We start from the raw sequence: 70,433 nt of genomic DNA on the forward strand, positions 1-70,433 counted from the left end.
AAAGAGAAAACACCCCACAATGTCCTTGAAAAAGGTTGCAAGTATCAGGGGGTAGCCGTGTTAGTCTGTATCGACAAAAACAACAAGGAGTCTGGTGGCACCTTAAAAACTAACAGATTTGAGCATAAGCTTTCACGGGCAAAAACCCCACTTCTTCAGCTGCGTGGGGAAAAAGTGGTGTCTTGGACCATTACTTGGGCTCCAAGTACAATAATGGAGGAACTGGACTTATGCTTCTGGCACTGACAGAAAACTCAGATCTAAATTATCTTCCTGATTCTGCCACCGCACCCTGGGGTGCCCCAGGAGTGAAGTCACACTCTGGGCCTCAGTTCCCCATCTGTAACAAGGGGAAACAACCCTTCCCTACCACATTGGGTTTGTTGTGAAGGCAAATGCTTTAATGTCTGTGAGGCACTGTGATGGGGGAAGGGAGTTCCAGCCATAAAGGGCAGCAAAGAAAACAGTGAATGAGACAAGTAGGGAAGTTTTTCAAATGAGACTTGCAGCCTGCGCATTGCCAGCAGTCCAAGGCTTTTCTTCTGCTTTGCTAGGATACTTCGCTCTTGTAAAGAGCATTAAAAAACACTTGAGATGCACATAATTAACCCCATTTTACAGCTCAGGAGACTCCAACTTCTGTTGTGGCCCATAACTTTTCTGTGGCAGAGACGGTAACAGGGACCGAGCCTAGCACTTCCTTGCTCCCTCACCTGTGGTGTATCACACCCCTCTGCTGGAGTTTGTTTAGTGGCAGTGGGCTGTGCATTGCAGATGCCAATAGATGCTCTGAAAAAGGTCACTGCAGGACACTGCTGCGAGGCCTTTATAGATTCCAAGGCCAAAAGGGACTATTGATAACCCAGGCCAGAGACCTGCCCCACAATGATCCCTAGAGCAGATCTTTAAAAATAAAATAAAATCCAGTCTTGATTTTAAAGTTGCCAGTGATGAAAAATCCACCACAACCCTTGGTCAATTGTTCCATTAGTTAATTACCCTCCCTGCTAAAACTTCACACCTTATTCCCAGTCTGAATTTGTCTAGCTTCAGCTTGCAGCCCTGAGATCCCATTGTACTTTTCGCTGCGAGAGCGGAGAACCCTTCGTCAAATTTTTGTTCCCTAAGCAGCCACTCCCGTAATCAAGTCACCCCAGACCCTTCGGCCAGCCACAGGGCCAGAGAACAGCTCAGGAGACCCTGCCACAGCAGGAGAGGCCCAGGGCTCTGGTAACTCCATCCCCACACAGGTCCAAGCGGCTCCAGCATGCAGCACTACACCCCCTCCCCATCACCCCAGGAAGGGCTTATCTGAAGCCCCAGCTCCTGGAGTCCCAGGATGAGGGAAGAACCTGGGCATCCATTTCCCCACAGATTTCTAGCCCCACGGGATGCAGACAGCAGCTTGGAAACAGGCCCCTCAAGGCAGCAGCTGCCTGCCCAACACTGATAGGCTTCCCCCTCCGCACCCAGCCCCTAGGCGGCTGGGCGCCTCCCTGGCTTTTTAAATAGAAGCTCCCGCCCTTCACGATCGAACGGCCTTCTCATTGGCTGCTAGCGCTCAGACTGGCGTGAGCACCCCGCCTATCGCTGCTCTCCACGAGCCTCTCCGGCGCCGGAGACGTGGAGCTGAAGGGGAACCACGGCCGGAAGAGGGGGCGGGGCGAGGGGAGACGGATAGGCCGGAAGGCCAATGAGAAGGAGAGGCCCGGGGAGGCGCAGCCAATGGTGGTGACCGGGGGCGGGGCAGGGCGGAGCGCGGAGACCTGTCCGGCCCGGGTGGGGACAGTAGCCGGCAGCCGGCGTCTGTGGGGCGGCCGCCAGGTGAGGCCTCGGGAAGCCCCGGGGGGCGCGGGCTGAGCTCTGGGAACAGCGGGCGGGCGGGCCATGAGGCCAGAGGAGCGGGGGGGTCCAGGAGGGGGCGCCCCGGGGGGGACGGGCCCCAGCAGAGGGGCGGCCCGGCCCGGCCCGGGGGCTCCCCGAGGGGGGGGACACGGGCACCAACCGGGGGGCGGCCCGAGGCCCGGGGACGGGGCCCCAGCAGGGGGGCGCCCCGAGGTCCGAGGGGGGGCCCCAGCAGGAGGGGTGCTCCGGGGGGGGGCCCCAGCCGGGGGGCGCCCCGAGGCCAGGCACCACCCAGCTGCCTGCAGGGAGCCCTGGGGGGAGCCGGCTGCTGGGGCCAGGTGCACCGCAGAGTCGCTGGGTGCTTTGCTGCCCCGGGTCCCCCGTCAGGCCACCCCCTGGGATCTTGCAGCCCGGGGGTGGGTGGCGCGCCGTAGGTGGCCCATCCCCACCCTGGAGCCCTTCTCTTGAAATTTGCGTTGGGGGTCTGGTTGGGGGGCCCTGCCCCCAGGAGCTCACAGTCAGAGCAGATAAGCCAGACCCAGGTGGGGTGGGAAACAGCAGCACCCCAGAGGGCTAGTGACTTGCCCAGATCGCCCAGCAGGCTGGTGTTAGAGCCAGGAACAGAGCCCCGTTCTCATGAGTCCCAGACCGCGGCCTTCGCTGCGGCATCGTACCGGCATGGCTACAACCCCTGTGCTAACGCAATTCCTGTTCCCAGGTCTGGCCCGGCCCATGAGAGATGCTCCTTGTGCCCACCCCTGGGGCCAGATGAATCTCTTGTCGATGGCTGTGGTGGTGGATCCTGAGCTGAAATGGATGAGTCTGTGGCTCCGTGTCAGATGGGCAGCAGTGCTAATGCTCCTGGTGGGCTCTCTGTTGGTGCTGTTGCTCCCGCTGGCTGCGGTGGAAGAGCAGTGTCAGGCAGTGCTCAAAGGACTCTCCTTCCTGAAAACTAAATTGGGAGTAGGCTATGTAGGGATTACCAGGCACACAGGGCAGACAACTGGACTCAGTGTGACTTCAAGTGGATTAGAGCTGCTGGTGCTGAAATCCAAACCCTCCCCAGGTAAGAAATGGGCTTTCTGCACTTGAGAGACTAGGGAAATGTTGTGGGAGCATGTGCTGCAGACACAGGTTACTGCGTGACTGACTGTATAACTCTCTGCATTTGTAGAGAGTCCTTATCCAAGGATCTCCAAGCACTCTATAAATGTTAATAAACCCCCACGACACCCTTGCAAGTGAGAGAAGTTGTCCCCATTTTACAGAAGAATTAAACCTAGGTCACACAGGTCAGTAGCAAAGCTGAAAATAAAAGCTAAGACTCCTGATGTGTAGTCCATAACTGGGCTACCACGCATTGATTTGAACCACGAAAGGAGTGTGTGCTGGTATTTTACTAGCCCTGTTGGTCCTTTCAGAGGTTCTTCCCACTTTTTCTCTGTTCCAGTGAAGCTTCATTAAAATTTCAGGATCTTGAACACAGTATTCTGGACTGCCATTGTAGTGCACTAGAAAGGTATTAAATATTTCAATAAAGAAACTGCAGAAATGCTTCTTCATACTGATCCCATTACCTACCTTGCATAACTGACTCCGTGCATCGTATGAACCATCTGCCATTTCTGAAAACTGGATACTAGGCAAGACCAGTCATCTAATTGTAATAGCAACACCTGTGCGAGTTGTAGTTGGCAAGCTGTGCAGGCAGGGCTGGTCCTGATCTACATCCCTTTCTCTTTAGGCTAAGGTCAGGTGTACCCTTGGAAGGCTTTGCTGGTACAGCTGGAGCAGTATACTATAGTGGCAAAGCCCTCCAAGTGTGAATGGAGTTTGTCAGCAAAACTCTGTTTCTTCCAGTATTCCAGCCCACTCACCTTCCCGAGTGAAAGAAGCTATTCCTGCTACAGTGCAGTTTTGCTAGTGTAAGTGCATCTACACTGTAGGGTGGGCCTGGCCTGAGTTTCTGGTATTTGCAACCCACAGTAAAGTCTGGAACATGAATTCTTTATATCACTCTTGGCTTGATTAATTTCATTTTAATATGTATTAAAGGAACACTCTTAGTACCCATCGCTGTGGTGTCTAAGTACTGTTGTTGTGCATTTCAGAAATCAAATTAGAAGCCAAAGCAGCTTTGAATCAAGCCCTTGAAATGAAACGGCAGGGGAAGCGTGAGAAAGCCCATAAACTCTTCATGTATGCCCTCAAAATGAATCCAGATTACGTGGATGCTCTGAATGAGTTTGGCATCTTTTCTGAAGAGGAGAAAGACATCATTCAAGCAGACTACTTGTACTCCAAAGCACTGACCATTTCTCCTTGTCATGAAAAAGCTCTGATCAATCGGGACCGAACTCTGCCCCTGGTTGAAGAGATAGACCAGAGATACTTTAGCATTATTGACAGCAAAGTTAAAAAAGTGATGTCAATCCCCAAAGGCAATTCAGCCCTGCGTCGCGTGATGGAAGAGTCTTATTACCACCATATTTATCACACTGTTGCCATTGAAGGGAATACATTAACACTCTCTGAAATACGGCACATCATTGAGACCAGATATGCTGTTCCTGGGAAAAGTCTCGTGGAGCAGAATGAAGTCATCGGTATGCATGCTGCTATGAAATACGTAAATACCACACTGGTATCCCGAATAGGCACTGTAACCATCAGCGACATTTTGGAGATACACAGGAGAGTGCTGGGCTATGTAGACCCCGTGGAAGCTGGGAGGTTTCGGACTACCCAGGTGTTTGTAGGACATCATATCCCACCCCATCCTCAAGACGTTGAGAAACAGATGCAGGAGTTTGTACAGTGGATCAACTCCGAAGATGCCATGAGCTTACACCCTGTGGAATTTGCTGCCTTAGCCCATTACAAACTGGTATATATACACCCATTTGTAGATGGCAATGGAAGGACCTCCCGCCTGTTAATGAATCTCATACTAATGCAGGCAGGCTATCCCCCCATCACAATCCGTAAGGAGCAAAGGGCGGAGTATTATCATGTCTTAGAAGCAGCCAATGAAGGAGATGTGAGACCTTTCATACGTTTCATTGCAAAATGTACTGAGACCACGTTAGATATGCTGCTTATTGCCACAACAGAATATTCAGTTGGTTTACCTGAGGCTGATGGCAGCACTGCTAGATACAAGCAAACTATTCCAGTCAAAACTTGAATGTTATGACGATCCAATGACAAAACGAATGTGTGGAGTAACAAAGCTACTCAACATTCCTGTTGAGAAACAACTCCACAAGAGGAGAAAATCACTCTTAGCATTTCATTTATTTAATGTTTAGTAAATTAATATACTTTTTTGTATCCATTATCCTTATGCCAAGCTAAACTGTGAAGCATTAGTGTTGAATGTGCACTAGGTCCAGCTTGTGTTACTGGAGGGGAAAGGAGAGAGAAATCCAAAGTGAGGCCAATTTGCAAGTGGGATCCAAGCTGTAGTAAAACTTATTGAATTACTTCCTACAATCCTATATGGGATGGCTTCCTAAAGCCAACACCTTGTAATTGCCTTGATGCCATGTGTATCTTAATTTGTATCGTACAGGGAAGGCACAAGCACCCTTTCTCAAAGTCACAAGGTGGGGGCTCATATTTTATTGTATTGCTACCATTGCCTTATTTTGCTTTCCAACAAAAAACCCCTTCAGCCAGTGTTGTAGCACTTTATTTAAAAGCTCGTTAGTGGGATTATTTTACAATTGTCCAAAGGCTAGAGATCTCCTTTCCGCCCTCGCTCATGTGCCATACTGCTCTTTTGGTAGCTAATCTACTTTTGTTAAAGGTAACATCTAAAATTAGGGCTTGTTTTGTTTTTTCAAACTTTGTACGTGCAGCCATACTTTGTATGGTGTCAGTTCCCTCTATTTGGGTGAGTTTTATGCAGCAACGGGGGGAGGGGAGAGGAGATGGGATTTAAAGTTGGTTTGAGACCACTGTCCAGGGGATTCAGGAGCAATTGAACAACCCATCTGTCCAAATTTAATTCAACTGGATTGCAAGTTGATTTCTTACATTGTGTATAAGGACCCTGTACTGCCTCCTGCAGCTTAGTAAGGATAACAGTTTACCTAATTCTGTCAGCAGAAGTTGTCATGCCATAGAAAGTGCCTCTTGCAATGAACACTCCAGTTACATGTTTGAAAACAGTTAGCTTCTGCAAAACCATGGGAAGTACGTGTTCCTATACATGATAGGATTCAAGATCCAACCCCACCATTTCCGTAGAGATAGCAAATTTGAATACTAGATAGTCTACGTCCCAGTTAATGCATTTTCAGCCTCCACTGATACAAGAGGCTACTAGCCCTGACTGATGGCTTTAACAATTTCTAGATTTCCTGACTGCTAATGTGGTTGAGCTATATATGTCATCTCAACAGCATGGAGAGGGCCTTTCTGATGCTTTAATTTTGCAAGTACTCAGAAGCACATCAGTTTCTTGCATTCTAATACTAGAGTCCAGTTACTGTTTGTGTAAATGCTTAAGTTGGCAATATCTAATGAAACAATGTCAGTATGCTGCCATGTGCTCTTGCTTTGATAAAAATGCATTTGAGGCTCATGACAGTAGCTCCTCAGACCCCTTCCCTGCTAGTTAGGTGATAGTATGACAAAAAACTGTAGCAAACTGAAAATATAACAGCCCACTGCATCCTAGTTGGATTACCTACAGCAGCATCCTGAATCTGAGAATGCAATAAGATCTTTCCATAGCTCATTAAACTGACCGGTATCAGCCACTCCATTTCTGAAGTCACAAGTAGCAGCTTGTAATTGTTATGCTGCCTTGTTTACTATACACAATTTCCCCCACCCTCTGACAAGTATTTCTCACTAGAGGCCTGGCATGAATCCCATTTAATAGCAAGTTTCATAATAAAATCAGGAGACCAATAAAGTCAAGATATGGTGTTGCCTGTTCGTATGTGCTGGCTCATGTTCATGTCATGTATCATGACTCAATGCACTAGACATCACTACCTGGGACAGTAAACAATGGGAATTGTTTTTAAAAGCATGCTTATTTTAGTACAAGATGTGTATATGGATTCTGCACTTTAGCTATTTGTGGAAAATGTTATTTTAGTAACAGATTAATAAAGTATTTTACTATGTAAATCTTTGTTTTGGGATAATATCACTTAGCACAAGTTTAATACACTAAATTTTAATTTTACATAGTAGAGCCTGGTTCCCCGAAATTTGTGTGCTAGATGTCATTACCAGTTGTTACATTTTTTTTTCCACTCAGGCAGATGTGGATTATTGTGCTTAGTTACAGCAAGAATTCCTGACCCCACTCATTATGCCCTTGCAGCATGACTGAGCCACTGATAACTACTCTCTGGGAATAGTTTTCCAACCAGTTTTGCACCCACCTTATAGTAGCTCCATCTAGGTTGCATATCCCTAGTTTATTTATGAGAAGGTCATGTGGGACAGTATCAAAAGCTTTACTAAAATGTACAGTAAATGAAGATCTTCTGAGAAAAACTAGGTATCAATATCATACTGCTTCCGTATGCAATTCAGACACCATATCTAAACAAAAGTGACAGTATTTTAAAAAACCTTTGAGAACTTTAGTTTAATAAAGCAATAACTCGCACTTCACATTGTGTACAAAACAAAATTCAAGCAGCAAACCATACAGAAAGCAACTGTCAAGCCATGGAATAGTCGTTTAGCAAACAAAAGGTAAAATGGTCCGCAGTAGCATATACAGCTTTTACATGAAACAAAGGTACCAGCTCTAATATTGTTTATGAAGCTTAAAAATAACAGTTTGAATGTCATTTACAAATACACAATATAAAACCAGAGCAACTCGAGCGGAACATCAATTGAATACATTTTTATAGAATTCCCTCCCCTCTCAATATTAAAATAGGCCATTGTGGTGAAGTTACTAGCATCTGTCATATGAACTTTTTAAATGGAAGGAGGTGTACGGGCCCAGGACTTCTGAAATAAGTCTGTGTGTGTGTAAGATGGGTTGTATGTTGCCACAGAGGCTGTTTACCATCACCAACCAAACCCTTGTGACCAGTGGGGCTCTAAATCACAGCATTAAGCTTTTACTCAACCATCTCATTCTTTAAAAAAGTAAAAAAGAATACTCCATAAAACTTCATCTTGTACCCAATCTGTAAAGTGAAGATTTCCCCCCCATTACCCTCAATATGAGGAATCATTTAAAGCCATTTTACCGGAACAAGAAACATACCTTTTTGCTCTCAGAGAAAAATAAACAACTGGATTTGTACAGCCCCGTTCTGGATCTCGGTGAATGCAACAGTCCAGAGAAGTATTTACACATGAGTGTGATTGGCTGTTTCTCTTGCTAGCATAAATAAGGACACAACATGGCTTCCAAAAAGGCATTTCTCATTTTACTCTTGCTCACTTTTCCAGTAGCATCCTGGCAAAATCAGCATTGGACATCTTTTTAGGCTCCTCAGTGGATGCAGATGAAGTTGCTGGTGAATTCTGGACCATCCCATTCTCGGCCTTTGTCACAAGATTGCTCTGGCGCTGTAATGCACGAGGCACCATTGAGAGCTGAGTTCTGCCCTTCCCCCGTCTAAAAAAAAACAAAAGGCAGGTTTGAGAATATTAAGCAGTTTTGAGGGGGTGGTTTTGGTACATTAATTTGAATCAAGAGGAAAGAAACAAAGGTTTGTTTGCCACAAGGAACACCCATTTAACTACTGTTCCTTTCTCGTTTATTAACAGGCAACGCAGTGTTTATGTTGCCTTCATTTTGTTGCCCTTTGAAAGAGTGTATTTTAGTGCTGGCAAAAGGCACCAACCCTGACAGCCCTGGAAACCGAAGTCTCCTGTTTATCCATTGAACAGATACACAGCAGCAGCACAACCCTGGTCTACTAGCGTGCCTTAAACCCGTATCTGTGGGAGTACCTTTCCAAGATGAAAGGAGAGCTCTGCCTTCCTACCCATTTCAAACCCTAGCCAATTTGCCAAGACTGCCAATAGCAGATAATTCAGGCCAGTTTTATGCTCAAATGTTCACATCAGAAATCATCATCAAAACAGCCATCAACACCATGGTACCTTTCAGTCACTGCTGCACTGGGCTGGGCTGGATTTGAACTAGCAATCTAGAAGTGGGAAGTGTCTACATCCCATTACCAACCCTGTGAATTCGCCACTCCCTAAACCATAACAATAAGGCACTTCTATAGCACCTTTCAAACATTATCCTCACCTGTCCTTGGTGCGGTTCCTAAGTATCCCTGTGTTGCAGACCTGATGTTTTCTAAGCATCCCCAAGCAATACATGCCATGAATACTTACGCTCCATAAATCTGTCGTGGTACCATAGACTGCGAGGCTCTCCCTGCCTCAGGTTTGTCTGGGAATTTTCGGAGAGGTGGATTACTGATTGCCACCTTGATGACATTTTCCTTAATTGTCAGGCCATCCATTTTCAATACAGCCTGCGAGGCCTGCGCTTCATTTTCGTACTCTACATAGGCCAGGCCCTGAAGACAAATTAGGTAAATGTCAGTGTATATTTTCTGCATGACAGCTTCTGCACAGAACTTACTCAACTGAGATGACTGAAGTGACAATGGTAGGTTATAGACATGACATATGGCTGAGATGAAGTCCCACACTTCACGGTGAAACTGCAAGTGTGCTGAAAAATTCAAAGCTATATGGCTGTTTAGAGACCAGAGTTTGCTACCTGCTCCTCATGAGACCCCTTTTAATTGAAAATGTATTTTGTACATTAGCAAGTAGGTAAACACAGTCACTCAAGTGCTACACCACAGAATGCGGTCTTCATGGTGAGACCTCACTGCAGCTCTCGAGTATCTGCAACCAGGCTGAGACCATAGGGCTGGAAAGAATCATCAGATTTACAGGTTAGCCCAGTGAAAGTTAGTGAGAGTCTATGCAGCATCATCTAGCAGCTACAAGGGCAAGATCCACCTGGAATCTGCTGCAATTCTTTACTAGGTTAAAACGTCCATTACCCTATGGCATAAACAGTTACTTTAGTTTCAAGAGCAGCCAATATATTTTAGGCAACATCATCAACACTGAATCGTAGAAGTGATCTCTGAAGGATTGGAGAAATTTGTCCCACAAACCACATGGGAATACTTTTAAGTCATCAGCAACAAAGCATTCCCCAAAGGCAATGGTTCTCTGTTCAGGTTTCACTGTACAGCAGCTGCTAACCACACTGCTGATGGTCCACGTGGGTGAGAGTTTCCCCACTCATTTCAAATTAAACATGGATAAGGAGAGGCTGCATGGAGGCACTTCCTCCCACACAACACAGCAGATTTCTAGCAGCTGTCACTGCACAGTAGGCCAGTGATAGTGGCAGCGACTTCACGAAGTGCAAAACTATGCCCTTTTAATTGTGTCACCGTTGCTCTTCGGGCCCCATAGTTTGTATGCACTTTTAAGGCTGGATAATCTCTGAAGACACATCATTCTGGACCATAACAATATATCCAGTTTTAAATGTAACCTTGTTTAATCTATGAATGATTAAATAAATTCTATGGCTTTTAAGTAGGAATCCCAGCTCAAGCCAAGCTCTGAACATACTATTTCAGGCTAAGTGAAGCATGTGGAGAGCATCGATTACAAGACCTACAGTGGGAACCATTTCTGAAAGGTTATATTGCTTTAAAATGGATCTGCAAGCTCTTAGTACATGCAACTTACACATGATTAGCAGGACGACAGCTGTTAGAGTGACTACCACTTAATCATGTCTATTTGAGTAAAATGTGGAAGGGCAACATTTTCAGGGAACAGTAGCTGACTTAAAATCTCTCATTTAATGAATGTCCTTAATTTTATACAGGTGTAAATGTAACAAAATCTGTCATGAGATGAGGTGGCTAATTCCTTACTGCCACATCCATTGCTGGAAGACATATTGAGATCACTAGAGTCAAAGAATTAAAAACAACTGAAGTAGTTTTAAAACTAGTTATGATCACAGCTGTATTTCCATATACTTACATCAGAAGGATACTGTCAGGTGAGATCAGTTTAAAAAATACATATTCTTCACAGACTACCAGTGCCTATTACTAAAATTGAAAGTTCTATAGAACATCTTTTTCTCCTATTTATACCCATACTTTTTGCATTTCACTTAATTTGGACAAGACTGACAGACTCAGTTTCACTTTCTGGTGCTCATGCACTAACACAATGCTGAAAAGTTTGGGTTACAGATTCCGCAAAAGAAGATATAAATCTGGTTTTGGATTAAGAATAGCTTGTGAAAACATTCCAACTCCCTTGTTTGATTTTAAACACAAAATCTATCTTTTGGACCCAAAATATCCAAGAGATTCCTTTTGAAGTTTATTTTAAAATTTAGATTAACGTTAACATTAGATTAACATGGGTGCTGGACACTTACCTTAGGTTTCCCAGCTCGATTAGTGACTAGCCTAATATCTTTCACATTTCCATGTGCTTTACACATTTCCTCCAGCTCTTCTTTAGTGCAGGAAAATGGCAAACCAGAAATAAATAGTTTATGCTTCTCTAGTGCAGTGCTGTACCTGAACACCTGGGGTAAAAAAGGGACATTAATTCCTGTCCAGTTGCAGACATTCAGAGAACCTATGTCCAATTTACGCCATAATTTCAGACTATTAAATATTAGTATGAGGCTGGGGTTGTGTCTTATGTGATTATAACAGCACTTAACACAATAGGGCCTCTGTCCTGCTTGGAGCTCTTAGGCACTACAACAATACCACTAACAGGTACGCACTTCTAAGAATTCAGTCTGAGCTCTAAGCAAGCAAAGGTTTCACCCCCATGAGTCTCTACAATAGTATAGGTCTGCTCCAAGTTCAGGAATAGCTTCCCTGTGTCTTCATGCTATATTTTGAGTGTTAAAATAATATATGATATCTAGCTAGCGTAGCAAGTTGCATGCGTGCACACACCCCCTCTGCATCTAACACAGAAACATTAGCAAGACTTTAAGGATAGTGACTATACTTCCACGGCTGTCAACTGAAGTGCTGATGTGCTTCACAAACACTGCACTTTGGGATTATGAGTGGATAAAAGTTCACTATATACAATACCTGCAAATGGTTACTTCTGCCGTATTTGGCGCAAACCTTTCCCTGTATTACTAGTTATGTACCTAGCACTAGTTGCAGCCTCTTGAAAAGCATATTACAGATTACTTGAAAAATATACAGCTGGGAGCTTTTTGAGAAGTACAGTTACTACACTGAGTACACAAATGATGGAGGGTTTATTCAAATGTAGACAGTCAGAGATACACTGATCACTGCAGAAGTCAGCTCTAGCGTGTGGCTCAGCTACCTGAAAAGATGCAAGAATTCTGAAGGGCTTCAAACGCTTTGGAGGCTCAACCAGTCAAGTGCCTTTCACTTTATCTACCACCATCCAAAGAGATCACAGTGTGGGTTTCTCAATCAACAAGGCAGCACAATTACCCTCCCTTATTTATGGCTAAATTGCAAAGGGCGGGCGGGGGAGAGGGAAGAGGAGTGATTTTTTTCCTGTAGTAACAGGAGAGTACAGAAAAGGTTGAGAACCACTGCACTAAGGTACCAATCAAGCTATTTATTGATAATCTATTGTGTCAAAAAATGTCACCGACATGCACCAAGCGTATCTAGTGCAGATATTTCTCAACGTAAATTCTGGACTGCTAGTATGAAGAGGTTAGCGCAGGGTTGATCACTTGGAAGATTACTGGAGACTAGACATGCTGCTAGTTTTCCTATACAATCTCATCAATAAGGTTATTTATTGAATGATTAAGAAGTATTGTACCTTAAAATCTGGATTCTTGTTCTTGTCAACACAGGGAGAAACAAACATTGGCCTCCCCTCCACAATCCTGCGATCCAATCCCAGGGCCTGTAGAGCTGATTTTTCATCTATAAATTCTACATAGCAGTAGCCCCGGAAAGTCCCCCTGTTAGAAAATATGGGACGGATTTCCACCACTTCCCCACAGCTCTCAAAGAGCTCTTTCAGTTTCACTTCAGGGTCTGCCATGCTATAAGAAAGATTGCTGACAAAAACGGTGACATTATCTTTAGCACTGTCATGGAGAACTCTGGGAGCTTCTTTTCGGCTTGCAGGTGCCTTTTCCTTTTGTTTAGAGGAAACAGCTGGTCTCGCAGGTGTACTTCTCCCAAACAGGCCAGTTTCTATCTCCATATCTTCCACCTCTTCTTCAGCATGCGTACTGTCACCATCACCCTTGTGTCTCTTGCTGGGCTGCTCTGCTGTTTAGTGAAACAAAAGCTTTAAATGACCTAGATGTTCTAGCAAACAGCAGGGTTTTATTTACATATATATTAAGGGAAAGGCTGCCTTCCTCTAACAGCCTGATCTAGGGAAGTGCTCAGCACCTGGAACTGCAGGTGCAAAATAAGATCATAACACAAAGAAGAGCAATCCTTTTTGAGTTGGAGAGAGAAGGACTGCATGCCTAGGACAGTGAAGGCTTTAAAGGGAAACAAGGTTAGCAGGCAAATTTTTCCCCTTCCTATCTCATCGCACACATTGTAACTATATGCATGATCATGTGTTTTTCCCTCCCCACAAACAAGTGGGTAATAGCATTCTTTCCAAAAATGAGCAGTCTTCTCAAACCAGCCTGAGTAAGGCTGCGTGCATGTTCCTCCCTCTGGGAGACATTCCACGAGAAACCTTTGTTTCAACCTTCTGAGATGCTGTTATAAATACAGGAAAATGCAAATTGTTTGAATAGCTTGGAAGACATACATAGAGTCAGGGGGAAAATAGGGAGATTTCAGCTAATTGGGGTTTAGCTAATACATAAGAATGGGTCAGACCAAAGGTCCATCCAGCCCAGTATCCTGTCTACCGACAGTGGCCAATGCCAAGTTTCCCAGAGGGAGTGAACCTAACAGGTAATGATCAAGTGATCTCTCTCCTGCCATCCATCTCCACCCCCTGACAAACAGAGGCTAGGGACACCATTCCTTTCCCATCCTGGCTAACAGCCATAATAGACTTAACCTCCAGGAATTTATCCAGTTCTCTTTTAAACCCTGTTATCGTCCTAGCCTTCACAACCTCCTCAGGCAAGGAGTTCCACAGGTTGACTGTGCGCTGTGTGAAGAATTTCCTTTTATTTGTTTTAAACCTGTTACCCATTAATTTCATTTGGTGGCCCCAGTTCTTATATTATGGGAACAAGTAAATAACTTTTCCTTATTCACTTTCTCCACACCACTCATGATTTTATAGACCTCTATCATATCCCCCCTTAGTCTCCTCTTTTCCAAGCTGAAAAGTCCTACCCTCTTTAATCTCTCCTCATATGGAGAGATTCCAAACCCCTAATCATTTTAGTTACCCTTTTCTGAACCGTTCCAAACCCCTAATCATTTTAGTTACCCTTTTCTGAACCTTTTCTAATGCCAGTATATCTTTTTTGAGATGAGGGGACCACATCCATACACAGTATTCAAGATGTGGGCGTACCATGGATTTATATAAGGGCAATAAGATATTCTCCATCTTATTCTCTATCCCTTTTTTAATGATTCCTAACATCCCGTTTGCTTTTTTGACTGTCACTTCACACTGCATGGATGTCTTCAGAGAACTATCCACAATGACTCCAAGATCTTTCTCCTGATTAACTGTAGCTAAATTTGCCCCCATCACACGGTATGTATAGTTGGGGTTATTTTTTCCAATGTGCATTACTTTACATTTATCCACATTAAATTTCATTTGCCATTTTGTTGCCCAATCACTTAATTTTGTGAGACTTTTTTGAAGTTCTTCACAGTCTGCTTTGGTCTTAATTATCTTTAGCAGTTTAATATCATCTGGAAACTTTGCCACCTCATTCAATTTGTGTTTACATGCAATGAAATAATTGTGTAAGCCAGGAGACGTATCTAATGAGCATTCTTTTAAACTTATTTCGATTATTAAGGTAATTTAAGTGTTCACTCATTATTTCATTTTATGATCACTGATGACCAAAAAATGCAACAGAGGCAGTTTTGTGATTGACAGGTGGAGATAAATTAAGATCCCTTTGGAACACACAGCTACAAGGAGACCCCACAAGACTTCCTTGACCTGTGCTGACTGCAGAAAAGCAACTAAAAGTCCTGCTGTCTGTCTTAAGTGGTGAAAAATGTTAAGCTACAGTTTATACCTTCCTCCTCTTGCCCCCACTCTCCATCGTCATCATCTTCTACTTTGCGTTTGTCTCCAGGTTTCATTTTTTTAGCCTTTTTGGAAGCTTTTTTCTCAGCCCGAGCCTGCTTTCGTTGTTCAGCTTTTTCTTCTTCCTGCTTCACAAGAGCAGCTTCCTTCTCAGCAGCCTGGAAACATTGAGGAGTTTTGTCAGTCACTGCAAACTGAAGCAGATTTTTTCTGAGGCACTTCTTTTTAGAAGTATGTTGCTTGTATCCATAGCAATGAGATATAGATTCGTCCCCTAAGCTTTATACACACAGCCCAAGCGGGAGGATCGCTTAACACATAGATTTTAGTTGGTCATTTCTATAGTTTTAATTGTCATGTTAATTCTACCTCTTCATAAGGATCAACTAGACGTCCGCTACAGAAGAAACTAGTTATATCAATACACTAGGATGTTAGCAATTTTTAGGATAGGTCTACACTAGCAAGTTTCTGCACAACAAGTTATACCACTTTTATTAAAGCACTAGAATTAAACCGCTGCTGCGTGTCCACACTGTGCTCGTGACAGTGGAGTGCATCCACATTAGCAGCTCTTGCAACGGCAGAGAGCAGTGCACTGTGGTAGGTATCCCACTGTGCAACTGGCCGCAGGGTGCTTTGGGAAGGGTTTGCAATGCCTTATAGGGCAGGCACAGCATCACATGATGATCACAGGTTTCCCAATCCCATTGCTCCATGGGCATTCGACTACATTGACAACTGCTTTTCAACTGAAGGGGGAGGGCAGAGTGTGTGTGTGGCGGGGGGGGGAGAGACAGTGTGTTTTGGGGGACAGAGACTGTGTCAGTATGCTGTCTTGTAAGTTCAGTCAGCGGCGGGAAGCAACCAGTCCTGAAGGAGCGGGAAACCCCGACATCAACGCCCGCCCCGTCTCTCTCTCCAGCTCTCTGCACAGCAATCTGTGTCTCGCTCTCAAAACCACATCTGCCTCTGTGTTCAACAGCAGCAGCATTCCACATTACAGGTTTGCTTTGTGTCCCAGCGCAGATCAGCACAGCATGCAAGGGCCGTCAGAAACCGTGCTTTGAAAGGGGAGAGGAGCATGTCTCCAGGGCAGCCGAATTCAAAACAATGAGCACAGCGGACATGTGAGGGATTATGGGACACTTCCGGAGGCCAGTTGATTGCTTTCTGTGTTGTAATGTGTTTACACTGCCAATACAGCGCTGGAGCCTCTGCGCTTTAAAGCTTACGACTCTCATCGAAGTGGTTTTTTGTAACACTGCAGCTGAGGAGTTTCTGCGCACTAGTGGCCTGGCTGTGTACACCTCAGGAGTAACACCGCAGAAAGCTGCTTTTCTGAGCAGTAACTTGCCAGTGTAGACAAGGCCTTAGTCTTGAAGATATTTCAAGATCATCTGTGGGGCTTGACAGAAGAAGCTTAAGTCAAAACACTCCTGTAAAGATGACCTTGGAATAACAGTTTCCTACTGACTTCAGATAGTTCATATAAAGAAATTCTGACCTTTACTCTTTGTTCATTAACTCGAGCTAGTCTATTTTCCGTTTTTTGAACAGCTGCATCCCAGTCTTCTAAAGTGCCTATAGGATACAAAAAATGATTTTTACTCTTCCCATAATTTGGGGGAAAAAACACATTTACTAAAGAAAAAGAAACTTTTAGAAATATCCCTCAATATTACCTATCATTAGACACAATGCAAAAACAAAGTCCTAATCTACCTAGTGGTCTTTAAAAGGATTAGAATAAAATCAAATTCAATGGAAGCCTTTTATAGGGTGTGATGTAAAGTGCACTGAAGTCAACGGAAAGAATCCCATCGACTTCAACGGGCTCTGGATCAGAACCCAGTAAAGAATTTTTCCTGCCCAGAACTTCCCTGAAAGTAGAGGTTTCTTGAGAAAATGCACTGTGTACCGGAACAATTCAGGACTACCATTCTACTTCACCAGAAGCACAGCCTCACTAGCTAAGAGTTCACGACACAGGAGTTCCGCTGGGCAATGACTTTGGACTTAATAAACCAAGAAAGTGACACGATAGTGGGCTACAGAAGTTACCTTCTATCCTCTCAAGAGATAGCAGCACCTCACAGACATGCTCTGGGTAGTCACTTGTACACTGCACAGCTCGATGCAAGGCCTTCCTACAGTGCTGGGTATCTCCATGGGCCCTGAATTGGGGAAATGTGACAATAAGGAGCAATTATATTTGCTGCTTTCACTCCCAGATAACATGCATAACCCATTATTATTAAAACTTAGCGATTCTACAGCAGCTTTCCCTAGAAGATCTCAAAAGCACTTAAACATTAAACAAACATGACCCAGTGAACCACACTGGACCCATCTTGCAAATGGAGAAACTGAGGCAGAAATTAAATCATTGCTTCATTAAGTCAAATTCTTACCGTTCCAAGTTATAGTATTCTAACCACATATTGGCATATTTGGCATTCCCTTTAGTCATAATGCTGTCCCAGAGCTCTCTGGCCTTCTGCATATTGTTACACAGGCGAGCCTAAAAAGGCAACATTAAAAAAAATTCAATATAGGTAAGAATCATCCACACACAGAAGAAACCAGAAAGGCACATTCATCACACTTTGCAAACCTTTTAAGTGACATGCAAGAAATGTCAGAATAAACTATTGCTATTGAAAGCTAACTTCTCCACAGTTAGAGCTCTTCTCATCCCAATGTTGACCTCTGGTTGCCAGATATATTTCAGTTTATACATTACATAAGATCTTATTTAAATATTTCTGAATGTCTTTAATTTCAGATATTATTTGTGACTGAACACCTTTAAAAATAATGAGACATTAAAACATCTTTCTTCATATTTATAGATACAACAGATGCCCTATTTAAATAGGAAAGTTTTACAGCCAGTACTACTGAAATGATCTTCATTAGCACCTTTAATTTGAGGAAACCAAAGCATGTTGTGATTATAATATCTGTGCAAGTTAGGCATATATCCCCTCTTATACGTGTAAAAAAATGAAAGAGAGGTGACTTATCCAATATTGACCAAGGTTGTGGCAAAGCAAGGAACAGATACCATGAGTCTTGTTTCTAATCTGAATCAGACTGCTGCCTACTCAAGGGTCTTTGAACTCATGCCTTCAGGTACACCATGAGTGGCTGATCAGTTTGGAGTGGTTGTGGTGGAACAGGGAGAAAGCCTCAGCTATACAGAACACTGACACAAGGGCCCAAGTGGTTCAGAGGAAGGAGTATATAAACCTCTATAAACACAATTTAAATACAACTGGCTGATGAAAATATTACCTCAATCCTTGCCCAGTTCTGCATTATAGTGCAGGATGGATCCCCACTTTCACTAAAACCTTCAGATTAAAAAAAAAAAAAAAGGCAGAGTTGTTTGACACATGTTTAAAAGCAGTGATTCACAAGCCAAGTATTTGTAACACTACAGTAAAAGACTTGCATTACAGATTTACTACATTTGTGGTCCAAGCTTAGAACATTATCAGAAAATGAATATACCTCAGCCTCAACGTAACACACACAGAATAGAAAAGAAGCCATTTTGGAGTGAAAAGAATGAGAATATTTCAAAGCTCTGACTTACGTTCTTCCACTTCTTGTTTTAAATATTCCACTGCACGTGCAAATGCAGACCTCAGCTCTTCTAGTTCTTTACTTGAGTCTTTAGAAAAAGAGAGAAATATATCTGCACCTTAAAATAATGATTTCCGTTTCCTTTAGCCTACTATGGTTTCTTCACGAATGTCCAGCGTAAAGAAGAAATCCACTTTCACCAATCAAAATTTTGGGTTTTTTTTTTTCCAAAAAGCATTTTTCACTTCAGGAGAAGTCATTGCATATCCAGTTTAAAAGGACAAATAGAGCCCATGAGATCAAAAATAGAGAAAGAATTTTGGGACAATCTATTCGCCATCTGAGAACTGATTTAGTGAACTGTACAAGTTGTGTTTTAACAAATACCAAATGACTATTTCCTCCACAATTAACAACGTCTTAAACACAATTATTAGAGGCTCTTTAAGAAGAGTATATTGCCATTTCTAAAGGCAAGACAGAGCAGAGAATTTAAACTAAGGAGAGGTTTTAGAGTAGCAGCCATGTTAGTCTGTATTCACAAAAAGGAGGACTTGTGGCACCTTAGAGACTAACAAATTTATTTGAGCATAAGCTTTCGTGAGCTACAGCTCACTTCATCGGATGCATTCAGTGGAAAATACAGTGGGGAGATTTATATACATAGAGAACATGAAACAATGGGTGTTACCATACACGCTGTAAGGAGAGTGATCACTTAAGGTGAGCTATTACCAGCAGGAGAGCAGGGGGAATTTGCAAACTGGATACAATTAACTTAGGCTTGAATAAAGACTGAGTGGATGGGTCATTACACAAAGTAAAACTATTTCCCATGTTTATTCCCCCCCCCCCCCCCCCCCCTTCCTCAGACGTTCTTGTCAACTGCTGGAAATGGCCCACCTTGATTATCACTACAAAAGGTTTCTCTTCCCGCCCCCCCCCCGCCTTGCTGGTAATAGCTCACCTTACCTGATCACTCTCCTTACAGGGTGTATGGTAACACCCATGTTTCATGTTCTCTATGTATATAAATCTCCCCACTGTATTTTCCACTGAATGCATCCGATGAAGTGAACTGTAGCTCATGAAAGCTTATGCTCAAATAAATTTGTTAGTCTCTAAATTAAGGAGAGTTATTCTCATAAGTTTATATATAGTTACCTTGTGTAAAATCCACCCTTCTTCTTAGATAATCAAGATATGCCTGCCAGATCTCTACATAATCCGTAGCCTGAATAAAACCAGCATTCAAAGCCTTTTCAAAGTTTTCTAGGGAGAAAAATAAAACCAAACATGTATTTGCTTTTGTTCCCTTTGCCAATAACTGGAGTTAGTAGATTGGGGGATGGGAGGGAGCTATTTCTGTGGTTTTATGAATCAAAAGTTACACTTCAAAAAACTGAATGATGCAGTGGAACCTGTATATAATATATTCTGATTTGGCAAATTAGTATGAAAATTGCAAATTTGTTTAAACTCAGTAATGTGCAATTATGGTTATAATGAAACCTCTGCTTAAACGTGAAATTGTTGCAGGAAAAAGACTTTACTGTAAAATGGTTCCACTGTGTTTCCATTAATCCAACCTAGTTTTAGTGATATTTCAGAATGGATTCCGATTCCTTGTTCAATACTATGCACATCATCATTTGTCTACAAGAAAACATCCTGGTCCAAACACTTTGGAAGCTAGCTCTGTACAGGGTAAATAACTAATGACAGCAGTATTTCGTTACCAGAAACAATCTGATGATCAACTCTGTGCCTCTCCATTGCTAAAAGATACCGATTCCACAGCCCGACAGTCCAGGGACAATTCCTAACAGCTCGATCATGTGCTGAGAGCACCAATTCTTTCACTTTCAACTGCCGGTCCTAAAATAACCACACGATTAATTAAAGGATGCAAAACAGCCCACTGCTCCTCTCATTAGACAGGCCCCCAACACAGACATATACATTACAAAAAAAAAAAAAAAAAAAGCTGCCTTCAAAAAAAAAAACGTTTTGATTTCAGATAAATTTTGAGAATTGTAGTTTCAAGTTGACCACCTCAAAAGGGAGAGGAGATGTTACACCCTGTTACAGTGTAGCATATTAGTCCCACTTTCAATGGGCACAAACCACAAGCAATTAACCCATTCTGCTATGCTACCAGATGTACTGAGACAGATGTAATAAAAGCACTGAATGAATCCCCAATAACCTCTTAGTCACTTAGAGCGCAAGAAAGAAAAGATAATTTAGCATCACAGCATAAGACATCCCCTTTAAGGGACCTAGGTATAGCACCTGCGCCTAACTTAATACTATCCAGGAGGTAAGATAGGAGACTAAGAAGCAGCTCAGTATGGGTATGTCCTCACTGCAGAGTTAACCTGGGCTCTTACTGGGTGTTGGCTCTAACCGCCTTCCCATCCACACACAAAACACATTGGGATCGACCAGAGGGCAGGACCCAATTTACCTGTTCTGATCAATGTCAAAGTGTGTCTGTGTTTGAACAATAAATGCATCCCTGAGAAAAAGGAGAGAGATACTGGTGAAAACTTAATTGACACAGTTTAGGATGACTAAATAGCAAGTGTGAAAAATCAGGACCGGGGCGGGGGGAGAATAGGCACCTATGTAAGACAAAGTCCCAAATATCAGGACTGTCCCTATAAAATCAGGACATCTAGTCACCTGTCGCAGCTGTCTGATTAGTTGGCCTAACGGCTTACATGAAAGTGGGGAAACTGAGGCAGAATCCAACACTGAATCCGAGGAGACACTTATGGCTACAAAATAGGGTAAAGATAATATTCTTTTGCTTTCCTTACCAGATACTGATTGTAACGTGCCCACAAATCAGGCACAAGGCAGTTCTCAGCCAGAGCACGCTCATAGATTAACTGAATGCGAGCTGGATCCCCTGCTTTCATCTCAAAGTCAATATAGGCTTGATATTCTGCTAGCTTTGGTGTTTCAGCAACCAACTAGAACACAAATATGAGTACAAAAAGGAAACAGAGTCAGGAAGATACACAGATCAACCTTGAATCAAAACAGCATTTTACAGGCCAAGAACAATATTCTGAAGAACAAGAGTTTAGCCCCAAAAACATCAGCAGATCTGGGAGAACTCTAAGCAGTGGAACTGGATTATGGCCTTTGATTTTCACCAATCTCTGAATACAGGTCAGGCTCTGGGAAGGTTCAAATATACACTTCTATCCCAAGAGGTCAAAATGTCTGGAAGGTCTGGAAAACTAACAAGAATTCTAATGGGCACCACAGGGATATTGTAGAATGATTCTTGATGTAGGAGTCACTGTATAGACAGTACTATTTCAAGCTGCTATAAAATTCTCAACAGTGTCTATAATAATAATAATTCAGACAACTGGAAAGTTTCCTCTATGTTGCTTACTGCTGAAAAGGGTTTTCAAAGTCACTGGTTTACTTCTGAGGTTGTTTAGAAAAATCAGGTTGCTTAGTCTCACAACACATGGTTAAAGTAGTTACCAGTGCCTCTTCATATGGTTTATTCTTTTCCATCTGCTGCAGTGCTTTCTTGTAGTTCTTTATTACTGCTTCGGGTATAGGATCCTCTGACCATTCTTCATATTCAGCATATGTGGTTTCCATGTCTATTAATATATACCAAGAACCAAAGCAACTGAAAATTATTTTACTAAGTAATCTGAACTCAGCATCATGAGTTTTGATGCTGTCATGTTTGTATACTGAGTTGTATAGCTTGGCCACTTGGTTAAAGGGCTGAGGTAACGGTTCCTACATAGTACAATCTAATTCAAACTCAAGACGAACTGTTTTTAAAACGTCAATGGTTTTGAACAAAAACACAGCAGGGTTACTCTAAGGCTTTAGGGAAGAGAGAGAACAAGCCAAGCTGTTTTCATGTGCAAGTCAAAAAAAGTGAGAGAACTGTGTTTATCTGGGTTTGGTTAGACTCTTAAAGGAAGGGGACACAGAGGAAAGTGAAAGCATGATGGAGCTGGCAACCTTATTGGGCATTAGGGGGAAACACCAAAAGCTAAGATAACGGTGTGCGCCCTAACCAGCAGGCTATTGGCTAGTTTGGGGTGCAGGCTCTTCTTTTATATTTTTTCCCCCCTGGAAAAACCTCAGGAGGTCTCAGTTTTATCCTGATGGGGAATGGAAAAAATGGTTGAAATCTCAAAAGCTTTAGTGGGACAAGAAAACCATTTCCCACCCAGATCTACTCTTATACCATGCCTATAGCCATGGCATCTTCATGCCCTATTGTCTTCTGTTTAAAAGTTCCTAGTTTAAATTGTAAGACACATTATACCAAAGTATGTAAAGCACTAAAAGATTTTTGGCAATATCTATTTCCTTAAGAGTTGCAAAATCAAGTTATCAATTAGTAAGCAAAGTATTTCCAAACAAAGCAGAGGCACAGAAAGTCTCTGATGCCCTCAGAATGACACATCCATGACTTATCACTTCAAAAATACACAACCCTTGCAGCAGTATTTTCTGTGGCATGACCAAAAGGAGAACTCAGTGGCATAATCATTGCCCAACTCAAAGGAGGACTTATAGCCTTATTAATGCAGTCTTCTCCAGTTCATAGACTCTTACCTAGCAGCGGGATCCCCAGCTGGCGCCTAAACAACGTGTGGATCTTCTCAAGCTGTGCACAGAGCGTCTGCTGCTGTTCAGGGGAGGGAATACTGCCAGCAGCTGGCTACAAACAAAGACATACTGAGCATTACCCAACTCCCTTGGGTCCTGGGTTGATAAACAATAAACCCAAGTGCAATTTTACATGACAGACCTCAGATCCAAATGACAATCTTTAAAAAGCAGACACGGAAAACAAGCAGCTCATGTGACAGAACTGTACAAGCTCACAACAGGAAAGCTGCTCAGCCTGGAGGTTTAAGGCATGCAAGTAGCATTTCTCACCAAGAACTGAGATGTACATACATTTGTAAATTATATTTAAGATCACAACAAGCCTATTACAGTTCTTGATGAAGACAGTGACATGTGATAATAGCAATTCACAAGCCCAATGTCAGTAACTACAAGACAGTTTCTAACCTAATTTAATAAATCCCTGAAGTTCATACACAAAATGTATCCTCTAAGACTTCCAGGTACCCTAACAACCCTGACTAAAGACTGGATTCCTTAATACCATGATCTCCAATTACCCCTATTTAAATAGTTATTAGCATTCTGAAAGTGGCTCCTTCAATGTCTTATTTTGTAAAATACCAAGAAACAGGAGTTGTAATGTTATCGGCCAGGTTGTGGGACTATTTTTTTAGGCTTTGTGCTTGCATATTTCAAAGAGAAAATATGCTCTGGAAATTTTGTCTGGAATCCAACACTCATTCACAGAGAAAAAGAAAATGAAAGAATTCTGAGGAAAGGTAGAAAATCTCCAAAGACAGAAAACAAATATGGGTGAGTTTTGTTGATAAATATTTACTGAGAAAAAAACAAGTGTTTAATAATGAAATATTTGATTTAATTTAAAGCTATTTTTCTGAGTGCCAAGCCAATGCAAAAGCAGGAAGGAAACTAATATCTGGACTGAGGTTCCTCACTGCGTGCATCACAAATGACACCACTCCACAGCAATGGAACAGATGCACTGATTGTTGAGAAGCCTATTGGAACTGACACCACCAATTGCTCACTCCTGAGATAACAGAAAAATCTGAACATTACCTGTACTGTTTCCAAGATGGCATTTTCAAACTCACGGTAAGCTTCCCAGATTGCTGTTCCTTTTGTCACATGTAAGCCGACTGCAGTCAGCGCTCTTTCGAAAATTGAGCGAACTTTCTCAATCCCACCTTCCTGACCAATGCCACCAATCGAATACTGAGCATACTCCAGCCAGATTTCAGGACCTAAACAAAAGTCATCAGAAACAATGAAGTAAAGTCTTCTCCTAGGGAAAAAAGTCTCCCTTCTACTTCCCAAATCATCTAGTGTTTATAGCCTATACACAGCATCTAATATATACTAACAATATACTTTCCTTGCACCCTACACTTGAACAAAGAAAAAGAGAAACTAAAATATTATTTCATGATGCACTCTTGCCCCAATACAATTTGACTGGGTTACTGTCCTAGTGGATAGGAGAGCAGCAGTAGACAATATCTTTATTTTAGTAAGGCTTTTGACACAGTCCCACACGACATCCTCGTAAGCAAATCAGGGAAATGTGGTCTAGATGAAATTACTATAAGGCGGGTGCACAACCGGTTGAAAAACCGTTCTCAAAGAGTAGTTATCAATGCTTTGCTGTCAAACTGGGAGGGTGTATCTAGTGAGGTCCCACAGGAGTCCGTCCTGGGTTCGTTACTATTCAACAGTTTCATTAATGACTTGGATAATGGAGCAGAGAGTATGTTTATAAAATCTTCAGATGACATCAAGCTGGGAGGGGTTGCAAGCATTTTGAAGGCCAGGATTAGAATTCAAAACAATCCTGACAAATTAGAGAAATGGTCTGAAATCAACAAGATGAAATTTAATAAAAGACAAGTGCAAATTATTTCGCATAGGAAGAAAACTCAAATGCACAATTACACAACAGGGAATAACAGGATAGGTGGTAGTTCTGCAGAAAAGGATCTGGAGGTCATAGCGGATCATAAATTGAATGAGTCAAAAATGTGATGCAATTGCAAAAAAGGCTAATATCATTCTAGGGTATATTAACAGGATGGTCATATGTAAGACAGGGGAGGTAACAGTCCCACTCAGCACTGCTGAAGCCTCATATTAAGGTCTCTTATAAAGAGGATGATGATCAGTTCTCCCCGTCCAACGAACGTAGGACAAGAAATGATGGGCTTAATCTGCAACAAGGGAGATTTAGGTTAGATATAAGGAAAAACTTTCTAGCTATAAGGGTAGCTGATCTCTGGAACAGGCTTCCAAGGGATGTTGTAGAAACCCCACCATTGGAGGTTTATAAAAACAGACTGGACAAACACCCATCAGGGATGGTCTAGTATACCTGGTCCACCCTCAGCAGAGGGGGCCGGACTTGACTTTTTGAGGTCCCTTCCAGCCCGACACTTCCATTATTCTAATTTCTCTGCCAATTAAGGGCACGGATGCCCTGGCAATGGGCAAGGTATAGAGAGCGAAGGATACGAGACTGAATAACTTTTCATCACATACCCTAAAAAGCAAGTCACTCAAAACCCTAAGTGTAATCCACTCACCAGTTCCCCTGCAACCTCAACTTCTGTACCTCCTCCTTCCCATAGTTAACATATTTCTATCTGACCTACCAACAGGCATCCTTAAATGCCAGCCATGTTAACTATTACACTCATGTCTTTCAACGAGTAGTGGGTTTGTTTGGATTTCTTAAGTTTCTCTGTATGTCATTCCACATGTAGTTCCATACTAGTGTGTGTAAGTAAAGTAAAGTATATCAGGCTGAAAATGGTGGATGCAAAGATTTTCTGTAACGGGTGGTCAAAAAAATTCTATCAAAAACAGGTTTCTGTCAGAAAATGCTGTTTTGGCAAAACCAATTATTTTGCAAAATTGGATAGACTGGCAAATTTTGTTTCTAAAAAAAATTGGAAAAACACGTTTAGAATGGAATGTTTTGATTTTGTTTCTAAATTTACTTTATTCATATTAAAATATATATAAAGTATGGATGAAATCAAAATAAAACATTCCAAATGTCCCAAAACAAAGCTTTTTTCAGAACTTCATTTAGCCAAAAAAAAAAAAAATTGTCTTTTTGTCCCGAATCAAGACAAAGACACTTCAGACATTTCAAAAAATTTTCATGGAATGGAAAATCCATTTTCCAACCGGCTCTATTCCGTAATGTTTATGACAACTCCAAACTCTTAATGCCTTCAGGAAAGGGTGGGAAGGAAGATGAGCTGGACATCGATAGGGACAGCAGAGACAAGCAAGAAAGGACAAAGAAGTTGGCAGAAGAGCTGCAAAGCAGAGCCAGACAGCAGGGCGGAGCACCAGAGCTCCCATGTGACTCTATAGCCCTCCACTATGTTCCCAGCTCCGCAACAAAACTCGATGGGCCATTCATCTCCCAAGTCCCATACATCCCACTCCCCCACATGCCATTGCAAATTAGAAAATTAGCACACTCTCTTTCCCTTTAGCTTTGAGTGTTTATTTTTATTGCTCTAATCAAACTATCATAAAAGATAGTGTAAAAAAAATAAAGAAAAACAAGAAGTAATGGTCTGTTGGAAATGGAGATAAGAAGTGCTGGGTAAGCAGTTCCATCACTTTTCTTGGAGATCAATTCAATTATGACAGGTGAGGGAATAATTCCTTTTTACATGGTTTTTAGACGTTCAAGAGTGGCTTTGCCTGCAGATCTGAAGAATTAACTATGAAGCCACTACTGATACCTCCATAATATCTGCCAATTCATTTCACAGCTAGCTCCACCACCATAATACATTAAGCGAACCTGGTTGTTCAGCGCAATAATTAGGTATTTAGCAGCAGCCATCGCCTGGTGAACAGGTGTAGACAAGTACCAGATATTTGTCTCTCTTTAATGAGAGTCCCCATGGTCCAGCGCTGTAAAGTGTAGGCTGGCTGAGGTACTTAGCAGGTTGGTTAATAAAGGATGGTGTCTTTGTGGTAATAATGGCAACCCACTCTGAAAAAGCTTTCATGGACAGTGGGCACAATGAAATACATTAAAGACAGCAAGAACTAACAAAATAAGGGCTACAGAAAAAATGCAAGGCACTGAAAATAAGCCTTTTAAAAACACTTTCTAAACACAAGAATAGAAGAATTCACTATGGGATACAGGATTCAATAGCTTTAGGGAAATACTCCTCATCAGGTAACAGCATGATACAAAACCAGAAAATGTAGTGCTCACCATCTGCTGCCTGCTGAAATAAATGAAATGATACAATCGATCTGAATCATTCAACGACTTCTCTCCAATTTGCACAAACTTGAAATCTCCAACTATATGTCACCAACAGACTGTGAGTTATTACTTTTAAACAAAAAGAACAGGAATACTTGTGGCACCTTAGAGACTAACAAATTTATTTGAGCATAAGCTTTCGTGAGCTACAGCGATGAAGTGAGCTGTAGCTCATGAAAGCTTATGCTCAAATGAATTTGTTAGTCTCTAAGGTGCCACAAGTACTCCTGTTCCTTTTGCGGATACACACTAACACGGCTGCTACTCTGAAACCTACTTTTAAACAGCTATTCTTTTCCTCACAGATCCAAAAAAAGCTTTGGGGGAGTATTTTTCATACTAATACTTCTGATCCAGTTTCAGTATTAACCATAAGAAAACACCTTCTTAGGAAAAAAGAAAGCAATTATTTGAATGCAAAGCTACAAATGTTTATTTTGTAGGATGTGTTTGCAACTTACAGATATAGTCTTTCACAGCTCTCTCAAACAGCTCATAAACCTTCTCGCGATCGGTACTTTCAGAAGCCATTCTTATCTCATCCTTCAACCAGTCAAGCCAAATTTCTGTAAAACAGCAGGAACTTTAGAGGTACATAACCAAGAATATTCAAGAGAGTCCAAAAGATAAGAAATTAGTTTAACCTGGCATCACTAAACAGAATTGTTTGAAAATGTGATTTTTTTTTGTTACGCTTTTTTTAACCTTTACAGTTAGCTACAGTTAATTTCACTAAAGCTTTGGCCAATTTTTACCACCATGGCACCAAATATATAGGCAAATTTCTATTTGTGAAGGCAGAATGTTACCATGATGCCTATTTGAAAAGAGTATATTTGGTGTCAGGTTCAATTCGCGGTGAACAATGGTCCACAGCACAAGGGATCACCAGCACAAACGATACCCTTCTGAACACACTGCCGATACCAATCACTGAATAGCCACAGAGACTGTTCTCCCCCTCTCTCCTGGAACAGATCCTTCCATGTCAGGGCCAAGGCACATCAGCCAGGCAGTGTAGGGAAGCTTACTCAGCTGCTGTCTGTACCATCAATAAATAAATAAAAAACTTCTGGCTCAAGGGCTATCTGCAATTTTCAACAGCATCATTTTCAGACGATTACAAAATATTAACCTTTTGGCAGGAGTTTGTACGCTCAACACTGGACATTATAGCCAGAATCATCCACATAACAGTAATCCCCAAAGATGTCTGATTTGGTCTCATGGACTTCATGTTAAAATTCAATGCAAATATTTTACAAAATGTCCAGTTTAGCTGCTAAAAACGGGGGAGGGGATTCACAAGGATAACACTGAAATTATCCTGTACCTTCAGTAAGTGGAAAGAGTTCACTCATCTTCTGGCGGGCTCTTCTAAGCTTTACCAGCTCTCCTTCCTGGCGGAGCAGTTTTATCAGGTCCAAGTGACAGTTATAGTCAAATGCATTGATGGAAAGCTTTAAAAATGAGATTTAAAGAAATGTAAGACAGAGTACATCTAGCAGCTGGGGCAGGAAACTAGAATACAGAACTCCAGAGTTCTATTTTGGACTGTGCCATCGACTCCATGAACTTCAGCGTCTCAGGTTATGGCTACCCTGGAGAGCTTACAGCAACGCAGCCACTCTCGGCCAACAGAAGAGAGCTCTCCATCGATTTAATTAATCCACCTCCAACGAGCAGCGGCAGCTGGTGCTTAGGTCGTTGCTCAGGGGATGGTTTATTCACATCCCTGAGCAACATACGTTATACCGACCTAAATGGTAGTGTAGACATAGCCTCAGTCTGTTCATGTGAGATGAATACAATACATACCTCCCACTGTCCCTCATGGGGTAGTGCATTCGTTATCATTTGTAAAACGCATTCAGGGCACAAAGTGAAATATATACATATAACAGAAGTATTCAGATGTCAGAAAATGTCAGAAGTATTCTTTATAAACCTGATACAGATGATTGAATTAGGCTCTCAGAGCAAGAAACCACTGTTTAATAGTGTGGATCCTCAGGTGATAAGCATAATAAGCGAATGCCTGCAAGCCTGCAAGCAGTGTCTGCAAGCGAATGCCTGAATGCCTGCAAGTCAATATGCAAGTTGTGCATATTGACCAAGTCATCATTTCAATGGTAAAAATGATGGTATGTATCCAAACTGGGTTAATCTCCACTTTTCAATAACATTGTTTAAAAAAACTAAGAATTTGCTCTAGTAAACTAATATAAAAACCTAAAGAGTTTCAGCTTCCGCTACAGTAACTGGAAATAGCCAACAAACGCAGTTCTCATCTACAAGATACAGTAGTTCTGAGCTGTCAGAAGACTGAAGTTCTCTTCTCATTAAGGTTCTGCCTCCCTTTTCTCAGTGTATGTCAAGCTCAGAAAAATCCCTAGACTTGTTACTGTAGGGTCCACCTTGCAGTCCATTTCAGCACCAGACAGTCATGCTCTCAAACTATACCGGTCCTAAAAAATTGCTGCTCCTGGCCGCAACCATCAACTATTTCAGTAATCAGTGCATAAAGAAAACCCTCTGAAGTTAGCAGCTATTCCATAGCTTGCCATAGCAATTAAATTGCTGAAGGATTACACAAGAGTAGGTCTCCTTTACACAGGTATAACATTTTCATAATTACCACTCTGAAACTGAGAGCAATTAGCACACTTTTGTAGAAATACTGAGTGTCTCTCCAACTGAAAGGGCTCTGTAGCAAGATGCCCAGAGAAGGTACACATTTCAATTCTCAAATTAATAGACAGGATTAGGAACAGTGTAATTTACATACATTTCATGATTATAAAACTTGGAATTTGATAGTTGGTTTTTTGAAAGCAGTTCCAGGGTGTGATCAAAGAATTTGAAACTATATATAAACTGAAAGGATTTCTTAATCCTTTGCAACAGACAGCAGAGTTATACAATAGTGGACTAACCCTACAAAATGGATATACATGAAAGAATTCCCCACGCCTAAAAGTGTAATCCAGTAAACTCACTTTCTTCCGCAAATTCACCCATCAATAGTATCACATTCCTAGTCCACTGGTTCACAAAAATCCCGCACTGTCTTCACATGCTAACTATGCCCCAATATTTAATGAGGGACTATAATAAAGACTCCCTCATATATTTATTCATTTGCTCTATAGAAAAGGAGTACTTGTAGCACCTTAGAGACTAACTAATTTATTTGAGCATAAGCTTTCGTGAGCAACAGCTCACTTCATCGGATGCATACTGTGGAAAGTGTAGAAGATACTATATACACACAAAGCATGAAAAAATACCTCCTCCCACAGCAGGATAGTGGGGTGGGAGGAGGTATTTTTTCATGCTTTGTGTGTATATAATAAGATCTTCTACACTTTCCACAGTAAGCATCCGATGAAGTGAGCTCTAGCTCACGAAAGCTCATGCTCTAATAAATTGGTTAGTCTCTAAGGTGCCACAAGTCCTCCTTTTCTTTTTGCGAATACAGACTCACACGGCTGTTACTCTGAAACCTTGCTCTATAGAGATATCTATACTTCATTAATCATTTGTAGCCCAGTAGCACCCACAACACGCAAGGACACTGATATATATATGTATGTATGTATGTACACACACACACACACACACACACACACAAAGACAGTCCCTGCCCTAAAGATCCTTACAGATGAAGACAACTAGAGCGACCAGTTTATGTACATTACAGGAAGTGTCTTTTCTCGTTCACAATACCGACGAGCCCCCCGCCTGGACACCACGGCGACGGGGGCCGCAGAGCGGCGGGCGAGGTGGAAGCCGGCCCTCGGGAGCCAGGCTCTCTCCCCCCGTCCGAGAGGGGCTGAAAGCCCGGCAGCAGCCCTGGACCGCCTGCTCAGAGAGCACGTGGCACGGAGACCTGGAGCTGCGCCCGCTGTTTCCACCTAAACCCTTCCAAGCCCCGGAGCGGCCGCGCAGCGCCACTGGTCCTCCGGGGGAGCCGGGAGCAGATGCCAGAGGGGCAGGCGCAGCTCCCGCCCCGGGCAAGGGGAGACCCCCCCCCGGCCCGAGTCGCAGTGCCCAGACCCGCACCCGGGCACCGTGTTACACGCGCCAGGCCCCCCGGGCGGCGGGCCGGGAACGAGGGGCTCCCTCCCGCGCACCCCGAACCTGGCCCCGCCGCCTCCTGAGCGCCTCAGCCGCGGAACAGAGACCCCCGCCCCCGCCATCCCCGACGGCCGCGGCAAGCCTCTGTGCGCGGGGCGCTGGGGGCCCGACCGGGAGACCCGGGGCCTGGACCCGCTGAGGGAGGCTCCGCGCGGGGCTGGAGGGACACACGCTGCTCCCCGCCCCCTACCTGCTCCTCCAGCCGCTGGATCTCGGCCTCGTTCTCCTTCTCCTCATCCTCGCCGTCCGCCGAGGAGTCCGAGTCGCCCTCGTCCCCGCACTCCCCCTCCGACTCGCGAGCCCCCTCCCGCCGCCGCTCTTCCTCCGCCGCTGCCGCCGCCGCCGCTGCCTCCTCCTCGGCCCCGGCCGCCGCCGCCGCCATCTTGTGCAGCTACCTCAGTTGCGCAGCCTGCCGAGCTCGGCCAAGCAGTGGGGCTGCCGCTGGCGCGCCTGACCGAACCGCCCCCGCAGACCAGAGCGAACACTTGCCAGGAGCTCGCTCCACACAGCTCCGCGGCCACGGCCGGTTCCGAGTAGGCATTCACGGCCTGCTTGTGCACGTGCTCCTACAGGCACCTGTGTAGCCGCCTCGGGCCCTGAGCACGGTGGGGCCTTAGGGAAGGTCCCCTTGGCTTGGCGATAGGGGAAGGACCCAGGCTCGGCCGCCATGTTGTGTGTGGCAACAGGCGCCAGAGCTTGGTTGGGCTTTCCGAACAGCTCGGTCCATAGCAAATGGGTCGGGTCCTGCTACTGCGTCCGCGCTCATCCTCCCCCCACCGCTGCAGAGTTCATTGTAATAACTGAAAATGCAGTAAACCCTGTACGTGTACCATGGCCGGGGGCCACTGCACAGGGAATTAAATACTCATTACTGTATTTATAAAGACAGGTCTCAGAGTAGCAGCCCTGTTAGTTGAAAGCAGTTCCAGGGTGTGATCAAAGAATTTGAAACTATATATAAACTGAAAGGATTTCTTAATCCTTTGCAACAGACAGCAGAGTTATACAATCCTGGACTAACCCTACAAAATGGATATACATGAGCATTTTGAGCATGCACCAAAAAATGCGTTGGTCTCTAAGGTGCCACAAGTACTCCTTTTTTTTTTTTTTTTTTGGTATTTATAAAGTTCCCTCAGCTGCAACCCTGGCGATACGGCATGGCAATTAAATGTAGTAATGTTTACTGTGTTTGCAAAGCTCCCCCTAGCCCACCTGGCCCCTTGCTGGGGACGCTGCACAAGAAAGTAAAATAATAACTATTTGCGAAGCTCTCCCCATCCTGTCCAACCACGGGCGTTCAGGATGCTGTCTAAAAAACGGATACAATAGTAATGCATCATATGATAGCAAGGTCCTAGAGATGTTGGGAATGGGAACATTAATTCATCAAAAAGCTTGAGCTCGCTGTTTGCACTCACTCCCACCAAAGCCAAATGAGACAGCAAGTAACGGTCAAAACAGACCAACAAGCGAGCTATTGCATTTAGCTTTCTGCTCCTCGGACGTTCCTATTAACTGCTGGAAATGGCCCACCTTGATTATCACTACAAAAGGTCTTCTCCCCCCGCCCCCCTTCTCCTGCTGATAATAGCTCATCTTAAGTGATCGCTCTCCTTACAGTGTGCATGATAACACCCATTTTTTCATGTTCTGTGTGTATATAAATCTCCTCACTGTATTTTCCACTGAATGCATCCGATGAAGTGCGCTGTAGCTCACGAAAGCTTACGCTCAAATAAACTGGTTAGTCTCTAAGGTGCCACTAGTCCTCCTTTTCTTTTTGCAAATACAGACTAAAACGGCTGCTACTCTGAAAGCTTTCTGATAGGGAATCATCACTAGCTAGGTGTCAAACTGCAACCCTTTAAAGCAAATTCAGGGGAGACAAATTCAGGCTTGGGCTAAACAGCACGAGGGGCAATCCTCTGTCAGGCACTTGTTAGGGTGAGTCCTGTAGAGGGCTCTGAACAGTAGGACAGAGGCTGAATTGAGCTCTGAAGTCACCGGGGAGCCAGTGCCAAAAACAGGCACCGGATAAATGTTAGCACTTGTACCAACTGGAGCTTTTGCAGGGTTTGTGGCCTCAGTCCTAAATATAGTCCTCTGCCCACCAAACACAGCCCTAATTTACATGCCTCTAGGGTGACCAGGCAGCACGTGTGAAAAGTCGGGACAGGGGGCGGAGGGCAATAGGCACCCATATAAAACACAGCCCCCCCCAAAACCGGGACCGCCTCCAGGTTTATCTCCTGCAGGCTTTGGGAGGGGTCGCGCACGGCTCGAACGCCCCCCCGGCGCAGCCAGGCCCTGAGCCGAGGTGGAGGGGCCACGTCCCCGGCCCCGGGCTGCGAACCCGGCCCCGCGCGGCACAACAAGGCGGCGCCGCCGGCCCGGGACGCGCCCGCCTCGCCAGGGGGCGGAGCCAGCGCACGGGTCGGGTCACGTGGGGCAGGGGCGTGATGTAACGCTTCGCCTAACAGTGCGCGGCGGGGGGGGCGTCTCGCGCTGCCCCGTGACGAGAAGATGGCGGCGCTGTGGGCGACGGGGGGCCGGGCCGCTGCCGCTCTGCTGAGACCCGGGCCCATGGGGCTGGCGGGCCCCACCGCGGGGTATCACAAGAAGGTCGGGCAGGGGGGGCAGCATTGGGGCGGGACTGGGCGGAGGGAGTGGGGGCAATATTGGGGGGGGAGAAAGGGGGGGAGTGGGGGCAATATTGGGGGGGGAGTGGGGGCAGCATTGAGCGGGACTGGGAGGAAGGGAGTGGGAGCAGCATGGGGAGGGAGGGGGCGGGACTGGGGGAAAGGGAGTGGGAGCAGCATGGGGAGGGAGGGGGCGGGACTGGGGGAAAGGGAGTGGGAGCAGCATGGGGAGGGAGGGGGCGGGACTGGGGGAAAGGGAGTGGGAGCAGCATGGGGAGGGAGGGGGCGGAACTGGGGGAAAGGGAGTGGGAGCAGCAGCGGGAGGGAGGGAGGGAGGGAGGGGAACTGGGGGAGATGGAGTGGGAGCAGCATTGGGTGGGCGGGAGGGGGCAGAACTGGGGGAGAGGGAGTGGGAGCAGCATTGAGCGGGAGGGAGGGAGGGAGCGGAACTGGGGGGAAAGGGAGTGGGAGCAGCCTTGGGCGGGCGGGAGGGAGGGGGCGGAACTGGGGGAAAGGGAGTGGGAGCAGCCTTGGGTGGGCGGGAGGGAGGGGGCGGAACTGGGGGAGAGGGAGTGGGAGCAGCATGGGGCGGGTGGGAGGGAGGGGGTGGAACTGGGGGAGAGGGAGTGGGAGCAGCATGGGGCGGGCGGGGGTGGAACTGGGGGAGAGGGAGTGGGAGCAGCATGGGGGGGGCGGGCGGGAGGGAGGGAGGGAGGGAGGGGGCGGAACTGGGGGAGAGGGAGTGGGAGCAGCATGGGGCTGGGGGAGAGGGAGTGGGAGCAGCCTTGGGCGGGCGGGAGGGAGGGGGCGGAACTGGGGGAAAGGGAGTGGGAGCAGCATGGGGCGGGCGGGAGGGAGGGGGCGGAACTGGGGGAAAGGGAGTGGGAGCAGCATGGGGCGGGCGGGAGGGAGGGGGCGGAACTGGGGGAGAGGGAGTGGGAGCAGCATGGGGTGGGCGGGAGGGAGGGAGGGGGCAGAACTGGGGGAGAGAGAGTGGGAGCAGCATGGGGTGGGCGAGAGGGAGGGAGGGGGCAGAACTGGGGGAGAGGGAGTGGGAGCAGCATGGGGCGGGCGGGAGGGAGGGGGCGGAACTGGGGGAAAGGGAGTGGGAGCAGCATGGGGCGGGCGGGAGGGAGGGGGCGGAACTGGGGGAGAGGGAGTGGGAGCAGCATGGGGCGGGCGGGAGGGAGGGAGGGGGCGGAACTGGGGGAGAGGGAGTGGGAGCAGCATGGGGCGGGCGGGAGGGAGGGAGGGAGGGGGCGGAACTGGGGGAAAGGGAGTGGGAGCAGCATGGGGCGGGCGGGAGGGAGGGGGCGGAACTGGGGGAAAGGGAGTGGGAGCAGCCTTGGGCGGGCGGGAGGGAGGGGGCGGAACTGGGGGAAAGGGAGTGGGAGCAGCATTGAGCGAGCGGGAGGGAGGGAGGGAGGGGGCGGAACTGGGGGAAAGGGAGTGGGAGCAGCCTTGGGCGGGCGGGAGGGAGGGGGCGGAACTGGGGGAAAGGGAGTGGGAGCAGCCTTGGGCGGGCGGGAGGGAGGGGGCGGAACTGGGGGAAAGGGAGTGGGAGCAGCATGGGGCGGGCGGGAGGGAGGGGGCGGAACTGGGGGAGAGGGAGTGGGAGCAGCATGGGGCGGGCGGGAGGGAGGGGGCGGAACTGGGGGAGAGGGAGTGGGAGCAGCATGGGGCGGGCGGGAGGGAGGGGGCGGAACTGGGGGAAAGGGAGTGGGAGCAGCGTGGGGCGGGCGGGAGGGAGGGGGCGGAACTGGGGGAAAGGGAGTGGGAGCAGCCTGGGGCGGGCGGGAGGGAGGGGGCGGAACTGGGGGAAAGGGAGTGGGAGCAGCCTTGGGCGGGCGGGAGGGAGGGGGCGGAACTGGGGGGAAAGGGAGTGGGAGCAGCCTTGGGCGGGCGGGCGGGAGGGAGGGGGCGGAACTGGGGGGAAAGGGAGTGGGAGCAGCCGCGGGCGGGCGGGAGGGAGGGGGCGGAACTGGGGGGAAAGGGAGTGGGAGCAGCCGCGGGCGGGCGGGAGGGAGGGGGCGGAACTGGGGGGAAAGGGAGTGGGAGCAGCCTTGGGCGGGCGGGCGGGAGGGGGCGGAACTGGGGGGAAAGGGAGTGGGAGCAGCCTTGGGCGGGAGGGAGGGAGGGGGCGGAACTGGGGGGAAAGGGAGTGGGAGCAGCCTTGGGTGGGGGGGAGTAAGGGGCTGGGGGTGGGATCCTGGGAGTTGTATGGGGCCCATGGGGGTGGGAGGCAAGAAGAGGGTCTGGCTGTGGGGGGACAAGGGTGCTTACGAACCCCCCCATGCACTGGCTGAGAGCCCCTCTTCTTGAGCCTGGGTCAGCTATGGGGGTTATCAGCTGCATATCTGGTCATGCGCTGGGCTTTGACTGATGCGTCTTTTAAACCACGCGGGCTGTATGAGTACTTTCGCAGCCGGGGACCCTAGACACCATAGTCATTGCAGATAAAATTCCCTTGTAGGTGGTCGATCACTATGAGAATCCTAGAAACGTAGGCTCTCTTGATAAGAGTGCAAAGAACGTTGGCACTGGATTAGTGGGCGCTCCTGCCTGTGGAGATGTGATGAAACTACAGGTGAGCTTTCAAATACATAACAATGTCCTGCTTATTTCTGTGTGGCTAAAAAATAAAATGCTTATTTTGCTATCTAGTGACTTGAAGTTAAGCTGTATATATTTATAGCTCTAGTCACTGAGAGAGAATTCTAGTATAATTAATATTATGAATTGACCACACTGATTATGTTGACAGTCATAAGTTGTTTGCAAGAAAGAATAGCTGATGAGACAAAGTAACATTACAAAATGGAAAGCTATGGAATATGAGCTTGTTAGTCTCAAATGGAAGCCACCTAAACATGACACTTCTGTCAGAGAATTCTTATCTAATGGTATTACAAGTGGTACCTTCTGCTAAAGAGAGGTTTCTGTCTTGTTTATGCATCTGATAGCACTTCGTGAATGCTCATTGTTTCCCCTGTATTGTCGTTTTTCCCCATTGTTGTTTTTGTGGGTTCTTCACACAACATAAGGCTGGGGGGGGGAATTAAAAAAGGAAAATGTTCTGGTAAAACCACAAAGAATAAAAGAAGGGTTCATGGGCAGGTGTCAGACCTGCAGACTGCTTTTAACTCGCCTTTTGCAATTAAGTAGATTTTAAGTGGGTTATGTTATCTGAAGACTACCAGTAATGGCAGGCTTAAACCATTAGTAAAATGACTTCTTATTTCTAGAACTAAAATGTAAATGTTTTACAATATTCCTTGCCTCAGTCATAGGCCCTATCTATCCTGCTTCACTGGACAGAAATGAGAAGGGAATCTTGCCCCTGACTTCTGCATGACTAGGCTCAAATTAAACCATTATCCAGTTGAGTCCTCTTCAATGTTATGAGTACAAGAATGTGATATAAAACAGAACTGACATCATTGAAACTCTTGCAGGTTGAAGTGGATAAAAATGGAAAAATTATTGATGCAAGATTCAAAACATTTGGCTGTGGATCAGCAATTGCCTCAAGCTCATTGGCCACAGAATGGATTAAAGGAAAAACGGTAAAACTGACTTCACACCTATGAAAGAGCATATTACACAGGAGCTGGCAGCAGTCTCTAGAGGTTGCTATTAATGCTACACCATCCATTATCAGAGACCATATGTGGAACAGTAGTCTGAAAAGCATAGTATGGAGTTTCCATTTTACCTAGTGTGAATTTTTTTTCTAGAATGAGGGAGATTAAGTTCCATTTCTGGAAAGGCAGATCTTACTTGAGTAGCTTGGGTACTTGGGTAGCTTACTTGGGTAGCTTCAGAATGGCTATGGCTTACATTTATGTATATTCTCTTCCGCACGAGCACCATGACTTCTTCCAACAAATAAGAAGCTCTTGTGAGATTTAGGTTTCTACCTATCCTTTTCTCATCAGTCTAAAACATCAAGTTGTCAGTCTTATACACATAGTGCCGTACAGATGTAAATGCACAAACTGCCAATATAGGTTCCTTGTAGGGTCACAGCCTAGAACACTGTGTGTGCCTTGACTTCGGTCATCTGCGACTGTTCATTTGAAAACCTTTTCCCTAAATCTGGTATTTTGGGATGGAAGGAGAATGGGAAAGATGTTGACAGGAGTGGTTGTGTCAATTTGTTTATACACCATCTTTTAAAATACTTCTGCACTATCATGGAGTATAACAAAATAATTCTTCCTACATTTCTCTGAACCCCCATCCTGAAGGCTAGTCCTCAAAACACCCCTTTCACAAATCTGTGGAGTATGTACACTACCTCAGATGGTTGGGTGTTTGGTGACAAGCAGTCAATCTTATATTAACAGGTTTATAAATTTCAGGTTGATGAAGCCATGAAGATCAGAAATACTGATATTGCTAAAGAACTCTGCCTTCCTCCAGTTAAACTACACTGTTCTAGTAAGTCACAAGTTAAATACAGGTTGTTTAAACACTGAACTATTCTAAAAATCTGTGTTGTCTGACAAAGCCTGGAAACATGGTACAACTTACTGCAATTTGACTCTAGCTGTTATTATTGAGCTTTCTAGGTATTTGCAGAGGACTTACATGGGTGCATCAGGATGTACATGGTGTTACCTGTCTTTTGAGTCTGCCATAAGTTCTCCCAAGTCAAGTGCCCAGTTCTAATGATCTCTTTTTAAAGGTGACCTGCAAAAGAAACAAATCAGAATTTGGCTGCTTTAGGATGTTCCATGAAGGCCTAGAAGACATTCTGCTTTTATTTTTACATTAGAAACCAGCTCTTTCATCTAGAGGAGTCTCTGGTGACTAGAGAACTAGTGAAGTAACATCAAAGAGCCAAAATTGAAACCTGAGCCTTTAATCAGAGGGAGTCTTGTCTGACCAGTTTTCCTTTCTCCAAAATATTAGTCATGGACTTGAAACATTCAGTACCCCTTCCCCCTCAATGTAAGTGTAAGTTCAGAAACAAATGACTACCAGAGTTGACATTTCTGATGCTGGTATGGCAAAGCAGAAAAGATGGCATAGGCTCTGTTTTTAAAAAAATAAACTCCTTTGTTGGCTCCCTTGAAAGGAACATAACACAGATTAAGGATGTTGAATGAGATACATGTGCAGTTGGTTGGCAAATGGGGGAAAGGGGAGTGTCTGTCTAAAACTTCAGTTAATTCCTCAGAAAATGAAGAGCATTTCCTCAACTAGGGAATAGTGCAAGCAGGAGCCAGGGCAAGCTTCGCTGTAGAAACACTTCTCATGTATCTCAGTTGTGACCTGCAAGAAGATCTAGCCTTCTGTATTGTACTAGTGTCCCTGCTGTATAGTCTTACAGTGTATCTGACACCCCCCCCCCCCCCAAATTCTTTTTAAGAAAGTGGATCATTCCACACACACACACACACACCCACTTACAAACAGGTTTCAAAGTGCTTGTTCTCTCTTTTGCTTTTCAGTGCTAGCTGAAGATGCAATCAAGGCTGCTCTGGCAGATTACAAGTTGAAACAGAATCCTAAGAAAGAAGAGCCAAAGAAGAAAGCAGCCAAAGCCTAAAACTGTGTGAGACTGTAAAGCTTGCTTTCATTCCACTTAAATTTACAGTGCAATTAGTTGAGATGTTAGAGATGAGAACCAGTGCAGTACTAAATGAAGCTGTAAGATACGCACATAAGAGACGCACAACGTTCACTGTTCCACGTGTATTAAGCCACCGTTGTGGTGCTCTAATTACTGGAATTTTGAGCTTAATATGAAGTCATCTCTGCTGAAATAAGTGTACAGGTGAGGGAGACAGAGTTCTGAGTGTGACAGTTGAGTTTTCAGCAATGAAAATCCTGGGATTTCAAAATGCATAAACTAAATGTATAGTTTTACTTAAAGTTTTGTATAGAGATGGGTTATATTGGAAAGTGTTTTGCCTTGATCTAATTATTTAATAACTATGTACCGCATATGCAATAAAACTGATCTGCAATTTCCTGCATAAACAATCTATGACAATTCCTGTTGGGTACAGTTGTGTTGGAAGTCCATTTCATTCTGACTCTTCAGGGCATTCATATGCATCCACCTTGCAGTTCGGTTCCTAGCATTTCAAAACTTGGAACATATCTGTTTAGAGGCTACTTTAAAAACACCTCTGTTTCATCCTATGGCATTTAACAACCGAAAACTAAATTGAAAGAGCAGGTAATGGCCACTAGAAGGCAGTACGTTCATGAGCTGTTAAGAATAGGCAGGCACAATATACTGATTTTCCAGCTCAAGTACCACTTTCACCGTCAGCCTATGCAGTAGTTTAAATAAGGGGTACCAAATGTGACAGAGGTGGATCTTTCAACACTAGGTCACTACCAAGTTTGGGTCCCTCCTATTAATGTGGATTCATGTCTGAGTTTGTGAGACATTCTTGTTTGGGATCATAGGGCTGTTGCTTCTAGCCTATAATGTTTCCTGATCTAAATGTAGGGAATAAAAAGAACTCTCCATATAGTTCCCATTTCCTATCATTAAAGTTCTCAAAGGACTTGATAAAGTCCAATTGAAGCCGACAGATTTCAGAAACAGGGTACTACAACGGACTTCAAGAAAACACTTAACTATCTAGGTTTCAGAGTAGCAGCCATGTTAGTCTGTATCCACAAAAAGAAAAGGAGTACTTGTGGCACCTTAGAGACTAACAAATTTGTTAGTCTCTAAGGTGCCACAAGTACTCCTTTTCTCTTTGTGGATACAGACTATCTAGGACTTTCATAGCTTCTGACTCTCAAGTGGAAAGCTAGCCACCCTGCCCCTTTGCACCTTCCTTCTTGGATGAAAATCTGATGGAGGAAAAGCAGTCTAGTTTGTAAAGGCTTGACTTTGCTATATATACGAGTGTCTCCTGCTAGTATCAGTAGCCACAGTACAATGTCCGTTTGTGTAAAAGTGGCTTGCATGCGGTGAGTTCCTTAATGCTGCCTTTCATACTGGATACAGGAAGGGATCCTACATTAACTATTCGTTTATTACGATGGGACCCAGGACCCCATTTTGCTAGGCTCTGTACAAACTTCAGCTTTGCCCCCGAAGTACTGGATGGACAACAACGGGATATAGTTAGGGGGAAACAAGCAAACAGTGAGACAGTAGTGGTCAACATGATTTGCAGTGGTACCAGTGAGTTGAGCGTTTTTTTTTTTTATGGGCATTATGGCTAAGGAGGGAGTTGAAGAATGAAGTAGTTGTGTGGAGGTTTACAGGGAGTTGTTCCCACACACAAGGGCCAGTATGGAAGAAAGCATGAAGGTGCTTGTTTGGAAAACTTAATAAGTGGGCAATGGGGACAGGAGTTGACATTTTGATAGCAAATGAGAGAGAGTAGCTGGGAGCAGGAGGGGAGCCTATAATAGAGCAAGGGGAGAGCAGTATTCTGAAAGGCTTAGCAATGGGCTGGGAGAATGATCTTATGCAGTGTACAACATATAGCTATATTATACAATCTCTACAAAATGGGAACATCTTTCCTCTTCTAAAACAAACTCACTGGCAAAGATGCACTTTTTGATATGCTTTTAACTTGAATTAGATAGTACTGTTCATCTTGTAGGATACCATAGAGCTTCAGCGTAACTAGTCCAGAAACTTATAGAAGGTGCTGTTTCATCACCTGCAAGTCTTCATTTTCAGAGTGACACCTAATTATAGAATTCCTGCTCACTGGTATTAGAGATCTGCTCAACTAGATCTTGTATTGTTTTAAAACCCCAACTCCTAGAAATCTATTACATATAAAACAACTACATTAATGTTGCAAAGTCCACCAATCAAAAGATAGGAAATGCCAGAGTTAAAGTTGCCTATAGAATCTTAATTCATCCCACATAGGCGTTACAGCCTAATTACATTATCACTCAAGTCCTAGGTAACTCACACTGGACACTCAAAATTAGCAGATACTTTTAACTTTATTCTTTTTGCCTCTGTTCCCGTACTGTAAAATTGGGACAACGCCCCCTCTTACAGAGTGTTGTGACAATAAATTTGTATTTGCAAAGCACTCAACTACTAGAGTGATGAGGCTGTAGGAAAGCCCATAAGAAAGTTGATTCTCTCTTCAGAGCAGGGTGGGAACAGTGAGCAGTAAGTAAAGCATGAGGCCACACCCTGACCAACAAAATATTGAATAGATGCTCATTAAGTGAGTGCCATCCATCCCATGCACTGAATGAGGCAAGGGGCTTGTAGGGGAAAAAAGTCTGTGATCGTGTAGTAAAATGTATCATCATGCATCAGCACAAGGAGGCTGAATTAAAGTTGCAGAGACTCTGCAGCAGCCCACCTGGTTGGGAGCTTGGGAATGGGGACTCCCAGGCTTCTCAGCCTCTGGGTGGTGGGCTGCTGGTTACCTAGGACTCTCCCACCTGGTGGGGAAGTGGGCAGACCAGTTCCCCAGCTGCCTCCCTCTGCAGGCTGCCCTGCACCCTGGGCCGACAGATGGGGCCGTGAAACTGGCCAGCCCAGCCCTGGGCTCTTGGGTTTGCTGGCTGTCTGTTGACATGGTACCTGACGTTTTTCCAGAAATGTCCTTTGGGGTTGTTTGTTAGTTTTTTTAAAAAGTTTCCTTCTCTCAGAAGATGTTGAGTTTCTAACTTTTCATTCAGATTTAGAAATGCAAAATTTTTCACAGGAAGGAAGTTCTGGTTCCCTCCCATCTGAAAAAGGCAAATTAAAAACACATTAATAACTCCTTGTTTGGTGGTGCCTTGTCTCATGAGTTTTGAGTACTGGAAGCTGGCGTTACTCCATCCGCTTTGTAAGCCTGTGTTAGGAGGGGAACAATATGTTTGTCTATAGCAGTGGTTCCCAAACTTTAACAGCCTGCTAACCCCTTTCGCTAAATTGTGAAATCTCATGAACCCCCTCCTAAAATGAATATTTCCAGGGATTTAAGTTTAAATTCACTCCACACTCTGTGGGGCTCCTGCTGCTGGACCCCATTGACCGCTCCCCTCAACTGAGCTCGAGCTGCAGGTCCCGCTGACCGTCTGGGCTCAGGCTGTCCAGCCCCGCTCTCCCTGGGGCTCGGGCTGCCAGCCCCGCGCAGAGCCCCGGGGTTCGGGCGGGCAGCTCCCCCGCTGACGGTGTGGCTCAGGCTGCTAGTCCCAACTCTCCTGCCCCGCTCTCCCTGGGACTTGGGCTGTCTGCCCTGCAGCCAGGTCCCACCTGCTGTCTCCAATGTCCGGGGTCCTCTGGCTATCAGTGAATTTTTTCTGGCAAATCCCAGTTTGGGAACCACTGGTCTGTCGGCAGCGTTACATCAAGAAAAAGGTGGGCTTTAGTATCAAATATTACACATCCCCTCCTTTCCGTAGGAAGGGAGCGGGGCACTGGGCCGTCCCTTCTCCGGTCTAATGCAGAAGAAGGTGCTGGCCCTTTAGTCCTGCAGGGGCTGAGGCTTTTCAAGGGGGAAAACGGGAGAGAAAGCCGCTTAGAGGGAGGGTTGGGGGGAGGACCCTAGGAGGCGAGATCCACCCAACCCACCCCAGCTCCAGCAGGCTGGTGTTGACTAGGTCAGAGCCTGCACCACTGGTCCACATGAGAGAGGCATGTGCAGGATTCCAGCATGTGGGGGCTCCACACCGAGCCCACCCATGGCTCCAGCATGGGAGGGGTGTGGCCTGCCTCTGCTAGCCTGGATATCAGTGATGCTGGAACAATTTTTATAGGGTCCTGAAGGGTGGAAACCATGTATTTGGGTTATTACTGCTTCAAGCCAGGAGGTGCAGCACCACCCTCAGCATCTCTAGTTCCAGCACTTATACTGGCTGTGCCCCTGGCTGGGCTGTGTTAGTGCTGGCAGGGTGTGCATTGGGGTCCCCCCCACCCACACACAGTCGGTTGTCCATCTGCGTGGCACAGCCAGTGCCTGGCCACAGACAGCTCTCCCAGGGCCTGTTTCTTTGAGGGGGCAAGGACCTCCAGAGTCTCTCAAGCTGCAAATGCACCACACACACTATTTATACAGCCTGGCCTCCTGGCTTCCCCCTCTGGCTTCCGCTTGGTGCAGTGGTTTGCAGAGGCGTGGCTGAAGAAAGCTGTAACCAATGGAGTATCATAGCAAACACTGCCACATGGCTTCCCTGAGCCCTTCTGTTGATTCACTTTTCCCGACCTCCCTATGAAATAAGCACATGGGAATTATTTGGCAGGTTTTTGGGGGTGGGTGTGCAGTATTGGCAGCCCCAGCTGTTCAGAAATCGAGCGTCATCCCCAAATTCATAAAATTGGCTCCAAAAAAATCAAATGTTTAAATGTTCTGTTGAGTTTTTCAGCCTGCCTTTTGATTATTTAACTCCCCCTGCCGTCCACCACCCCCACTATGTGTGTGACTGACAATCTGCGTCGTCAACTCTCCCAAATGTACGGGGAACAGGGATTTTGGCCCCTGCTTCGGGAGCTCCTAGTGCTGCCTGACGGCAGAGAGCATCCAGCTTACCCCAAAATTCCAATTAATTTTATGCCTCCTACCCCCACATCTGCCCATCTCAGCAAATAATTCTGCTGCCCTCACACCCCTAATATTTGTTCTTCCCCTGCCTCAGTTCTCCACATCATTCTGCCCTCAGCCCCCATTCTCCCACTCATCACTTCTCCCCCCAACATCAATTCTGCCCCCTAACCCCTTACCCGCCCTTCACCCACATCAGTTCTCACCCCAGTGTCAATTCTGGTCCCCAGCCCCCCACATCAGTTCTCCCAATAGGATTGCCAACCCTCCAGGATTGGCCTGGAGCCTCCCAGAATCAGCATCGATCTCCTGGTGATTGACTAGTGAAAGCAATCCAAGAGATTTTAATAGGAGATTTTAAGAAAATGACATTACGTCATGTGGGGGGGGGGGGAAGAGTCTCCCAGAATAGCTTCAGTCAGAGTTGGCAACCCTATCCCCTACACACACCCAGCCCCCTACATCAATTCAGCCTCCCCGCACCGAGCCCAACAGGTCAATTCGTCTCCTATACATCAATACCATCCCCGCAGGCACCATTTAAATTTGCCCCCATGCCCCACATCTGACTCTCCTCCAGGCCCCAAGGTCAATTCTGCCCCACATCAATTCGCCTCTCCCCCAGATCTGCCATCTGCCTGTCCCTCGAACCCCCAACGTTAGTGCTGCCCTCTCCTCCCAGTCTCCCAAGTGCAACCGGCTCTGGTGAGTGCCCTAAGCCGGCCCAGGGGCAGTACTTTCCTCAGCTCAGTTGAGCAACACCTTAAAGCTGAACGGGGCTGATGTCCAAGGTCTGAATGCAGAGGATCCCAACCTACGCTCTGGGCGGGAAGAACTGTCTTCACCCCACCCACGGGGCAGGCCAGACCCATGAGGATAATCCCCAAATCGGCTCCAATTAATTCTGTGGGTCGCCATCCGTTGGCAGCACAACTGGGCCAATCCCATTTATACCGGCTGGCTGAGGTGCTCCAGCAGATGCGTCCACGGCTCCCCCTTGGCATGGCAGCACACTCAGGGACCGCACTGCAGGAGACTGGAATAGCAACATGCAGGCTTCACCCTCAAACCCGTGTAAGGGAAGCTGGGAGCCAGCATACAGACATTTTCAAGCACCTTCATGCTATCGACTGAGGCTGCCCTGGGGGTAGGGGAAAACTCTGAAGCAGGTTCAGCAAATCCCACATCCCCCTGTTGCATTCACGGTACAGACAGCCCAAAGGTGTTTCCCCTACCATCAATCCCTGCGCGAGTTTCCCTGTGACCTTAGCAAGTCAGTTCGGTGCAGGTTTGGGGACGGGAACGGGCTGGGGACGATGGAGCACTTTCAGGCCCAGTGCCGTAGCTACAGGTCCCCTCACTTCCCCTCCCCAGGACCAGCTGGCCCCTTCCCCCCTTGTATGTGACAACACTCCCCAATGTATCATGGTGATTCTGGCCCCTGTTGCAGGCGCTCTCAGCCCCAACTGACCATGCCCCATTCTGCTCCCAGTTTCCCATCGAGTCTGCCCCTTTCCCTCCACGTCTGCTCTCCTTCCAGCTCTTGGGGCTCTTTATTCCCCTCCCCACCTTCCCAGGCTGGGTGTTGCAGGGAGGCAGGGGAAGGGCCAGAGGAAATGTCCTGTCCGCATTGCTCACAGGTGGGGTAGAGACTGGCAGCAGCTATGATTGGTTGCTCTTTCCGAGGAGGCGGGGACTTGGGAAAAGCAGCCAATCAGAGGAGACTGAATTACCAGCCTGCATCGCATGACTGGCATAGAAATCGCAAGAGCTGACAGCACCGCACCTGTGTTGTATTTTGCAAAGACCGGTTGCAGGTGTGAGATGCGCATGGGCCCTGCAGCGCATGAAATAATTCATTGCTAGCTCCGGTTTCCAATAGAAAAGTCTTTACAGATACTACAGAGCAGGTCACTTCTCAGGGTCTAGTGACAGGATCAGCTGTAAGTCAAAACGTAGTTCCCATTGCAAGCGGATCTGGCACTGCCACCTCGCATGGTTTTATCTCCAGCTATGTAATAATTGGTGTTTTGCTTAAATCCCCAGTTGCTGGAATCATGAGAATCTCAGTTTCATTTTTTTCAAAGTCAAGATTCTAGCCCGCGAGGTTGCAGAGAAGAGCTTTATAATCATGAAGCAAGTGCACCATAAAGGTTTGAAAACCAGAAGGCAATTTAAAAAGCCCAGTTAGTATTGGGTGCTTTTAGGGTGCCTGACTCATGATATTTGAATGGTTGGGGTTTGCAGTATTATAAAACCCTCCTGACAATAATAAAATAATAATAATAAATGTAAATCCCTTCTAAGAAATAAACCCACAAAAGCAAAGAGATTCTGAGCTAAAAGTCTCTGTAGCCTGCAGAACTTGGGCCTAGTGAAGGAAGCATGATACGTGTCTAGAGATCCTGCATTTGTGCATGCTCCCCTTCACTCTCCTGCCCATGCCCTGCAAAGTCCTGGGACAGGCCAAGCCTCCTCTAACTGAGCATACGCAAGCTTTGCCCAGAGGGAGTCACTCACTGCTCCCTGCACCTCCTTCCTTCAGCATTCAACGAGCTGCCTCCACAGTGCTCCTAGCCCGTGGTGACTCGCAGAAGGGACTGGGCTTAGAATCGAACTCGGTTCTGGTCAGGGGCAGGTGTCCCATTACCACGACTCTGCTGTGGTGTCTGTCATATGCAACATTTGCCCCTTATCATTGGAGATTTCTTGTGGGCAGCGTAGCAGTGATGCAGCTAGCCGTGTAGATGTGACGTATTAGCCGTGCTGGGACTTCTTCCTCCTGAGTCTCTGTCCTGACAGTTTCCTAAAGCTCTGGCAGATGGTTTAAAACACCCTGCTGAGAGCTCCTTTACCCACCCTGAAGGGGCCTGTCCTTCCTCTGGTTCAGTTGTTATGTAGGCACAGCATTAGTCTGATCGTGACTCCATAGTTTGGGTTGTGTTCTAAAATGGAGCATAAATGCCTGCTTCTTTCTGACAGCAGGAGGACACTGGTGTGGAATTTCACATAGGGTTAGTTTTTATCCCCTTTGGCGTTTCTGAGGAGTTTTCAGTTTGGTTTCTCTTCATACATTTTTTTAAAAGAAAGTCTTTGAAATTGGTCCCTGGCTCAGATTTTTGCTTTGCAGCCCCACTTTTCATTGTTGACTGCTATCCCTTTGAAAAACTTCCTCTCTCCAAACAAAATTTAGCAGAAAGGTGGATCCTGAGTAGTTTTGTTTGTATGTTTGCACTGTGGGATTTAGGGTCACTTTTAGCCACTATCCATATTATAACCGAAAGCATATGCCCTGTGCATGCAAACCTGATTGTTAGGAACCAGGTATGCATGAACTTGAGTGACTGGTGCTGGATTCATCAAACCTGACTGTGACTGATGGGGGCTCTCTATTCATTTCTGTGCATCATGGAGAGGGCTGTTTATCTTGCCCCACACCGACAAGGTCCAGGAATTTGGGGGTCACCAACCCATCTAGTGAACCCCTCTAGCCACTGAAAGGGACAGTAGGTCCATCCAGCAAAGACGATGGAGAGGGAAACCACCAGGTGGGAATGGAGAAGGATTTTGTGAGGACAGAGCCCTGTGAAACCTGGTGGATCCTCTGAAGGTTCGGATAATCATCTAAGCTCTGAATCTCCTGGGATTCTTCCACTACTGGAATTATATGGAATCTGGTTCTGAAGAAGGGGTTTGGGTTGCTAGTTTTACACGTAGTGTGCCGGCGCTGACACTAGGATTTACATGGCTTTTTATATTAGTCCCCTTGATGCCTCTGGTCAAAAGAGTCAGCTGTGCTTTGACTGTGTATACAGTTACAATACAAGCGGTCTTACCTGCTAACACCCATTAGGCCCTCACTCCCACTGCCCCAACTCCTGGGTTAGAATTTTGCCATTTACTTTAGTAGGAGAAGGAGCAGGCCCTTACTGAAGACGGGTGCTGTATGAATTGCAGAGAGGTGCAAGGTGCAGAGGAACTAGCCGGGGTTACAGTGAAAGTAAGCCTTGTCTCAACACATTTATCAAAGCCCTCCAGTTCCAAGGCAGGGGGAAACCACACATAAATATCGAGCAATGGCCGTTAATCTGTATCCCAGAGCACATAAAACTTACCGAAAAGCTGAGTGCAGCTCCGTTGCCTTTTGCCAGACCTTGTTTATATGCTGCGTCCATTAGCAAACGTTTCATCTTTCACTTCCACTCTGTGTCATCAAAGCAGTGAGCAGATATATGGAACTGAACTGCATTCTGTACTGCCAGATTTCCTCAAGGTAACTGGTTAATTAAAACAAAAACAAAAAACCCGAGGCACTTTATGTGCAAAGGGCTGCTGGGTTTCTTTGCAGTTTATCTGGTCCCCCTTGATGTGTCATCAGCCTTTGATCATTTCTACAAGATCGAACACCGTGCCCTGGGCACAGGTTCCAATCCTTTCCTTCTCTCGCGCTCAAGTATTACCTCATAGCATTTGATGCTGGGGTGTGCTTTCTATTGTGAAGGGTTCAAATTGCTTAAAGCCAGCTTTTCCCTCTCTTGTCTAGGTCACCAGCGTCCAGGGGGTCACAGCCCAAATCCCCCCTGGACAAAAAATAAATAAATCAGCTAGTGGCTTATAACACCCAAGACCCACATCTAACCCTCCCTCAATCCTAACTCCCAGCATTCTGCCAGCCTCACCCAAAATCCATCTCCCACTCACTCCTCACACATTCAGAACCAAGCAGGTGAAAAGGATTGTAGGTTATAGGTGCAAATTGTTGTGGGATCTGACCACAAAGAATTGTGGGAGTGGAGTAATCAGGTCACTAAACCGAGACCAGGTTTAGGGTCACTGGAGGGGAGAGTCTGAGAGCTCCCATATTAGAGGAGAAGCGACTGTAAATTAATGATAGAAATGCACTGAAAGGAGCGAGGCCTATGGCAGAACTGAGCGTTGAAGGGTGGGGGAGAACTCCGAGTTGTAGCAAAGGCCTTGGAATAAAACACAGAGAATATAAAGAGGCAGGGAAGGTGGGTCAGCAGAGGGTGCGTTTGGAAGTGGCCCTGTTCTGGTTCTGTTGGCCGGGCACACAGGAGGTGTATTAAGAGCATTTTGACTATTAATTTTATTGTGTTGCAGCTATTTATTAAAGTGACCACAATTGCTTCAGAATGGCTCTATTTAAACCACAGGTGTGACAGGGAATGTTTCAAACCAAGGGAACGCTTCAGAAAGCCATGTCATCCCAGCTGGGAGAGAGGTTCTGATGCGATGGTTCAATCCAGCAAGGAGGAACAATGGGAAAGGTTTGTGCGTGCCCCCGCAAAGGTGCCTAGCCACATGCACGGGCCCCTAGCCTCACACACAGGCATGTACACATGGCCCACGTGCCAGCATGCACTTCCCCCATACCTACACACATTCACAGATGTGGCCCCCCTCATACGCTGCCCCCACCCCACACTCTCCTAGCGAGGGGCCAACCAGGGGAGCTTCTGAGTTTTACAACAGCTTGGTTAAGACTCCAGGGTCTAGTAAGGAGCTACTTCTTTGCAGAGCTAAAAGGACTTTAAAAAACTCCCCTGTATTTATAACACCTTAGTTGACTCATGAACATCCCCGACCTCTTTTGTGCTTTTCCATGTGACAAAGACTGCAGTTGCCATCCCGCTACACACACACACACACACACACACGCTTTGGATAGAGCAGGAACTGCTGGGCTCAGGTGTGGATTATGTTCTTGTTTTGCCCCCTTGACCAGCTCCGCTGAGGTCTTATTTGCATTCATTATTGTCCACAGCTGAAGACTATAGTAATTAGAGGTGGAAGAGGCTTATTACATCCCATCTAGCCCACCTCCTGGAGAGAGGGTGGGAACTCGGGATGTCCCTTACCCTCCAGGGATCTGTGCAGTCTATTTCAGACATTCAAAGCATCGGGGCTCCCCCTTTTCTTCATTTGAGAGATGATCCCACAGTCCATGGAGATCATCCTGATCTTTCCATCCAAGGTTTTATTCATTTCATCCACTACACTTAGGGGTACAACCCTCAATAAATTTCCCCTTCCCTTATCCTTCCTCTGAGATTTACACCATACTCCAGCTGACAGGGTACTCCAAGACACTCCAAACTCTGTATGTTTTGAATCCAGCTCCAGACCTCCTTGCTGATTTCCATCTCTGCAGTGAGGCCAAAGAAAGCCCCAGCTCCAGATACTCCTGCAAGCCACAAAGGGAGGTGTTTGGATCCAGCTCTGAATGTTTGTCATCAGCTGGTGGAATGCTTGGCCCTGGGGTAGAGCCTGAGGCCCAGATCCCCTAACCTATGGAAGCCAGGCACCTAAATACCTCTGAGGATCTGGGCCTGAGCCCTTAAGGTCCAGTCCTGCCATGCTCTCCCCATTCATAGCTCACTGTAGGATCAGGGAGTTGGATCATCAGGTCAGGAGTGGTTGCAGCAAAACTGCAGGTGGAGGAGGCTGTAGGTGTGGGCTGAGAGGAGGCCCTGACCGCAGGGGTCCCCCAGGAACACAATAAACGTGCGGAGGGCCAATCTCTGCTGTTCTACCGCTGGGAATCCCTCATGCCAGCGAAGCCAGTGGGGGATTCACACAGGTGAAATGGAGAGCAGAACATTGCCCAAAATCTGGAGAGTAGAAAAAGTGCTGATTTGCTTGTACCATTTATCTCAGCTTTGCCGGCTCACTCTTTAATTGGGCAGCTGCTGCGCCGCCACCGGTACTGAAATAGAGAGAAATCCATTTGAAAATCTCTCTAAGGTGCCACAAGTCCTCCTGTTCTTTTTGCGAATACAGACTAACACGGCTGCTCCTCTGAAACCTGTCATCTTCCAGGAATGAGTCCTGTCTTACTGCAGTGACTAATCCCCATTCACGCTCCCCTTGCCCTCCAGCATTACTAGTCTGCAGAGAACCAGGCTAAAAGCAAAGGAAATCAGTCCTAAGGCCTTTCAGCTGTTCTCACTCAGCTCTTTCCTATGGCCAGAGCTATGCCAGCTATTTCCTGTTTTAATCCCAAGGGAGAAACATATTTAAGGCGGCTTTTTCCAGACGTGGCACTGAGACATTCTGAGGTTTAAGCAGAAGTCGCCACTAAAATTGTTTGCTACTATTTAGGATGTCTCGGAGAGCTGGACAGATAATGAATCACAAGGGATGGGTGGGGTGGCAGTTGGTAGGCAGATTGCCTGATGTGGTGTAGCCATGCATATATTTGTATGCAATGTATGCACAAAATCTTGAGCCTGGCTCTTGGTTGGGACTGTGACACTAGTAAACCAAGTGCCAGCTCTGGCCAAGGGCATAGGCATTAGCTAAGAACTGGCAAACTCATAGCTGGAAACCAAACCAGCTCACCTCTAGGTTAGTTTTGTTCAAAATAGGTGTTAGTCTTATGAGAAAGTATTTAGACTCTATGAAATGTGTGTAAATTGCTGCGTGCATTAATCTCACTTGTAATGCCTATATTCTACGCTATAAGGAAATATGTTGGTTTTGATTTATAACTTTGAAAATGTTTGCTCTGCACTTGTGAATCCAGGCATGGGAATTGCCCCCTTCCCCCCATCATAAAACAAAAAATTTGTTAATTGCCCCATCCACCCACGGAGAAGTATGTGCAGAAGGCCTTGTCCTATTGATCTGACTGCCGGAAGAGGGACATAAAAATAGTTGACATGAAGATTTTTCCTCTCTATACTGTTTGAACTCTCACAGGGCCAGAGATATTGAATTAAGGCAGAGATCCCCTGGGGTTACCCGTGGGTATGTCCTGAAAGACATTTTGAATTGACAGATTACCATGTCTCTGTCATCTTTAGGAACCTTAGATGGTAACTCATTTGTGTGTATATGTTTGCTAGCTTTAACCTGTAAAAAAAACTCATTTCTTTTTCCTAGTTAGTAACCCTTTAGATAGTTTATTACAGGATTGGCTACAGGTGTTGTCTTTGGTGTAAGATCTAGGATACCAATTGGTCTGGGTAAGTGACTGGTCTCCTGGGACAGGAAGCAATCTGAATATTTAGTGATTTTTGGTGTAAGTGACCAATTAGGCTTGAATAAAGACTGGGAGTGGATGTGTCATTACACAAAGTAAAACTATTTCCCCATGTTTATTCCCCCCCCATTCCTCACACATTCTTGTCAACTGCTGGAAATGGCCCACCTTGATTATCACTACAAAAGGTTGTTTGGTTTTTTTGTTTGTTTGTTTCCTCTCTCCTGCTGGTAATGCTCGCCTTACCTGATCGCTCTCATTACAGTGTGTATGGTAACACCCATTGTTTCATGTTCTCTATGTATATAAATCTCTCCCCTGTATTTTCCACTGAATGCATCTGATGAAGTGAGCTGTAGTTCATGAAAGCTTATGCTCAAAAAAATTTGTTAGTCTCTAAGGTGCCACAAGTCCTCCTTTTCTATTTGTCACTAAGTCCAGCGTGCCTGGGTGGCAAGATAGACTGGAGAGTCTAAGGGAACTGTCTGTGACTCCCTGGTAGGACTGTTATGTGTACTACTGGAGCACTTTACTGGCTTGGTGAAATTTAATTACAGAACATACCACCAGTTGAGGTGTCTGCCCTGTTTTTGACAGTCTGCCCTGAGGTAGGCACTCACGGTTGTGAACTACTCCAGACAGCATGACAGGGGCTCTTAGCAGCCCCATAAAACAAACATACAATTACCAAACTAACAAGTCACCCTCCTCATCTTCAAGGCCACAGAAACAAAACAAATCTGCATAGAAAATTTCTTTATTAATAATGGTAGAAAAGGGAGGTAAGAAAAAAAACAAATAAAATTGCAAACAGGAATTTTCTTGTTTAAGAAATCAGTGGAATGTTGGCATAAAAATTAAACGCTAACTTCTTAGCATTAGATTTCGCTTTCTCCGCCCTCCATTACCTAGTATCTTTAGTCAAGTTGTTATGATTGTGTTGTTGTTTTTTTAAATGGAAACCCTGAGTAAAATATATTTCTTTGAGTCATATTAACATCTTTATGGAATAGTTAATCAGTGGATATAAAGAAGCTTACTCTTTTTAATCTACAATTATTAATATTATTATTATTATTATTATTATACGCTGCAACAAAATATGGAGGCCAAAGAAAACAACTGTAAAAGTCTATCAGTTGTGGAAGTCTACAAAGAGCTGCAGGTTCCATCTTATAGTCCTTTGAAGATTAGGATGTTTAGGGAAAAAAATATCACAGAAGGTCATAAATATCGGTAAAGCCTTTACGATGCCAGACGAAAAGTCTGAAGTTATGTTTGAAAACAAGATTCTTCACACTAGATGGAATTACATGGTCCAGTTGCCCCTTGTATGAAGCACCCCCCTCTTTTCAGACTAGTCGAGAGGGCGAGATCCGAAAATCCCATCTAGAGTCACTCACTCCACACACACACTTTCTTTTCCACCCAAAGTCCTCCATCGAATAGTATAAAAATGAATTAGAAAAATAACATTTGCAAGAAAGCCAGCAACAGCTTATTTTACAGAGAACAAAGAATTGCCTGGAAATTCTTCTGGAACTATATGTTCACCCTAATGGATAAAAGCCCTAGATTTCCCACCAAGTAGAGTTCAAATCCATAGATGCTCACACAAGGCAAAACTCAGGCAAAACTCCCATTGATTTCCCCTAGATACCTGGGTAAGGACCCGTAGGATTTGCGCCATATAAATGGCTGGTCATACCATCTATAATTAAAGGCCACTATTCAAGACAGGCTTAAGCCCCAACATTTCATTCTGGATCTGTCACTCACCCTGAAAGCTAGGTCATGGATTCTGATCACACCCACCTCTAACCCCTACATATGTACTTACTGAAAGTGAGAGCTACTGAGCAATTACACAGTAACAGAACGGTCTGTTAATGTAAAACACGGTGTACTAAATCGAATCTGTTTTGATATTAGAGCTGGGCACCATGGCTGGTATAATGACAGGGGTATCTATTGTGCCCACTTAATAGAAAAATAGCCCGTCGCGTGTTGAATCAATTTCCAAATCAATAACGTGGTCTGCTGATGAATGGTGATTGTCCCCTGCTTTAGCATTGTTCAAGAACGAAGGTCCGTTTTTCTAGCGCCCGAGTTCCTGTGTTAGACACCGGCAGCACTGGTATCGGGAGCCGCCGGAACAGACACATCTTGCTTCTCACCTTCAGGGGTTTGGACGATGGGATCGGCAGCCACGGGGCATTCTTTGGGCTCTTCTGGCAAGGACTCATTGGCCTGCTGAACTTCCTCAGTGGAGGGAGGTTCTTCTCCTTTGGCCTCCGTTTCTGCTGCGCAGCTTGGAGCTGGCATCTCTTTTGCTGGTTCAGCTTTCTCCTGGGGAGCCACCTGTTCTTTGGAAACACACTCAGCTGTTTGTCTGTTGTCCTCCACTTTGGTCCCTTCCTCCTGTTCTTTTTGGGGCTTATCCTCTATTTTGGTCCCATCTCCATTTGCCATGGAGACCTTGGCTGGGGATTTCAAGTTCTGGGCAGCAGCCAAAATATCAGCTTGCAGCTGTTTGGATGAGTCCACAGGCTCCTCCGTGTGGGTCTCGGGAGCCTTTTCAGGAACTTCGTTGAAAGCTTTGGCACCCCCCGACCTGTCATTCTGGTCCACGTACTTTTTCTTAGGAAATGACGACGGGTAATAGGCAGAGGCCTTGTGTTTCTGCCGGACGATGACGGCAGCACATATAATGAAGAGCAGCACAAAAACTAACGACCCCACCACAATGATTAGCAGCATGTACTCTTTAAAGAAGTTCACAATCCTATCGAAGATGTTGCCTGAAGTCGAGGTGCCATTGACAGAGTTCACAGCAATAGTCCCGGATGTAGGACTCACCCCCAAATTCACGCTCGCAGAGGGGGGGATGGAGGTACCCGGATTGTCTCCACTCCCACTGTTATCATCCAGGACAGTCGTCTGGATGCGTGTCGATCGCGTGGTGCACAGAGGTGCCACGAGCATAAGGAGCACACAGACCATAGCTGGAGCAGCCATTTCCCAGACCGGAATCTGCCACAAAACAGAGAGAAAACAGGGACAAGTTAGTATCTGTCCTGGGCAAAGTTCCAGTGCCTGGTCTCGGTGCCTGGGAGTTGTGACAATGGTATGGCGTGTGCTTCTGGGTAAAAGAATGAAGGGTGTGACCTGGCACGTAGCTTCACTTTTCATGCCCTTGATTTTGTGGTTTGTGCCAGGTAGGTTGCTTGTGTAGCCACCCTGGCTGCTTCTCAGAAACCATTCGGGTGTATTCATTTCCTAGGTTTATTCTGATGCTTTAATTGGGGGTGGGTAGTTTGGGGGAGGGGCGCAGTAGGTTCATCCCTCTGCTACGTTTTATGTAGCTGGAGTATGGTGGGGGGTTTATTTGGGGGGCATGGGTCTTTAAGACATAGGAGGTCTTCCAAGGAGAAATTTCAGCCACAGTCCCATTTCAGAGACTTTCTATTAAACGTTTATGATGAGAAACCAAAGAAAACCCTGCCCAGAAAACTCAAAGGACCCAGAGTGAAATTTCACATGGATTGGCCTCAGGCTTTCGGAGAGAAACAGGAATTCATAAATCATGATCAACCCACATTAAAACGTAACCTTAACTATAGAATGGCTATCAGGTAACGCTATAAAAAATTACAGAGAAAGGGTGGGAAAAGCAGCTCTCGGGACATTATTGCTTTAAACATCAGCCAGAGCTTCAGGAAACGGTGAGGACAGAGAAGCTGGAGGAAGAAGTGGCACTTTCTAGAGCTGTGCGTCTTAGCTGGCCCTTGCGATCAGCCCCCGGGCCCTCAGCACCTGCTCATCCTGAGTGTAATTTTCATGATCTTGCAGAAAGCACATGGCTACTTTTGATATTTCAACCCCAACCCCCCCCCCCCATGACCTCTACACCACTGGCTACATCACAAGCTTTTCATTATTCATGTTGCATAGATGTATTGCCCATAGGAAATCTCCAGCAATAAAGGGCAAACACTGCGTATGACGGACGCCACAGCCGAGTCATGGCAATGGGACACCTGCCCCTCGCCAGAACCGAGTTCCAATCCCAAGCCTGGTCCCTTCGGTGGCTCACCACGGCCTAGGAGCACTGTGGAGGCAGCTCGTTGAATGCAAAGGAAGGGAGATGCAGGGAGTGACTCCCTCTGGTCAGTTTCCACAGTTTGGGGATGGGAGAACACTATGAGAACCAACCCCCTGCCCCCCTTGTACATGTGCATTCCCACACAACCAGACACGGGTGGACATGCATCCAAAAATCTCCTACCCAACAAGCTCCAAACCCCCTACTTCGTTTTGCTTCCTTTTTCCATAGGGAGGACGATTGGGGCCAATTTTCAGGAGCGCAGCTCCGATTTGCACCTCCAAGAAAGCGGGGCTGGGCTTCAACCCTTCAGCCCATTGACCAAGTTGTCTGGAACTTCCCCAGCCACTGTTTCCTCCCCTCACTGACGAGCAACGACATTCAGCCAGTGGCAGTGTGTGACTGTCAGAAGATGCACCACCACCACCACGCTCAAGGAATCTCGCAATGGAGACCGCCACAGCAGCATTACTTCAGCCCCGCGTGTCTTCTAACCATGTGGACCTCTGCTAGGAGGAAGCCTCCCAGGCCAACCAGAAAACAGGGTGCACAGTTTAAGCAGTGGTTTGACACAAGACCTCCAAACACAGTGTATCCTGCTTCCTTGATGAGGCCCCTGTTCTGGAGGCTACAACCCCCTGGAACTCCCAGTGATCGGACTTTGCTTGTGCCGGGCTATTTCTCAAACCCACCTTTAACGAGGGGAATGGCTGGGAGGCTGATGCTGTGCAGCTGTCACTAGACCCTGGGAAGCTCTGTGCGTTCTAGCAGCTATAAAGATACTTCTGGTGGAAACCAGACCTGGCAATAAATTACTTTAAGCGCTGCGGGGCCTGGGCATGTCTCACAACAGAAAGTGCATTTGCAAAAGATAACACACAGGCACACCCCAGGAAACTGACAAATAATTCCCGCTTACTTATTTTTAGGGGGAAAAAGCGTACGCTGCGCTCCCCTGTCGATTACAGTTCTTCCCAGCCATGCACTGCAAACTCCCTTACCAAGCAGAAGCCAGATGGGGAAGCCAGGAGGCCAGGCTCTTTAAGTAGGGGCCTGTGTGGTGCGTTTGCAGCTTGAGGGACTCTGGGGGTCCCTGGGCCCTGAAAGGATCGGGCCCTGGGAGAGCTGTCTGTGGCCAGGCACTGTCCGGGTTGGGAGCGTGCCACACTGCGCGATGTGGATGTGTGTCGGGGCGGGAGGGGCCCCAGTGCACACCTGCCCAGCCATGGTTTTAGCCCTTTAACTAATCCCTCGACTGTTGGTGGCAGCAGGCCACGCCCTTCCAGGTACAGCCCCTTGCTCGCAGGCCTTGATAAGGGGTGTCTCGACCTCCAGGCTGCCAGACTAAAGTATGCTTGACTGGTTGCTCTTGCCATATAATTGGGCAGAACACATGGTTAGGCAGAACACCAGCGGATGGCGCTGAAAGACTGGATTTATCACCCACCGTAGAGGTCTTAAAGTGGTCCTTATCTTAATCTGGGAGCAGCAGTGCACCCTACAGCAACGCAGCTCAATAGGAAACACCCTTTTTATTGCCAGGTCTGCAACCCCTTAGGGACTCCCCTCTCCACCCCGACAACACACACACACACACACACACACACACACGCACACGCACGCATAGCACTGCTACCCCACCCTGCCGTAGGACTCTCTTTCCCGGGACAATTTTCAATAACAACATCCAAGATTCACAACATGCAGCTTGCACAGCGTTGGCTGGTCACAATTAATCATCGAATCAGGAGCCACAAGCAAATGCCAATGACTAATAATGTATTATTAATAAACTCCAGGGTTCACACAGCCCTGGCTGGCTCAGAAACCTTTCAATCAGGGAACATGGACACCATTTACCCAACATGGAGTAAGCTGCACATTTTGAATATTTGCTATGCACTGCTGGAGAGCTGTTCGCTTTGGCCTGGCACAGAGCCGAGGCCTCATTTAAAATCTGCAAGGGGCATTGTGCTCGAATGTATTTCACCGACAGCATCAGATTCTGCTACCCCTGCTTGTTGCTGACTAGCATCTTACTCTGTGAAAAGAAACGGAGTACTTGTGGCACCTTAGAGACTAACAAATTTATTTGAGCATAAGCTTTCGTGGGCTACAGCTCACTTCATCGGATGCATAGAATGGAACACCTAGTAAGAGAAGCTCACCTGAAATCAGTGAGTCAACAGGCAGCAAAAATAGAGAGGGAATTTCACAAAGGAATTCCTGAATATTTGCAAATGACCAATACAAGAATTTTGCAATCTGTTTACCTATCACATCGGTTACAGGTATACTGAACCAATAAGATCAGAACATTTCGATGGAGATGGAGTCTGATCTAGCCATTAAAGACACGTTTTTAAAAATGTTATTTATTCAATAAACCCAATGGAGTGAAAATTAGGGCGTTTTCTTTTAAATCATGTCTGAGACAAAATTGCATTTACTTAAATAAATTTGCTATTAAAAGGACGACGCATACATTATCCTATTCAAAGCAGACACAATAGCTACCAAGCAGCCCCTTTGAAAAGTTTAATGGCATTGCTTTTGCCATTTGTTTCCAAAATAACAAAAGCCTGTTGATTATTTTAGGCACCGAGTTACTTGCCAAGTTACATTTCTTAAAGAAAAACTAGCCTGAACTTTGATTTCATTTTTGTGATTGCAAAGAAACATCGTAAAGTGCAACATTCCATTTGTTTTACGCTGACATACTTGAAAACCAGATGAAAACCAGATGAAACGATTTCCCCCCCCCCTAAGTTTAGTGTTCTTTATAAATGCACTGCTGGGGTGGGAGTGCTGCCTGCCAAGATTCTGGCGCAAGCAAAATTAGTTTGGCTGATTAATAAATTCCTGAAACCTGAGATTGACAATGGAAACTTTGAACAGACTTAACTGCAGAAGGGCAAACGTGCAGCTCCACTGATCCGTTCCACACTTTGTTCTAGCTATACACGTGGCTCTAACAATTAGTAAACAATGGTGCAATGATCATCAGCCTCATGCATGGTTAGAAATAGATTCAGACAATGACTGAACTCCCCACGAACATTATTGCTGTAAATAGTCCCAGAATGGCACCACTCGGAGAACATCCACGGCACAGGTACCAGGGCAAGTTTCTGCTGCACTGCCCCTCATCCCTTAGCTAGAGACACTACTACATCTGTAGCTCATTCAAGTTTGCAAGGCCATGTGCTAAGGTTCATACCTATTCAGGAGAGCACTTAAACACGTGCTTAACTTTGATATGCACTTAAGTCCCATTGAATTCAATTGTGCTGCACTGGATGGGGATGTTTTCCTGAACTGGGGCCACTAGGAGCTAACCAGCTCACGTCACGTATTCTATCATTTATTACATTTTACACAAATGGGTATGAAAAACACATTTCAGCTCTAGGGCTAGGAGAAACAGCAAGTCAGAAGCTTTTCGGGCTAAGAGCTCACATTTCTGGAAGCGCTTGCTGAATTGCTGCCTGAGTGACCTCTCGCATGCCGATAGAGAGCCACAGCCCACTCCAGAGTAGCTCTGGGTTTGAAGCATGGTTTTCTGGGAGTTTGGAAAGCATGAGAAGAGCAACAAAAGAAACAGGGTGGACAAAACCACAGCAGTAATTTTAAGTGGAGTGTAACGTGGGCGCTGGAAGATGTGAGCTGCACATATGAGCATGGTCAGCTTCAGATAACTCATTGGTGGAAGACAGATCACAGATCGCCAAAACTCCAGGCCACGAGAAGAAACTCTCAGTTCTACCAGGGGCAGAAATGGGACTTCAGGTACCTCCTCCCAATCTAAAATTGTGCAGATGGCCCTTTTCAAATTGGCTGCAATTGGCACCCCAGCCAATGCGAAGTGTTCTCATTTCCTATTAGATCGTTACTGAAATCTGGGGGGTGATTTGTTCCATCTGAGCATGCCAGGCTTCAAACCTGGGATGGAATTAGTGGAAGCGATTCTGTCTGCAGCTCCTTGCAAGGTCACTCACACAGCTCATGGGAGAGCTGGTTTGCTTTAATAAGAACCCAGTGGAAGCTTGGAGTCATCGAGGCTAGTTCTCTGAAGACATCCATGCAGTGTGCAACAGCAGTCAAAAAAGCAAACGGGACGTTAGGAATCATTAAAAAAGAGATAGAGAATAAGACGGAGAATATCTTATTGCCCTTATACAAATCCATGGTACGCCCACATCTTGAATACTGCATACAGATGTGGTCCCCTCATCTCAGCTGGCATTAGAAAAGGTTCAGAAAAGGGCAACTAAAACGATTAGGGGTTTGGAACGGGTCCCATATGAGGAGAGATTAAAGAGGCTAGGACTTTTCAGCTTGGAAAAGAGGAGACTAAGGGGGGATATGATAGAGGTCTATAAAATCATGAGTGGTGTGGAGAAAGTGAATAAGGAAAAGTTATTTATTTGTTCCCATAATGTAAGAACTAGGGGCCACCAAATGAAATTAATGGGTAGCAGGTTTAAAGCAAATAAAAGGAAGTTCTTCTTCACTGTCTGCACAGTCAACCTGTGGAACTCCTTGCCTCAGGAGGTTGTGAAGGCTAGGACTATAACAGGGTTTAAAAGAGAACTGGATAAATTCATAGAGGTTAAGTCCATTAATGGCTTTTAGCTAGGATGGGTAAGGAATGGTTTCCCTAGCCTCTGTTTGTCAGAGGGTGGAGATGGATGGCAGGAGAGAGATCACTAGATCATTACCAGTTAGTCAACCTGTGTCACTCCCTCTGGGGCACCTGGCATTGGCCACTGTTGGTAGACAGGATACTGGGCTGGATGGACCTTTGGTCTGACCCAGTATGGCCATTGTTATGTTCTTATGTTCGTGAGCTTCACCCATTCTTTGAGTTGATCCACATTAAAGGACAGGGACAATTTACACAAAGGTTTCCCCTCCCCACACTCAATCTCTCTCCTAAATTAGCAGGCTTTGCAGGGCTAGAAGGAGAGATTCTCATGCATTTAGGATTGCCTAGCTCTTCAGAGCACTGTGGTCAGCATAACCCAGATTGGTACCTAAGAGGGACAGAGAGATGTTTGCAGGCTCCCCGCTACCAGCTCCACCACCAAGACCCTCCCAATGACCAACACTTCAGATTAGCACCTACTGGGCCAGGAGAATATCCTCAGACACCCCTACAATGCCTCAGTTGCCAGGATCCTTGCTACGAACAGCATTTCAGACAGCCCCGGACGGCACTTACACCAGCAGCCGTGAAACAAACTGGCAGCAGGACCACTTAAGTATATTACATCTTTTGATCCGGTGGAGGACAAGAGGGTAATGTTTGCCAGGTGCCTATGAGAGCAGTGACTTTTGCTGTCTTGACCCCGTGTGGCTTGAACAGAGGCATTACAGGAAGACCTGGCGTGTTCAGCGAACAAAGGCTGCCAGTGCCCCCACACTCTTCATCAGGAATGATGTAAAATAAGATGAAAGATGCACTTATGTTTTTCCATTTGTCTGGAGGAAACGGGGCTGTGCCCAGCAGAGAAGGACATTACACGTGACCTTTGGCAGTTCTTTGTACAAGTTATGTTTCCCTGTGGGCACTGGGGGTATATTAAAGCGATAACAAAGGCCATTTCCCAGCTTCCTTGCTGCCCTGTAGAATGTCTGCGGTGCAACAAGGATGGGATGGCGCAGGGTATTGGTACCGGGGCACAGACAGTAACCAAATGCTACCGCATCTGCTGGCCCTTGAACAAGCCTGTGTGAAGTGAGTTGTGGGTCTCCGTTCCGTTACCACAGTGACGAGTGCAAACGGCCTTTTCGTTGGTAAATCGGTGCAGGAGGCCAAAACCACCACCAGAAGCTGCTGGAGCCTTGTCTGCACTACCCCGATCCTGGGTGTGAGCCCTCCCTGGCTAATAGTGCGGGAGCTGTACTGGCAGAAACATTCAGTTCTCCCAGTCACCTGCCCCTTCATGCCAGAGGCAAGGTTAGCCTGGGGGGGACGCCTGCCCTGCCAGCAAACCGGGATTTCCCTGCAATCACAGAGCCAGATATTTTGGCTCGCCAGGCGACGCGCAGTGGTGCTTGGTGAGCGGGGATGCATGTGCATTACCCTGCAGGAGGCAGGAACAGCTCTCGAGATGTGTGGAGTGTGACCTCAGATCTCCATGTTCTGCCAAGGCTGTTTCGTGGCCTGACCCTGCTGCAGGTCATCGCAACAAACAGCATTTCCCCTTTTGCCCACTCCCGAATTGCATGGGGGTCACTGCACCCTGCCAGTTCATATGGGAGGATCTGGGATGGCAGGACCAGCATAAAACAGTTGGCTTGGCAACTTCAAGGTCCATATTTGCTGTCCCCACACCTCCCAGGCAACCAGCTTTAACCCTCAACAGGAAAGACACTCTGGCTGTGGTGGGCAGCTTCTTGCTCTCCAAGCAGCATGGGCCGCAAGCCACCGAGGGATGATCAGTGACACGGATAGACCAGAATGGACACCTGTAGCTTCCCTCAAGCAAACTACCCAGGAAAGGGGTATTTCTCCCCGACTGGGAGCGCACTCTACCTGTGATCTCACCTCTCCCCTAGTCAGGACAGGAGGGAATGCTGAGACCATCCGGTCTCAGATAGCTAAATGCCCACAAGTATTGACCCAAGGATGGGCACCTAGGTGTATCTAGACCAATCCAGCTAGCTGATTAATTTAGGGAGGGGTTTCCCCTCCATTGTTTCAGCTCTTTTGTGTTATCCTCCCCCATTCTCTTTGCTGGGATGGATTTAACCTGGGATCAGTGTAATCTAGACAGAGCTATGCAAGCAGACATGCCAATCCACACCTCAGCCCTGCTGTGTTGTCACTCCCCCCACACCACCCAGATCTGCATAGCTTTCATGTGGTCAGGCAGGGTGTAACCTAGCATCCTCACAGCCGAGTCAGCTTTCAGCCAACACCTCGCCCAGCTCTCGCCACTGACCCGCTCCTAAAGGAGAAGCGATTATAAGCCTGAACTCACCTCCATTGATCACTAGCTGGCTCAGTGAAAGAGCTCAGAGGAAGGATGGCCCTGTGGTTAGGGTGCTGGCCTGTGGCGCAGGAGATGAGGGTTCATTTCCCAGATCTCTTGTGCCAACTTAGGCCACTCTCTGCCTCAGTTTCCCCATCTGTAAAATAAAGCTAGTGTCCTCCCTCACAGGGGTGCGTGTTTTGAGGATAAAGATCTTGAGGTGCCAGAGAAGTAGCTAAAGAACCAACAGCCTTGCTCTGGGTTAGTTTAGCCATTAGCGGTTCTATTTTTCCCTCTCTGCATGCGATGGGCTACAAAGAACAGTCGCCCGGCAACCCTGGAGCGTGTCCACGTTCCATAGACGGGCAGCAGCAGCAGACTCCCCTGCCTTCCTTGCCCCAGCAGTCAGCCCACAGGGAACCTCCAGGACCTAGCTGCTCTCCATTCCCAGTGTGCCCATCCCCAGTTTCAATGCCCCCCACCCCACCCTCATCTTCTTTTTTTAAAAAAAGCTGATTTTAAACAAAAGAAAACATATTTTGAAAAAAAATTAAAAGAAAACACACCACAGTAACTCCCCCCGAAATCCGGTTCCCATTCAAACACAGAAAAAAGGACCAGAGTCTCTCCTCTCCCATCTTTGCAAAGAGGCTTGCAGCTAGCAAGGAGGAAAGGAGCACCTGATGCTGTGGTCACCCAGGTGCGTGCTTGAGACCAGCTCAAGCTGCAAACTTTGAATCCAGATCCCAACTTCTCCAAAGTCAGCCAGAGGAGCCAGGGTTTTGTTATGAAGGCCAGAGTCATGGCAACCAGCAAAGCAAGCAGCCGCTCTCAGGGGCGCTAGGGTCCTTCTTACCTGCTATTACTGGCCTTTTTTTAAATCAGATTTGTTTATTTTGTGAACACTTGTTTGTTTTGTAACTCCCATTTGGTCGCCTTGTCCCCCAGCCCCACCTTCTTCTCCTGGACCCAGGAGCTGCATTGCGACCCTCAACTACATAGCAAAAAAAGCCACGAGCATGGACCAGCAGGAGAAATGAGGAGACGAATCATGATTACCACTTAGCCTTCGTTCACACAGCATTATAAAGCACTGAACAAAAACGGAATTAAGGAACTAGACCTGGGCCCAGATCAACATGATGAAACCACCCACGCCCTAAATTCAGGGGTGGGGGGGAAGCTTCAGATCTGGAGCTAAACTTTATGGCTTGCCCCACTTCCACCAAGATAAGGGATATTATACTTCCAGCCCGCAGTCGTTATTCAGGCAAAACTCCCACTGGCTTCACCAGGAGTCTGCATTGGCGCCACATTCATCTCAGAGCCAGTTTTGCTGCAGCAGACCCGAAGCCCTGAATGGCTTCAGTACCACTTGGATTACGTTGTAAGCTCCGTTTGCAGTGAAGTTTTCCTCCCCCCTGTGCTATTTAGTTCAGTGCTGGCTTCCCCCCCCCAAGTTTCCGTTGGTGCAGCAGAGAGAAGGCGGCACAGAAAGCCGACCGGGACTTTTCTGGCCCTCCTGGCTTCAACAAAATTAACAAGCCATCTAGTAGCCTTGAGCTATGAAGGGAGCTGCAGCAGGTCTCAGCCACTGAAGCTTTAACGCAAAGAGAAGGCCACTTCTCTTCCCCCCGCCTTTAAAATGGCATCTGACTCTGTTCAACGGTTTGCCACGTGCAGCATGGGCAAAAAGAGCAGAGGGGGAAGCTGCAAATTTTCACTCTCTTCCCCTGCCACCCAAAACCTGCCTGCACCCAAATTACTCCCCGTTAGGTGGGTCGGTCCTCCCCAGCCGTCGTACCCCTCAGCACACGCTGCTTGGGCCACGGTCCTTGGACCACAAGAAAGAACGGAGACGTGGAACGCTGAGAGCCCGCTGTCCAGGCAGCCCATTTCTCCGCCACATTGCCCATCCAAAAGCCAGAGTGCGTTCCCTCCCCCAGCCCTCCTGCACAAATCCCCAGCATATCGCACCCAAACTCCTGTCCAATCACACCCTATATATCCCCAAGCCCCTCCCCGAGTCCCATCGTATCCACTTCCAAACTCCTCCCCAGTACCATAATGTACCCCCCCAAAATTTCTCCCTGAGCCCCCAGCACACTTCTCTCTCCGCAAATGCCTGCTTTGATCCACAGCAGGGATTTTTAATTGTAAAGCAAAGGAAGCAAATCTAACGCAATTTTCCTCTTTTTGGCAACCCCCTTTTTTCTCCCCCCACAACCCACTGAGTTCTGCTACCTTCATGCAAATGCATATCTGGCCTCTCACACAGGCATCCTGCTTTGCCCAGCAAGCTCAGTCAGCTCACTTCAGTGGCACTTGAGAACTTCTTGGAAGGGTCCAAAGCGAAGCATCTGGCTCCCTTTGTCTTTCACTGGTATTCTGTAAGCAACTCCAATATGAAATCTATGCACCATGCTGAACAATTATTCCAAACAGAACTCCGCCAACATGCCTGTCTAGCTGAGCACACTCAACTTGGTTCACAGATGAGCATGAAATCCTAACATCAACACACTGGGAAAAATAAATATCTAGATCTATGACAAAGAAACAAACAATAAAACCAGCCCAGGTCTGTGCTGCGGTGAGGAGTTCAAAAAAGGAAAAGAGAAGGTTGCTGGGGGGAGGGAGGAATCCAATGCAATTTTGTTTGTAGATTAAATATTGTAAAGCAAAGTGAAGGATCTGAAAGATGGGGGCGTTGCATGTACTCACCAGCTGTAGGTTAGACAGAGGCTAAAGTCTCCCAGCACCCTCCTGCCGGGGGGGGTCCGTCTGCAGGGCCTGAAAGAATGTAAAAGCAAAGGGGAAAAGTTTGCTTGTCCTGCACTCCTAGCCCAGTTTCTTCTGGCTCCTTGGGACGGTGTCTATCTGAGCCCAGCCTGGAGCCCTCCTCCTCTGCAGCCTTGAGCTCACTGGCTAGGATCGCATTGGAGCAGCTTGTTTTCATTAAGGCTAGGCTGGTTTCATGTGGGGACAAGGGAGGGAGAGAAGGGGGGGCGGGGAGACCCTCAGTGTCTCCCCCGCCTGCTGGCAGCTCCCTCCAATCTTGGGAAGCCCTGAGCTTTCACTCCCACATCTGCAAAGGGGGAGCTAGGGGGGCGGGCGGAGAAGCAGGCAGAGGCAAGGAGCTTGTTCTTTACTGGAGATCTGTCAAAGGCAAAGCCCGAGCCCCATCAAAGCTGCAGCCCCAGACAAAAGCAATCTGGGGAAAGTTTTGTCTTTAATTCCTTCCAGCAAATCTCTCTCGCTCGTAGTTCCCCTTCATTAACCACCACGATAGAACAGGAATCAAACGCCCTTCACAGCACCACTATTGAACTACTCTAGGGGTGACGATGGGGGCTGGAGGGTCTAACAAAGGCTTTATTACTTACTCTGATGGAAAGCGTGGGGAGGGGGGAGGAATAAAACCCTGGCTTGGCACGCCTGGCCATCCCTCACAGCTGTTCTTCACCTTGTCCACGTGGGCCAATTGGCTCCAGCCAAGATACCAGCAGCAGAAGGCTATGGATTTTCTGACATACTCCCAAGAAAGCCAAGCACATTAGGAGAGCTGCCCGTGGGTCCCCTAGCTGCAAGGAGAGCTCAGCGGCCAGGAACGTGCCCAGCATGATGCTCCCATGTGTCCCTCGTGGCTGGACATTCCTGAGCCCCCACTGTCAGGACAGGACTCCCCATACAGAGGGGAACCCCCTCCCAAGATAATGCTGAGGGGAGGTTATCTTCAGAGGGGGGAGGTCACCTCCAGCATGCAGGCGAGGTATTTTAACCCACACGTGCTCTAGTCACCATCCCACCTCCATTCCTCCCAGTCCTGGCCTAGAGAAGCCCACGTCTGCCAGGGCACCTGTGCTCAGAGAAAGGAGGGCAGCATGCTGGGGACATGCACCCCCTCTGCTCTCCTATCCACTCCCTTGGTTCCCCTGCATGCAAAGCAATGGCTTTAAAAACCAGGTACAGTATTGCTATCTCCCCAGCCCCCGAAGCACATGTGGCCCCGTACGGTAGAAGCGCCCCTGGGACTGGTCACCTCTGCAGGCCGACACTCTGCAATCCAGGGGAGGCCGGCTGCCAACTGCTCCTTTTGATACACGTTCGCTCCACCCCCGAGGGTGCCCAGCCAGCTGCCAGTGCAGCCCTCAACTGGGCAAAATCTGGGCCTTGCTAGCCTGCTCAGAGCCTCAGCCACTTCTGGGCATCCATACTTCTATAACATTACCTGGAAGCAGCAGATTCTTTGCACTCCTTCCACGCTTCCTCCCTCCAGGGGACCCCCCCACTCCTCTCCCAGGACGCTTCCCACAATCCTCCCCCACCAGCCATTGGCTCTGCAAGCAGCTGCTCTGCTCCCCACTCCCTAGGGGTGGCTCTGGCCTCCTCGAGGGCCCTCCGCAAGGCCTCTGGAGAAGAGACTGCCAGGCTCAGGGCAACTGGTGGGCAGCCCCGGAAAGGCCCCAGTGCACCCTCGCGCTCTTGCTGAAATCAACAGAAGTTTGCCAGCAGGAAGCTCTTCAGGATACAGCCCCCGTGAAACCTCTCTCAGGAGCTGGTCCCTTGCTAATTAAACCACTGCTTAACAGAGACCGAACGGAGGTCAGACATCTGGCTTGAGAACTAAGGGTGGATTTGATCCAAAATTCCAGAAGCAAAAGGTCAGCCTTTGACCTGCTAACCCTGGGGCTGCTTCCATCAGTCCGTTTCCCTTGCTTTTGGTTTCCCCATTGCTGTTGGACTTGCCAATCACCTGCAGAAGAGTTTAGCATCGAGCCACTGACAGAGTTCAGCAAAGTGTATCTCCAGTTAGCTCGATGATGTTCTGCAGGCCACCCAGCGCTGCTCCCAATGGAGACAGAGCAGTACAGAACATGGGGGAAGGGGAATCGCTCTCCAGAGCCAGGCTTGCATTCAGAACCAGTGATTTGCAAGGCGCACAAAGGAGAAATAAAGAGTTAAAAAGTTACCTTCCTGGCCGTAACCCAAGGCAGGGCCGGGGGAGCTCCGCTAAACTCATGAAGGGGAGGGGTGTCTGGATTTCTTCTGGAAGCATTGCTAGAAAAGTCACTCCTGTATGACACAGTTTAACGGGCACCGAACTCCTTGTTTCCGAGAGGCCATTTCCCAAAAGCTCAAGCCAGAAAGCACCCTGTACTAAAAAGAATGCATTTCCCTCCCCACTGGCAAAACTGGTATAGATTAGGGCCCATATGATGCTCTCTCTTTTTATACGGACCAAGGGTATTTTCCCCACAGCCCCTCCGTGGCATCCTTCTCAGCTAAGCTCATCCAAGCTGGGTGTTTCCTGTATTCGTCGTTGGGATCAGTGGGCAAAAAATCCACGTCGTTTTGCCCCCCACACATGCTGGTGTTGTGCATGTGAAACTGACGTGTTTGCACATTTTGCACACTCAGTGAAAGCAGCCCTGGATTTATTAGAAATTGGAGTGTCCTCACTCCTGTTCTGGAGTTTATCTGGGCAGATCGCCTATTAGCTTTGAACAGGCTGCTGTGTCATGAAGGCACATCGAGGCCTTCAGGCTCAGGTCACTGAGCCCTGAATAAAAAAGCCAAAATAGTAATAAACCCTGGGGTGTGTAAATACTAGGCACAACCTGAACAAAGTTACAGCTATAATAGAAGAGACAGTTATAGCGTAAGGCTAAGAAGTGCCCTGGTTACTTTGGGCTTTAACAATGGGTGATTGTAGGTTCCTAACACTTTTTCTCCAAACAAGACCGTAACATTGCATGGGACATTGAAAAAGTACGTGGTTCCCTGGAACGAGCGAAACTGTTTAGGACACACGTTAACTGTCCTTGGGTGAGTTCATCGACTTGGTATTTTATTTCTGAGCTTTTTCCCAGCATTGTTTAAATAACCCCCTAAAAAGCTTGTGATAAAAACACTTTCTTCACTTCATTCCCCTTTTGTTTTCCCAAAGGAATGGAGCGAACATGCCTCCTTGAGGGGATCTAGGTTGTGAGAATTTTGCACCCGGGACATTTATTGCACTGCTAGGATGATTTGGGATGGAAATATGAGCCCTGTGATCCTTGACCCTCCCTGCTGGAATTTTTCCAGTACTATACTTGGGTCCCAGGGCAATTCAAAGGAAAGCCATTGGGTTTCAGATTTCACCTATGTTGCCAAACTGAATCAAACTAATTTCTTTCAGAAATAATTAGTCTTATGCGTTGTCCGATTATTGCATCCAGCAGCATAATTTACCCCAGCTGCTGGGAACGCTCTTCTGTGCGTCAAATCACTGGGCCCAACCCTTCCAGGAAAACAGAGAAGGAGAAAGAAAGATGGGGAAAAGGAAGAGAGCTGTGGAGAGTCTTCTGTTTCTCTGAACTAATTTGGCTGTGCTCCAAAGGTTTCAAGACTCTGCTTCCAGAAATGTATGGTTAGGAATC

General features: G+C 46.6%; 4 protein-coding genes across 4 annotated transcripts; 2 read left to right on the top strand and 2 right to left on the bottom strand.

Moving 5' to 3' along the window:
* Positions 1 to 1,713: 1,713 nt before the first annotated feature.
* On the top strand, positions 1,714 to 6,993 carry FICD (FIC domain protein adenylyltransferase). The gene is made up of 3 exons (XM_037878373.2): positions 1,714 to 1,824; positions 2,564 to 2,911; positions 3,957 to 6,993. The coding sequence occupies exons 2-3, from the start codon at positions 2,578 to 2,580 to the stop codon at positions 5,030 to 5,032; spliced, it is 1,410 nt and encodes a 469-aa protein (XP_037734301.1). The 5' UTR covers positions 1,714 to 1,824; positions 2,564 to 2,577; the 3' UTR covers positions 5,033 to 6,993.
* Positions 6,994 to 7,443: 450 nt separating this feature from the next.
* Positions 7,444 to 32,293, bottom strand: SART3 (spliceosome associated factor 3, U4/U6 recycling protein). Its single transcript, XM_037878372.2, has 19 exons — positions 31,974 to 32,293; positions 28,977 to 29,103; positions 28,105 to 28,209; positions 24,403 to 24,587; positions 23,302 to 23,407; positions 22,198 to 22,322; positions 21,513 to 21,668; positions 20,427 to 20,565; positions 19,852 to 19,959; positions 18,698 to 18,775; positions 18,394 to 18,452; positions 17,508 to 17,617; positions 17,158 to 17,270; positions 16,601 to 16,677; positions 15,083 to 15,251; positions 12,703 to 13,163; positions 11,297 to 11,449; positions 9,193 to 9,380; positions 7,444 to 8,458 (listed from the first exon to the last, which is right to left on the bottom strand). Exons 1-19 carry the CDS (start codon positions 32,163 to 32,165, stop codon positions 8,278 to 8,280), a joined length of 2,832 nt encoding a protein of 943 aa, XP_037734300.1. The 5' UTR covers positions 32,166 to 32,293; the 3' UTR covers positions 7,444 to 8,277.
* Positions 32,294 to 34,228: 1,935 nt separating this feature from the next.
* Positions 34,229 to 40,416, top strand: ISCU (iron-sulfur cluster assembly enzyme). Its single transcript, XM_037878820.2, has 5 exons — positions 34,229 to 34,408; positions 36,899 to 37,012; positions 37,881 to 37,991; positions 38,790 to 38,868; positions 39,885 to 40,416. The coding sequence occupies exons 1-5, from the start codon at positions 34,310 to 34,312 to the stop codon at positions 39,980 to 39,982; spliced, it is 501 nt and encodes a 166-aa protein (XP_037734748.1). The 5' UTR covers positions 34,229 to 34,309; the 3' UTR covers positions 39,983 to 40,416.
* A 13,248-nt stretch (positions 40,417 to 53,664) lies between these two features.
* On the bottom strand, positions 53,665 to 67,246 carry TMEM119 (transmembrane protein 119). Its single transcript, XM_007058384.4, has 2 exons — positions 66,733 to 67,246; positions 53,665 to 55,956 (listed from the first exon to the last, which is right to left on the bottom strand). The coding sequence occupies exon 2, from the start codon at positions 55,939 to 55,941 to the stop codon at positions 55,042 to 55,044; it is 900 nt and encodes a 299-aa protein (XP_007058446.2). The 5' UTR covers positions 55,942 to 55,956; positions 66,733 to 67,246; the 3' UTR covers positions 53,665 to 55,041.
* Positions 67,247 to 70,433: the final 3,187 nt, after the last annotated feature.

This window comes from Chelonia mydas, chromosome 15, assembly GCF_015237465.2.
Source record: "Chelonia mydas isolate rCheMyd1 chromosome 15, rCheMyd1.pri.v2, whole genome shotgun sequence".
NCBI classification, from domain to species: Eukaryota; Metazoa; Chordata; order Testudines; family Cheloniidae; genus Chelonia; species Chelonia mydas.

Coding starts and splice junctions, on each gene's coding strand:
- FICD (XM_037878373.2), top strand. CDS start 2,578: ATGAGAGATGCTCCTTGTGCCCACCCCTGGGGCCAGATGAATCTCTTG. Junction 2,912..3,956: donor GAAATCCAAACCCTCCCCAG/GTAAGAAATGGG, acceptor TGTGCATTTCAG/AAATCAAATTAGAAGCCAAA.
- SART3 (XM_037878372.2), bottom strand. CDS start 32,165: ATGGCGGCGGCGGCGGCCGGGGCCGAGGAGGAGGCAGCGGCGGCGGCG. Junction 18,776..19,851: donor AAGGGTGGATTTTACACAAG/GTAACTATATAT, acceptor CTTTTTCTAAAG/ACTCAAGTAAAGAACTAGAA. Junction 8,459..9,192: donor CCACGACAGATTTATGGAGC/GTAAGTATTCAT, acceptor GTTTTTTTTTAG/ACGGGGGAAGGGCAGAACTC.
- ISCU (XM_037878820.2), top strand. CDS start 34,310: ATGGCGGCGCTGTGGGCGACGGGGGGCCGGGCCGCTGCCGCTCTGCTG. Junction 34,409..36,898: donor CCGCGGGGTATCACAAGAAG/GTCGGGCAGGGG, acceptor ATTCCCTTGTAG/GTGGTCGATCACTATGAGAA. Junction 37,013..37,880: donor GAGATGTGATGAAACTACAG/GTGAGCTTTCAA, acceptor AAACTCTTGCAG/GTTGAAGTGGATAAAAATGG.
- TMEM119 (XM_007058384.4), bottom strand. CDS start 55,941: ATGGCTGCTCCAGCTATGGTCTGTGTGCTCCTTATGCTCGTGGCACCT.